Source organism: Muntiacus reevesi, chromosome 2 (genome assembly GCF_963930625.1).
Source record: "Muntiacus reevesi chromosome 2, mMunRee1.1, whole genome shotgun sequence".
Taxonomy (NCBI): Eukaryota; Metazoa; Chordata; class Mammalia; order Artiodactyla; family Cervidae; genus Muntiacus; species Muntiacus reevesi.
In genome coordinates this window covers 120,888,050-120,960,138 of record NC_089250.1, presented here as the reverse complement: position 1 = coordinate 120,960,138, position 72,089 = coordinate 120,888,050, and the positions used below count along the sequence as shown (strand labels likewise).

Sequence of the window (72,089 nt, the reverse complement as noted above, 5' to 3'; positions counted from 1 at the left end):
CTTATCCAGAATGACAGCCTGATGAACAGATTCTTCTACTTTACTTGGGGTCCAGGTTCCTGCCTTGAGCTTTCCCTCCCAGTGACAGTCATGCTGTGTGGCAGCTGTTGACAAGATGGCAGTGATTATAAAGGTCAGAGCAGCACCGCTGGGCCTCACTGGCAGAGGGTGTGCAGCTGGCACTTGCATCCCAGCTAGGCCCCCGTGGGGAAGGAAGGACAATGGGCGACGTCCACTGAGGTCTGCAGGTCTGTGAGTGTCCTGGGGACATGATCAGAGAATGGAAGCTGTCAGGCTGCTGAGCAGCTGGGATGTGCAAGAAAGGACTCTGCACATATACAGGGTCTCTCACCACATTGCACTGCCGGTCACAGGGTCAGAGACAGGAGTCAGACACCACCCACAGAAGGCTCAGCTAGAGATGCTTTCATCCTGGGTGTCCTTTAACCACCTCCCTCCCCAACCTGGACTCAGCAGGAAGGTGGGGGCAGAGCCAGGGGTCAGTGATAGAAGCCTTAAAAGTAGCTCCTGTTGGTGAAAGCCACCAATTTCTAGATTCTGTGCCAGTCATTGGGAAACTCCACTGCTTCTACATCTCACTGAAAATCTGATAGTGGATGTTGCTATTTCTACTTCTTAGAGATGAAGTGGATACTCAGCAATTTGCCTCGGTTTTGTGTCTGTGGGAGGCAGAGCTTGGATATGAACACTGCTTTAGACAGATGCCCATTAGTCAGAGACCACAGCCTATTGCACTGTAGCCTTGCAGTTCAGAATACTGAAGCCAGGACCAGTTTCCTGGGTCTGCGTCCAGTTGCATCCAAGCTGAGTGCCATTACCAGTGGGAGCTTGTGTTATCCACCTGCCTCAGCTCTACAAATTCCAGTGATGTGGAGGCACAAATGGGCACACACAGAATTCACTCAGATAGAGGGCTTCTAACAGAAACACAACTGCACAGGATCCTCCCCACACTGATGCAGGGACACTTCCATGGGAGACATCCATGCCTGGAGGGGACATGATGACCCTGTTGATGAAAAAAGGCACACTAACAGAAGAGCAGACTCAATTTTAAATTGCAGAAACAGTGTTAGCCATAGACTCTATTCACCAACTTGGATTCATCCACGGAGACATCAAACCAGACAACCTCCGCCTGGACAGCAAGGGCCATGTGAAGCTTTCTGACTTTGGCCTATGCACAGGACTGAAAAAAAGCACATAGGACAGAATTTTATAGGAATTTGAACCACAGCCTCCCCAGTGATTTCACTTTTCAGAACCTGAATTCCAAAAAGCAGAAACCTGGAAAAGAAATAGATGTCAGCTAGCCTTCTCCACTGTAGTCACTCCTGACTACATTGCTCCTGAGGTGTTCATGCAGACTGGGTACAATAAGCTCTGTGATTGGTGGTCGCTGGGGGTGATCAAGTATGAAATGCTATTTGGCTACCCACCTTTCTGTTCCGAGTCCCCTCAAGAGACACATAAGAAGGTGATGAACTGGAAAGAAACTTTGATTTATCCTCCAGAAGTTCCTATTTCTGAGAAAGCCAAGAATCTAATTTTGAGATTCTGCTGTGAATGGGAACATAGAATTGGAGCCTCTGGAGTTGAGGAAATAAAAAATAATTCTTTTTTTTGAAGGTGTTGACTGGGAACATATCAGAGAGAGACCAGCTGCAATATATATCTACTGAAATCAAAAGCGTTGATGATACCTCAAACTTCGATGAGTATCCAGAATCTGATATTCTTAAGGCAACAGTGGCAACAAGTAATCACCCTGAGACAGACTACAAGAACAAAGACTGGGTCTTCATCAGTTATACCTACAAGCACTTTGAGGGCCTGACAGCGGGGGACAGAGGGGGCAATACCTTCCTACATGAAAGCAGCAAAATAGTTTTCCTTGAAATGGGATCCTAAATCAAGCAGAGCTCTTTGTACAACATCTTGGTTTTCTCTTTAGAAAGAGTTTCCAGGAAGTTTACAGAACCCACCAACGTGTCATGGTGAACATGGTGATAGTAAGTGGATTCTATTCCATAACACATCTGATGAACGGTAGAACAAAGACAACCGTTTCTACTATATTGGCCATGAACAGCTGTCCTGCTTCTTTAGAAGCTTCATGAGCCAATATGATGTTAAAAAAAAAAAATTTCAAATTTTCCTAAGTTCATCAAAATGAAGGAGAAAAACAGCCATCATCCAACTTTGAGACTGTAACATAAACTTATCAGCCCGTTCTATGATTCAGTGACATGCTTCCTGTCAAGACTACCAAGTATTTTTCTTCTTTACAGCTAAAAGTTAGTAGTACTAAAGGAAATATAGCAATAAAGAGCATCAGCAGCCAACATTCTGACTGAAGGAAATGACCCACCATTCTGAATGGGTGGTTATGGTGGTTTCTCCCCACACCTCAGTCTCTGGCAAGTGGCTTTTTGTAGCCTCCAGTCATGGTGCACTTTATTTATGGTACTAGGATAAAGACCCTCAATCCATTTTGATTTATTTGCTCCTGCCCATCTAAAATACCCATGCTACTTTTCTGAGTGTTGGTGGAGGATGCCAGCTTGATCCATTGTTGCTCTTAGAAGGCCCAAAGGCTGCTGGGCATCACCAAGGAGTCTCAGATCATGTGGAAAATCCTTATTTTCTCTTCACATCTGTATCAGAAAATCCCTTTGGCTATTGCCATAGACCGGCAATACCCACAAGCGCTGCCAACAGGACCTCGACTCATTTCTGGGAACACAGCAGGGGGAGCCGGGCAGAAGCCGGAGGCCTAGAACCCACTTGGCTAAGGTGCTGCTCCTATTCCATCTCCAGGACCTCCTTACAAGCGGTGAGGGAACCAGCCTAGTACAAAATGCAGGGCCACCTATAGATCCTTGTACACTTCACTCCTCAATCTCTGGTGCAACAGTATTTGTGTTCTTAGTGTTTCTCCTCTCCCAACTTTAACCATTTTGCCTTGGAATCATGATTACAAATTTGCAGATGCCTTCCTGGAGGATAGTCCTCTCCACCCTAAATGGTCACCTGCAGGCCTGGGCTGACCAGGCCTCTCTGCTGGGGTGGTCTCTGAAGAGAGACCCTCTGAATTTTAGCATGAAGTGCCTTTTCTTTCACAGCTGCCACCACCTTTAGAGAACTTTTGCTGCATCAGAAAGATGTGGAGGCTCCATATTAATGCATTATTGCTTTAAAAAAATTCGAAGACTCTTAAAGCATCAATTGCACCTATGTGGTAAATTTGCCTATTGCAAAGTGTTATGGTCAAGTCACAACTGGGAGACTGCTTCCTGCCAGTCTTGAGGTTGTAAACATCATCTATAAAAGGAAAGTATGTCCTAGCTTAGCCATTCAGGAAAAAAAAATGTACATCAAAGTTAGAGTAGTAAGTGAAACTGCTTTGGATTTTAATGACTTAGAGGAAGGGAAAAGAATTTTAGGGAAATGTTAACTCGGGATGAAGATAATGTGTTTGCCTCTTATTCTTTCAGTCATGCTTGCTGGTGACAAAGAAGTGAGAGTCTTTTGTGTAACTATGTAGTTTCTTTGGATTACTGAATAGTTGGGGTCTTGACCCTCATATGTTTGACAAGAGTGTGTGGTAAGCTTGGGTAATGAGAATAAGAGGGTGATAGTCTATATGTTGGAAAGTGGCATGGGATATTTTTTTTGAGTGGGGGGATGAATGCCCACATTTTAACTTTTAAACTTCTGGATAAGCTGTGTGAAAACAGTTGTATTTAAAAAAAGAAGAAGAAGAAGAAGATCTGGTACATATATACAATGGAATATTATTCAACCATTAAAAAGAATGAAATAATGCCATTTGCAGCAACATGGATAAACCTAGAGATTGTTATACTGAGTGAAGTAAATTAAACAAAGAAAGAGAAATATACTGTGTCATACCTTATATATGGAGTCTAAAAAGAAATACAAATAAATTTACTTACAAAACATAGGCTCACAGATTCAGAGAACGAACTTATGGTTGCTGAAGGAAAGGATAGTTAGGGAGTTTGGGATAGATATGTACACAGTACTATGTTTAAGATGGATAGCCAACAAGGACCTACTGTATAGTACATGGAACTCTGCTCAATGTTAAGCAGCAGCTTGGATAAGAGGAGAATTTAGGGGAGAATGGATACATATATATGTATGGCTGAATGCCTTCACTGTTGAGCCAAAAGTATCACATTGTTAATCAGCTATACCCTAATACAAAATAAAATGTTTAAAACAAAAAAGCTTGACTGGCCCGTAATGGTACCTCATTGAGGTTTTGATTTGCATTTCTCTGATAATGAGTGATGTTGAGCATCTTTTCATGTGTTTGTTAGCCATCTGTATGTCTTCTTTGGAGAAATGTCTGTTTAGATCTTTGGCCCATTTTTTGATTGGGTCATTCATTTTTCTGGAATTGAGCTGCAGGAGTTGCTTGTATATTTTTGAGGTTAATCCTTTATCTGTTTCTTCATTTGCTATTATTTTCTCCCATTCTGAAGGCTGTCTCTTCACCTTGCTTATAGTTTCCTTTGTTGTGCAAAAGCTTTTAAGTTTCATTAGGTCCCATTTGTTTATTTTTGCTTTTATTTCCAATATTCTGGGAGGTGGGTCATAGAGTATCTTGCTGTGATTTATGTCGGAGAGTGTTTTGCCTATGTTCTCCTCTAGGAGTTTTATAGTTTCTGGTCTTACATTTAGATCTTTAATCCAAAAGTCTACAAGCAATAAATGCTGGAGAGGGTGTGGAGAAAAGGGAGCCCTCTTACACTGTTGGTGGGAATGCAAACTAGTACAGCCACTATGGAGAGCAGTGTGGAGATTACTTAAAAAATTGGACATAGAACTGCCATATGACCCAGCAATCCCACTCCTGGGCATACACACTGAGGAAACCAGATCTGAAAGAGACATGTGTACCCCAATGTTCATCGCAGCACTGTTTATAATAGCCAGGACATGGAAGCAACCTAGATGCCCATCACCAGATGAATGGATAAGGAAGCTGTGGTACATATACACTATGGAATATTACTCAGCCATTATAAAGAATTCATTTGAATCAGTTCTAATGAGATGGATGAAACTGGACCCCATTATACAGAGTGAAGTAAGCCAGAAAGATAAAGACCAATACAGTATACTAACACATATATGTGGAATTTTAAAAGATGGTAATGATAACCTTACATGCAAAACAGAAAAAGAGACACAGATGTACAGAACAGACTTTTAGACTCTGTGGGAGAAGGTGAGGGTGGGATGTTCATAGAGAACAGCACTGAAACAAGTATAGTATCAAGGGTGAAACAGATCACCAGCCCAGGCTGGATGCATGAGACGGGTGTTCAGAGCTGGTGCACTGGGATGACCCAGAGGGATGGGATGGAGAAGGAGGTGGGAGGGGGGATCGGGATGGGGAACACATGTAAATCCATGGCTGATTCATGTCAATGTATGGCAAAAACCACTACAATATTGTAAAGTAATTAGCCTCCAATGAATAAAAATAAATGGGAAAAAAATAAAACTAAAAGTTTAAAAAATATTACAGTCACCAGGCTAGTGCAACACACATCTTCAATTTGGAAAAAAAAATTTGTTAAGATTCTCTTTTTGAAATGCAGCAGACTTGAGTGTATCATTTGATGAGTCCTGACAAATGCAAACACATGAAGACTCAGAACACCAGGGTTGCCCCAGAATGTCCTCTCACCTCCTTTCACAAGCAATCCCTGCCCTCAACCCCTGGAGCCAGCTCCTCCCTGATTTCTTCCTCCAAAGGCTAATTTGCTGCTCTAGAACGTCTCTTCAGTGACTCATACGGAATGAGCCCAGGGTCTGGCCTGGGGCATTTGCCACTGTGGTTTGGGGATTCACCGCTGCTGTGTGTTGCTTGGGATTTGCTTGGGATTTGACCCTGGAAGGCAGGCTGGAGTCACCACCTGGTCACACTTTTTCCTATATGTGACCAGACCAGAGTGAGTGTCTGCAGGAAGCCCAGCAGGTGAGCCCAGCGTGCGAGGCCATAGTGGGAAACAATGCAGAGCAAGGCTCCCCCCTGAGGTCTGGAGTCCTACTCTGCGTCTGCCAGAGCCTCTCTGTGGGGCAGGAGAACCTGAGGGGTGAAGGCAGGACACACTGCACACACATAGCGTGGGACCCTCCAGCAAGCAGCCTGGGTAGAGGCTGCCCCTCCACCATGATAAGTTCCCCCCTTGTCCCAACCTAATGTGTCCAGAGGTAACAACCACAAAGAAACCCTCTTTTATATGTAACTCCTACCTAAATATACTTTACAAGGATATTTTTAAATTAATAGGATCTTGTAGTACATAGAATTTTCCAACTTTATGCACAGTATTCTATTGCATGGATGGGCCAATTTCATTAGTCTCTCTTGGTCAATATTCAGATTATTCCTAATAGGTTGATACTAGAAGTCATACTGTAGGACCATCCCGATATTTATCACATTGTGAACTTGGGAAAGGAATTCTCTCGATCAAGACCAAAGGAGAATTTCTGCCTTAGGTGGAGAACCAGGTAACAATTGGTCAGAGTCCAGTTTCTCTCAAAGTGGATATGCCACTTAGCATGTGGTGCTCCAGATCTGCCCTCCCCAGGGCAGGTCACATTCATCTGTGTACCCTAGTCAGTTTCAAGCAAGTTAGATGCCCTCTTCCTGCTCATCTCCATCAGCTTCCCAGCTCTTTGGAACCCCCGGGTGGCCTGGTATATCGTTTTCTTTCAGAGAGAAAACTTTCCATTCCAGGAAGGACTGGTCTCCCTTCCAGGGACTGTCAGTCCTTCTGCTGTGTGAGAGCTGGTGGGCAGTGAACTATATGTGGAAATGCAGCACATACAGCCCTGGAAACCAATTTTAGGCCTTCCTGTCACTTCATTTTCTTCCCTTGGTTGATACTGTTGGAGGAATTATGGTACAATGGATAGAAATTTGGGAAGAAAAAGGGACAGCTTTCTTGACAAAACAACAGTCCTTTATCTGAAAGTTTCTTTTGCTGAAATATTGAAACCATCACCCTGCCTTCCAGTTTGGAGACTTGCCAGAACTCAGAAGCCATCCTTTGAGAGCAGCACTGCCTGGGACAGAGGGCCTCTGTTGCAAAGTTGATACAGCACCTGAGCAGGGCTGAAGGCAGCAGGAGACCCAAGGAGGAAGGAAGACACCCAGGTGGCAGGCAGTGTGCACTGCTCCTGGGAGGGAGCAGAATGGTCTGTGTGCTGGATTATCAGCCAGCCCTGACCTCTGCTGCTGCCCTCCCTCCAGTCACCACATGGAAGAAGAGGGTGGGCTCAATCTTCACCACGAGGCTGGGACCACCAGGTTCCCTATGGAGGTTTATGCTTCCAACATAAACATGTTGAAAATCATGTCCCAAAACATGTCAGCAGACCAAGAATCTATTTAATTCAAAAGAGAATTTGCAAACCCCACCTTGATCTGATGGAAGCTACAGGAACATCTGAAGCCAGAGGAATCAGGACTGCCAGGTCCAAGGCTGTGCTGGCATTTCTGAGGAATGCTTCCCAAGTTAATTGATCTTGGGCAAACCAAGTATATGCGATTGGAACTAGCCAACCTTTGTCAGGATGCACGGATGGAGGCTAAAGACCATGGACTTGCAGTAGGATGACCTGCATTTATCCTGGCCAGCTTCCCAGGAGCAGGCCTATGAGTTGCCCTCTCTGGATCCCCTGGTATTTGTCTCAGTTGCCAGAAAGCACCACTGGGGACCCAGTAGTCTGGCGAGGGGCTCTGGCCCAGAACTGCGTATCAGTGTCTAACACCCTGGCCAAAGGAAGTGCTTGGTGAATCTCTGTGGTGGGGGTAGAGCGTTGTGTGAGGCACATGAAGGGGCAGAAAGAAGGAGGGGAAGAATAGTCACTGCAGACTTCAGAACCACAGCTAAGACAGGATTTTACCCTCCATGGGGGATTCTGCTGTGCAGGGTTCTTGCCTCATTGCTTGCCTCACCCAGGTCCTGATTTTGCTTCTGGGGTCTCTAGTCTGACATAGGGAGGTAAAACAGACTCTCAAGTGTCAGAAAACCCCACAAGCACCAGGCTTTGTGCTCAACCCAAAGGTCAGGACTGTCTTGAGCCTGCGTTGTCTTGGTTCCTCTGTGATTTTCAGAGGCCAGCACTGTCTATACCACTTAGGGAAGAGCGTGGCTTTTCAGGGTCCAGATTTGTCCCTGTGGAGGGTATGAGACTGGGTGTCTTTTAGCTCAACTGTTCAGAGGGGTTTGTAGCAGCACCCCAACTGGTCAAAACCCAGCCCAGTATCCTCAGAGTGGACCCTCAGCGATACCAGTTGAGGATCTTGCACAGAAGGTAACAAGAGTTTGGTTCAGACAGAGATACGTCCTCCTAGAAACCACCTGGGAGTTCAGTTTTGAGTGAAATTCTATAACTGTAAGGTCAGAGGGAAGACAGCACTGAGTCCCTCCTAACACAAACCTTTGGATGTGTTACTCTTGCAGAAGCCTATAAAGTAAGATTTTCTGCATCTGACCTACAACAAAAAATGAAGGATGAAATTGTTTGCAGATATCAGTTGGGCCCCAGAAAAATCTATGGTAAGTAACCCCCTTGGTACGCCAAGTTAGAAATACCACACAACACACTGCATTCCTTTCATCCAACCAAACTTTCAAAGTCCTTGCTGCCCACTCACTATAGATACTGTAAGAATAAAGGCAGAATGAACAAGTGGAGGAAGAGACTTGGATGGAAGCCTCGCCCTTCATATGCAAAGCTAGTAAGTAATCAGTCTTCTAGGACATCAAGATCTTTTTTGAAAAAATAAAGTTGATGGATAAACCTTTATCCAGGCTCATCAAGAAAAAAGAGAAAGGACTGAAACACAGAATGACCATCATCAAAAAGTCTGCAAACAATAAATGCTGAAAAGGATGTTGGGAAAAGGAAACCCTCTTGCATTGATAGTGGGAATATAAATTGATACAGCCACTATGGAAGATGATGTGGGGATTCCTTTAAAAACTAGGAATAAAACCACCATATGAGCCAGCAATCCTACTACTAGGCATATACCCCGAGGAAACCAAAATTGAAAAAGACACATGTACCCCAATGTTCATTGCAGTACTATTTATAATAGCTAGAATATGGAAGCAACCTAGATGGCCATCAACAGATGAATGGATAAAGAAGCTGTGGTACATGTATACAATGGAATACTACACAGCCGTTGAAAAGGAATGCATTTGAGTCAGTTCTAATGAGGTGGACTAACCTAGAGCCTATTATACAGAGTGAAGTAAGTCAGAAAGAGAAAGATAAATATTGTATACTGATGCATATATATGGAATCTAAAAAGATGGTACTGATGAATTTATTTACAGGGCAGCAATGGAGAAGCAGACACAGAGAACAGACTTATGGACATGGCGGGAGGAGAGAAGGGAGAGGGTGAGATGTATGGAGAGTGTAACAGGGACACTTACAATACCATATGTAAAATAGATAGCCAATGGACATTTGCTGTGTGACTCAGGGAACTCAGACAGGGGCTCTGTGACCGTCTAGAAGGATGGGATGGGGAGGGAGACGGGAGGGATGTTCAAGAGGGAGGGGACATGGGTGTACCTATGGCTCATTCTTGTTGATGTTTGACAAAACAACAAAATTATGTAAAGCAATTATCCTTCAACTAAAAAATAAAAGTGGCGACAAAATAAAAATAAAAGAGAAAGGACTGAAACAAGAAGTGAGAGAGAAGAAATCACAACTGATATCACAGTGATACAAAAAGTCATAAAGGAATATTACAATCAGTTGTATGCCAACCAATTTGGACAATCAAGAAGAAATTGATAAATTTCTAGAAACATATAATCTTCCAAGATTGAATCAGGAAGAAATAGATCTGCACAGACTGACCTCTAGTATTGAAATTGAATATGTGATCAAAACACTCCCAGCAAGCCAAAGTCCAAGATGACATGGCTTTACAGGGGAATTCTACCAAACTTACACAGAAGAGCTAATACCTATCCTTCTGAAACTATTTCAAAACACTGAAGGTGAGGCAACACTCCCAAAATCATTCTACAAGATCAACATTACCCAGATACCAAAAGTAGACATGGTCACTACAGAAAAAGAAAATTATGGGCCAATATCTCTGATGAATATAGATGAAAAAACTCAACAAAATATTAGCCAACTGAATTCAACAATATATTAAAAAGGATTAAACATCATAATCCATTGAGATTTATTTCAGGGATGTAAGAATGATTCAGTATCCACAAATCAATATAATTCACCACATTGACCACAGAAAAAAAAATAAGGATAAAAATCACATGATGATCTCAATAGACACAGAAAAGGCATTTGATGAAATTCAATATCCATTTCATGATTAAAAAGAAAAAAACTCCCCTCAAAGGTGGTATAGAGAGAGCATATCTCAATTTAACAAAAGCTATTTATGGCAATCCCACAACTGACATAATACAGATTAGTGAAAATGTGAACGTTTTTCTTTTAAAATCAGGAACAAGACAAGGATGCTCACTCTTATCACTTCTATTTAAAATATATTAGAAGGCCTAGGCACAGGGAACAGACAAAAAATGAAGTGAAAGACATCTAAATTGGAATAACAAATAAATCTGTCACTATCTGCAGATGACATGATACTACATACAGAAAAGGATAAAAAAAAAAAAAAAAAAAGAAACTCCACCAAAAGAACTACTAAAACTAATAAATGAAGTCAATAAAGTTGCATGATGCAAGATTAATATGCAGAAATTTTTTGCATTTCTATACACTAATAATAAACTATCAGAAAGTGAAAGGAAAGTCACTCAGTCATGTCCAACTCTTTGGAACCCCTTGGACTGGCTTCTCCAGGGAATCATCCCAACCCAGGGATTGAACCCAGGTCTCCTGCATTGCAGGTGAATCCTTTAGCAGTTGAGCCACAAAGGAAGCCCAAGAATACTGGAGTGGGTAGCCTATCCCTTTTCCACCAGATCTTCCTGATCCAGGAATCAAACAGAGCTCTCCTGCATTGCAGGTGGACTCTTTGTCAACTGAGTTATCAGAGAAGCCCAATAAGAAACTATCAAAGAGAGAATTAAAGAAAACAATCCTATTTACAACTGCATCAAAAAGAATAAAATACCTAGGTATAAACTAACCAAGGAGGTCAAAGACCTATACTTGAAACTACCTGACACTGATGAAAGAAAGTGAAAACACAAATACATGGAAAGAAAAATCATGTTCTTGAAATGGAAGAATTAATATTGTTAAAATGTCCAAGCTACACAAGGCAATCTGCACATTTAGTGTAATTCCTAGGGGGGAAAATCTCTGACATTTTTCACAGAAATGAAATAAGTAATCCTAAAATTTCTATGAAACCACAAAAATAAAATAAAAAGAATAGCCAATGTAAACTTGAGGAAAAAGAACAAAGCTAGAAATACCGTGCTTCCTGTGTTCAGACAACACCACAAGTTGCAGCAATCAAGACAGCAGGATAATGACACAAAAACTGGCACAAAGATCCACGGAACAGTATAGAGATCCCAGAAATAAACACATGGACATATGGTCAGCTCAGTTGCTCACCTGTGTCCAACTCTTTGCAACCCCACTGACTGCAGCATGCCAGGTTACCCTGTCCATCACCAACTCCCAGAGTTTGCTCAAACTCACATCCATTAAGTTGGTGGTGCCATCCAACCATCTCATTCTCTGTTGTCCCCTTCTCCTCATGCCTTCAATCTTTCCTAGCATCAGGGTCTTTTCCGATGAGTCAGCTCTTCGCATCAGGTGGCCAAAGTACTGGAGTTTCAGCTTCAGCATCAGTCCTTCCAATGAATATTCAGGATTGACTTCCTTTAGGATGGACTGGTTTGATCTCCTTGCTGTCCAAGAGGCTCTCAAGAGTCTTCTCCAACACCATAGTTCAAAAGCATCAATTCTTTGACTCTCAGCTTTCTTTATGGTCCAACTCTCAAATCCGTACATGACTACTGGAAAAACCATAGCTTTGTATAGACAGAACTTTGTTAGTAAAGTAATGTCTCTGCTTTTTAATATGCTGTCTATGTTGGTCATAACTTTTCTTCCAAGGAGCAAGCGTCCTTTAATTTCCTGGCTGCAGTCACCATCTGCAGTGATTTTGGAGCCCAAAGAAACAAAGTCTCTCACTCTTTCCACTGTTTCCCCAACTATTTGCCATGAAGTGATGGGACCAGGATGCCATGATCTTAGTTTTTTGAATGTTAAGTTTTAAGCCAAGTTTTCACTCTCCTCTTTCACTTTCATCAAGAGGCTCTTTAGTTCCTCTTTGCTTTCTGTGTAAGGGTGGTGTTATCTGCATATCTGAGGTTATTGATATACTCCTTTCCCAACTTGGAACCAATCTGTTGTTCCATGTCTGACTCTAACTGTTGCTTCTTGACTTGCATACAGATTTCTCAGGAGGCAGATTGGGTGGTCTGGTATTCCCATCTCTTTAAGGATTTCCCACAGTTTGTTGTGATCCACACAGTCAGAGGCTTTAGTGTAATCAATGAAACAAAAGTATATGTTTTTCTGGAATTCTCTTGCTTTTTCTATGATCCTATGGATGTTGGCAATTTGATCTCTGGTTCCTCTGCCTTTTCTAAATCCAGCTCAAACATCTGGAAGTTCTCAATTTGCATACTGTTGAAGCCTAGCTTGGAGAATTTTCAGCATTACTTTTTTCTAATGTGTGAGATGAGTGCAATTGCGTGGTAGTTTGAACATTCTTTGGCATTGCCTTTCTTTGGAATGAAAACTGACCTCTTCCAGTCCTGTGGCCACTGCTTAATCTATGACAAAGGAGGCAAGAATATATGAATGAGAAAAATCAATCTCTTCCGTATGTGGTGCTGGAAAAATTGGACAGCTGCACAAAAAAAGAATCGCATTAGAACATTTCCTCACATCATATACCAAAAAGAATAAAAAATAAAAATGCATTAAAGATGTAAGTTTAATACCTGAAACCATACAACTCCTAGAAGAAAACATAAAATATTCTTTGACACAAATTGTAGCAATACCTTTTTGGACCTGTCTCCTAAGGCAATGAAAAAGAAATCAAAAATACACAAATGGGACCAAATTAAACTTAAAATCTTTTTCACAGCAAAATAAACTATCGACAAAATGAAAAGACATCCTACTGAAAGAGAAAATATTTGCAAATGGTATGACTAATAATGAGTCAATATCCAGAATATATAAATAACTCACACACTTCAATACAAAAAAAAAGTTTAAAAATGGGCAGAAACATTTTTCCACATAAGATATACAAATATTCTGTTCCATTGATCTATATTTCTGTCTTTGTGCCAGTACCATACTGTCTTGATGACTGTGGCTTTGTAGTAGAGTCTGAAGTCAGGCAGGTTGATTCCTCCAGTTCCATTCTTCTTTCTCAAGATTACTTTGGCTATTCGAGGTTTTTTGTATTTCCATACAAATTGTGAAATTATTTGTTCTAGTTCTGTGAAAAATACCGTTGGTAGCTTGATAGGGATTGCATTGAATCTATAGATTGCTTTGGGTAGAATAGCCATTTTGACAATATTGATTCTTCCAATCCATGAACACGGTATGTTTCTCCATCTGTTTGTGTCCTCTTTGATTTCTTTCATCAGTGTTTTATAGTTTTCTATGTATAGGTCTTTTGTTTCTTTAGGTAGATATACTCCTAAGTATTTTATTCTTTTTGTTGCAATGGTGAATGGTATTGTTTCCTTAATTTCTCTTTCTGTTTTTTCATTGTTAGTGTATAGGAATGCAAGGGATTTCTGTGTGTTAATTTTATATCCTGCAACTTTACTATATTCATTGATTAGCTCTAGTAATTTTCTGGAAGAGTCTTTAGGGTTTTCTATGTAGAGGATCATGTCATCTGCAAACAGCGAGAGTTTCACTTCTTCTTTTCCTATCTGGATTCCTTTTATGTCTTTTTCTGCTCTGATTGCTGTGGCCAAAACTTCCAACACTATGTTGAATAGTAGTGGTGAGAGTGGGCATCCTTGTCTTGTTCCTGATTTCAGAGGAAATGCTTTCAATTTTTCACCATTGAGGGTGATGCTTGCTGTGGGTTTGTCATATATAGCTTTTATTATGTTGAGGTATGTTCCTTCTATTCCTGCTTTCTGGAGAGTTTTAATCATAAATGAGTGTTGAATTTTGTCAAAGGCTTTCTCTGCATCTATTGAGATAATCATATGGTTTTTATCTTTCAATTTGTTAATGTGGTGTATTACGTTGATTGATTTGCGGATATTAAAGAATCCTTGCATTCCTGGGATAAAGCCCACTTGGTCATGGTGTATGATTTAGAATAGAAAGCCCAGAGATAAATCCACGAACCTATGGACACCTCATCTTTGACAAAGGAGGCAAGGATATACAATGGAAAAAAGACAATCTCTTTAACAAGTGGTGCTGGGAAAACTGGTCAACCACTTGTAAAAGAATGAAACTAGAACACTTTCTAACACCATACACAAAAATAAACTCAAAATGGATTAAAGATCTAAATGTAAGACCAGAAACTATAAAACTCCTAGAGGAGAACATAGGCAAAACACTCTCCGACATAAATCACAGCAAGATCTTCTATGACCCACCTCCCAGAATATTGGAAATAAAAGCAAAAATAAACAAATGGGACCTAATGAAAATTAAAAGCTTTTGCACAACAAAGGAAACTATAAGTAAGGTGAAAAGACAGCCCTCAGATTGGGAGAAAATAATAACAAATGAGGAAACAGACAAAGGATTAATCTCAAAAATATACAAGCAACTCCTGAAGCTCAATTCCAGAAAATAAACGACCCAATCAAAAAATGGGCCAAAGAACTAAACAGACATTTCTCCAAAGAAGACATACAGATGGCTAACAAACACATGAAAAGATGCTCAACATCACTCATCATCAGAGAAATGCAAATCAAAACCACAATGAGGTACCATTACACGCCAGTCAGGATGGCTGCTATCCAAAAGTCTACAAGCAATAAATGCTGGAGAGGGTGTGGAGAAAAGGGAACCCTCTTACACTGTTGGTGGGAATGCAAACTAGTACAGCCACTATGGAAAACAGTGTGGAGATTTCTTAAAAAACTGGAAATAGAACTGCCATATGACCCAGCAATACCACTTCTAGGCATACACACTGAGGAATCCAGATCTGAAAGTGACACGTGCACCCCAATGTTCATCGCAGCACTGTTTATAATAGCCAGGACATGGAAGCAACCCAGATGCCCATCAACAGATGAATGGATAAGGAAGCTGTGGTACATATACACCATGGAATATTACTCAGCCGTTAAAAAGAATTCATTTGAATCAGTTCTAATGAGATGGATGAAACTGGAGCCCATTATACAGAGTGAAGTAAGCCAGAAAGATAAAGAACATTACAGTATACTAACACATATATACGGAATTTAGATAGATGGTGGCGATAACCCTATATGCAAAACAGAAAAAGAGACACAGAAGTACAGAACAGACTTTTGAACTCTGGGGGAGAACGTGAGGGTGGGATGTTTTGAAAGAACAGCATGTATACTATCTATGGTGAAACGGACCACCAGCCCAGGTGGGATACATGAGTCAGGTGCTCGGGCCTGGTACACTGGGAGGACCCTGAGGAGTCGGGTGGGGAGGGAGGTGGGAGGGGGAATCGGGATGGGGAATACGTGTAACTATATGGCTGATTCATGTCAATGTATGACAAAACCCACTGAAATGTTGTAAAGTGATTGGCCTCCAACTAATAAAATAATATTTAAAAAAAAAAAAAAAAAAGATATACAAATAGCCAATAGGTACATAAACAGATTACCAACATCACTAATTATGTAAGTCAAAACCACCTTGAGATGTCACCTCACACATGTCAAAATAGCTATTAGCACATTTTGGCCAGAATGTGGAGAAAAGTGAAGACTAGTGTACTGTTGAAGGGATCGTGAATTGTTGCAGTCACTAGGGAAAGCAATATAGAGATTCCTAATTAAAGTAAAAATAGAATTACCATATGATACAGCAATTCCTCTATGGATATATTATCTGAAAAAAACAAAAACAGTAATTTGAAAAGATACATATACCTTAATGTTCACAGCAGCATTATTTATAATAGACAAGATATGGAAGCAACCTAAGTGTCCCTCAACAGATGAATAGATAAAGAAGATGTGCTATATATCCACATACACAAGGAAATATTACTCAGCCATGAAAAACAATGAAATTCTACAATTTGAAGTAACATGTATGGATCTAGAGGATATTATGCTAACTGAAGTCAGACAGAGAAAGGTAAATACTGTGCATTATCACTTTTATACATGGCATCTAAAATTGAAAGAAATGGTTGAATATAACAAAACAGAAACAGACTCACAGATATAGAGAACAAACTAGTGGTAGTCAGAGGGAAGGAGGAAGTGGGGAGAGGCAAGATCCAGGTGTAGGTGATTAACAGGTACAAACTGTTGTATATAAAATAAATAAGCTATAGGATATATTGTAAGCACAAGAAATGTAGCCAGTATTTTGTAATACTTTTAAATGCAGCATAATCTATTAAAAAATTTAATCACTAGGCAATACCCCTGAGATTATTATTGTTGTTGTTCAGTCACTTAGTCATATCCTACTCTTTGCAACCCCATGGACTGCAGCACACCAGGCTTCCCTGTCCTTCACCATCTCCCAGAGTTTGGTCAAACTCGTATCCTTTGAGTCGGTGATGCCATCCAAACATCTCATCCTCTGAAACTAGTATAATATTGTAAAGAAAAAAAACAAAACAAAACTACAATTAAAAGGAAAAGAAAACTCTTCAGCAACCAACCATGCTTTTCTCGGTCCTCACTATGCAAGGTGCCTGTCATCACTTCACTCTCCCTACTCTATGAACACTACGGAGATTACACCACATTACCTTGGGAAATTTTTTTGCTCTAATCCAACCATCCTATTCCTCAGACACGAATCTATCCCCCCCTAAATACACTTGGTGGTAAGTTTCGATATCAGCACAAATGAAGGGGAACACAGGTCAGAACTTCATAGCTAATCTGAGAACTGAGTTACAGCCAAAAGCTGGTCACTGGGAAGGAAACCATCTGAGGTAAAAGGCCTGACCTGTGAGCACAGTCAGGGTATGAGAAGAGTTAAGAGCTCAGGAGAGAGAAGTTTCCACAGCTACTCATGACACATGTCTGAGGCTCCTGAGGGCCACCACCCAGGTCCCACAAAATTATAGAACAAGCACAAACACAGAGGCCCTGTTCCCCCCAGGCTTCCCTGTGTCCACAGATGGCACCACCCCCCACCCAGATGTTCTGCTCACTAACCTGCATGTCATCCTTGATTCCTCTTTGTTCTCATCCCACATCCAGGTCAATTGCAGGTCCTGCTTCTTCTGTGTCCAAACTCACCTGGACCTGGCCAGCCCCTTGACACACTCACTGTACTTAAAATAAAGCCCACATCCCTTCCCAGGGCCTATGAGGCCCTGTTCTCTTTCCATCAACAAGCTAAGCTAGTTACCTCAGGCCTCACCACAGGCACCTACAGCCTGGACCCTCTTCCCCAGATTGTTCCCCGGCTTTCCCCTCACTTGGTTCCACTCCAGGAATCCCACCTCAGATACACCTCATCTTTAATGAGAATCTTCAGTAACATACAGAAGTAGCAAAAGTTGCATAGAGCCCCTGAAGGAGCCTTACCTACTTTCAGTAATTATCAACCTTGACTAATCTGGTTTTGCTGATACTCTCACAATTCATTATTGTGAAGCAAATCCCAGACATCCCTTCATGTCCTGTGTAAATATTTCACTCTCTATTAAAGAGAAACTGTATCTCTAAAAGACAGGACAGGTCACCTACTCCTAAGCAGCTGTGCCTTCCTCTCCTTCCCTATTCCTTCCCTCGTTTATTGACATCACAGCACTTTTCACTCTGACAGTTTTTGTTCATTGCTTGTTACTTTATTGTCTGTCTCCCTCTCTAGTCACATAAATGTCAGGCCCTTGAGAGCAGAGCCTCTGCCTACTTTGTTCCCTTTAAATATCAGTGCCCTTTATTAGTATAACAACTATAAATGGAGTACAACCTTTAAATTTTGTGAATCACCATATTGTACACTTGGAACTTAGGTAATATTGTGTATCAACTGTATCTTTTTTTTTCAACTGTATTTAAATAAAGTTTAAAAAAACAAAACACCAGAGCTCAGTGCTTGGTACATGGTACATGTCAGAAGAAAAGTTGCTTCTGCCCAAGTGTTAGCTCTGCTTCCGAGGGCAAACAGAATGGGAAAGACAAATTAATGGACATGTCCAATGACATTTTTGTATGGGTTTTTTTTTTTTAGGAAAAAGACCCATCTCTATCAATAAAGAAAAATTAATTTGCCCAGGACATATGTTTGACAAGGCTGGACAGTAAGTATTTAGGGTTGGGGGGGCGACTGGGCCAAGAATGTAGGAAGTCACCTCTACTGGGCAACACATATCTGTCTCAGGAGAGCTCAGGGCATCATCCTCACCTAACCTGGTTGGTGGTCCTTCAAGGAGCTCAGAGACCCGCTGTGGCCCAGGCTCTGCATAGGGAAGGATTCAGGTGAAGTTGTGCAACCAGGGATGGTAACTTTGCTCCAGACAGCTTTTCCAAGGGACTCCAACATACTCTGTACATACAGAGGAGTCAGGATGGTGACACAATACAGCTGTTCCTGGTCACTTAGCTCATGGCCAAGAGGACATCTGACTCCACTCAGGACTCCTCACTGTCTGATAACCTTCATTGCAGAGGTCAATCTCATGGTGCTTGGGGATAAACTCCCCTTACCCCGATGACTGCTCTCTGATAGCCTCAAACGGCTGATAGTCAAAGTCATTACCATGAGAGAGGTATGGACTGAGCCAAGGACTGTGTCTCTTTGATCTGGTGGTTACCCTCTGCCTTTCTGTGCTTTAGGGAGGTTTTCATTGATTACAGCCTGAACAATGGTGTCAACTTTGTAGATGAAGACTTGAAAATTGCTGGCAAGGATTGTGGGAAGAACAGGGTGGGGCTGCAAGAACCTCAGTGGAAGGGGGGGGAAATGGAGGAACACAAAACCTGGGAAGAGAAGGTAAGTAGAACAAAATTCCTTGGAAAACACCAAGCGAGTTGTTTATGAGACAGATGTCTTAGGCAGCATCCCACTGCCAGATAGGTGCCCTTAACCCTTCATCAGGTTTGTAAAAATCTCAGCAAATCCTTCTACAAGAACACCTAGGTTTAAGGCATCTATCCAGGCCTTGCAGAAACTCTACCCTCTGTGAACCTCATGTCATTGAAGGCACTTCAAAGGGACCAATTCAAGCTCTAAGCAACTCCACAAATGGTGTTGATGTTCTGCCCACCTTGGACCCACCATGCCACCTCCCCTGGCCAGGCCTTGTGGTGGGGAGCTCAAGGCTCCAGCCTGGATTCCATCCAGGTTGAGTGTAAGAGGCTGAGACACTGTGTACTAAGAGACAGATTCCAGGCCCTCTGAGAACCTTGGGCTCTCCAAATTGCAGTCCCAGGCCTAGGGATCTAGAGGGTGGGAAGAGCTATGGCTGTGATCAGCCAGGGTGTGTCTTCACTGCATTGGTGCAGCAGCAGGCAGGGTCCTGAACACACTCATGACCATCACAGCCCCGGCCTCCCAAGTCTGTTTGGGGAACACTGGCGGTCACTTTACAGAGATCATCAGCCTCCCTTCTGCCTCTCCTCCTTTCTCATGCTCCTCCACTGCCCCTCTCTGCAAACTGGCTCTGACCTCTGCAGGGGGACTCTGCCCTCTGTTCCTGGGAAGCTGGCAGGGCTGCGGGGAGGGTGGGCCGCAGCTCAGGAAGAGGAAACTGAGAACAAAGGCTGCTCCCAGGGGCTGCTTTTCCCAGCTCTATGGCATCCAGGTCATTTAGCCTGGAGCAGCCCTGTATAGGCAACAACAGAGCCTGTCACTTTGGAGTGAGGTTTCTTTGAGAAGAGGGATTCTGTGCTTAACCCACTGCCCCTGTATCTAGTGCCAGCTGGTGAGGGTTCTTGCAGTGTGACAGTCCCCATATGTGTCTGTGTCCTCTGCTCCCTGTCCCTCTTCCTGGGGACCTGAGACCAAACCTCCACATTTCCCAACCAGGAGTCTTGCCACCTGAGGACCACCCATCCACAGGCACATTGAAAAGAACTCAGGAGCCACCTCTGGCGCTGGGCCCAGCACAGGGTCACCAGAGACTGTCATTTCCTGAGCACAGGCTCACTCTTTCCCCTTCCCTTCTGCTTCTCTCCAGCAAAGCCACTGACAGAGAGAAGGGCTGGGCAGTTCAGGTCCATGGATGCAGCTCACTCACCCTTGTCTGTGAACAAGAGGGCAGAGCCCATTCTTTAAGGTTCCATGTGGACCTGGCCTGTGCTGGAACTTTCTATAGCCTCTTTCTAATGCATCAAATACCACTAACTTCCTCACCACAGACATGGAGATAGAGATTCAGAGAGGGAGACAGTAGCTTTGCCCAAGGTCACAGAGCTGGGAAGTAGGGGAGAGAGGCTAGTGCCATTGTGGTCCCTATAGATGAAGCAACCTAAGTACAGGTGGTCCTGAGTAGACCAGGAAACCCAATGTGGGAAATGGTTGGTGGGTGCCCCGGAAGAGATCACCCAGGCCAACCTCAGAATCCTGGTATGTGTGCCTTCCATAGGTTAAGCCTTCAGAACCCACTGTAGTATCAAGAGTGATCACACTGCCTACAGTTATCATGATAAGGACCATAGTGCCTACCGTTGTCTTGACAACCACAGTACCTACTGTTGCCACAACAACAAGCACAGTACCTACCACTGTCACAAGGATGACCACAGCAAGCACTTTTGTTCCAGAGGAAGAGACGACAGTTTCTGAGGTGGTCCCAGAAGATGAAGATGCATTTCCTGAAGTAGCCCCAGAAGAGGAGACCACGTTTCCTCAGGTGGTCCCAGAAGAGGAGACATTTCCTCAGGTGGTCCCAGAAGAGGAGACATTTCCTCAAGTGGTCCCAGAAGATGAGACCACATTTCCTGAGATGTTCCTAGAAGAGGAGAATACATTTCCCCAGGTGGTCCCAGAAGATGAGACCACATTTCCTGAGGGGTTCCCAGAAGAGGAGACCATATTTCCTGAGGTGTTCCCAGAAGAGGAGAATACATTTCCTGAGATGTTCCCAGAAGATGAGACCACATTTCCTCGGAGGTTCCCAGGAAATGAGATCACATTTCCTCAGGTGTTCCGAGAAAATGAGGCCACATTTCCAGAGGTGTCCCCAGAAGATGAGACCACTTTTCCTGAGGTGATCCCAGAAGAGGAGGCCACATATCCTGAGGTGTTCCCAGAAGAGGAGATCATATTTCCCGAGTCGTTCCCAAAGACGGAGACCACAGTGCCCACCGCTGTCGCAGAGGAGACCACAGAATCCACGGTTGTGCCAGAGGAGGAGACCACATTGTCTAACATTGCCCCAGAAGAGGAGACCACAGAACCCACGGTTGTGCCAGAGGAGGAGACCACCTTGTCTAACATTTCCCCAGAAGAGGAGACCACAGAACCCACGGTTGTGCCAGAGGAGGAGACCACCTTGTCTAACGTTGCCCCAGAAGAGGAGACCACAGAACCCATGGTTGTGCCAGAGGAGGAGACCACCTTGTCTAACATTGCCCCAGAAGAGGAGACCACAGAACCCACGGTTGTGCCAGAGGAGGAGACCACCTTGTCTAACATTTCCCCAGAAGAGGAGACCACAGAGCCCATGATTGTGCCAGAGGAGGAGACCACCTTGTCTAACATTTCCCCAGAAGAGGAGACCACGGTGCCCACCACTGTCACAGAGGAGACCACAGCACCCGCGGTTGTGCCAGAGGAGGAGACCATCATGCCTAACATTTCCCCAAAAGAGGAGACCATGGTGCCTACCATTGTCACAGAGGAGACCACAGCACCCGCGGTTGTGCCAGAGGAGACCACCATGTCTAACATTTCCCCAGAAGAGGAGACCATGGTGCCCACCACTGTCACAGAGGAGACCACAACACCCATGGTTGTGCCAGAGGAGGAGACCACCATACCAGAGTTTTTCCCAGAAGGGGAGATAATAATACATGGGACCGTCCCAGGGAAGATGAGCTTAATGCCCAAGGTTGGCAGCCGTAACCTGCTTTACAGTTATCCTCCCTGGGTCCCTGTGCTCATCTCAGCCCTGTTCCTGTCCCTGTTCCTGTCACTGCTTGTCTGCATCTGCTGTCACAAGTGGGTGAGTGATCCCTGCCTGAGCAGCCCGTGCCCAGCCCTTACCAACCTCCCCCTTGGGCAGGTGCCTGCCTCAGGATCCTGTGGACAGGTTCCTATCAGCTCTGGAGCCCTCACACCAGCAAAAAACAGTCTGTGTCATGCTTTTACCTTCATAGGAAGGTAGTCTATGAGCTATCTTGGCTCCTGGGGAAAAGGGATCCCAGATGTCCTGAGACCACAGCTGTCCCCACAGAGGTCAGGATTCTGAAGAACTCAAATGAAGAAAAGCCTAAGGAGTCTCTGCTATTGGGGGAAGAAGAGGATTCTCCAGGGGCACTTATGGCCCAAAGGGAGAAGGATGCCGGCCTGGAGGATGCTAACTTTGGGGGTGGTTGTGCCTTTGAAAACAGCATGGATCCCTGCCCATCTCTGGTACCTTAGTCACACCTTCATCAGTCATCACTAAGTTACCAGGATGCTCAGGATCCCATGCTGGGCACAGAGGCCCAGAAATGAAACAGCTGTTGTCATTGCCCATAGAAGCTCACTGGCTGGTGTATAGTCTGTTATTGGTACCTGGAGGGTACTGAGAATAAACATCACCTTCAGAGCATGTGGCAGATACCCTGATAATGATAAAGGATAAAGACTGACCCTGGGGTGGGAGAGAAGGAGACGGAAGTGGGAGTGTGGGGAATGTTCTCTTGTCTTCATATGATGTCGTTTGCTGTTGAAAACTCCCAGGTGGGGCCTCTACCAGGGAATAGGAGCCTTAGTCTGTCTCCCTGCTGACCCTACACAAAGCTATTGATTACCCTTTGAAAACTGAAGAGGCTGAGGCTCAAGGGGGTGGAACCTGTTACCCACAGATGCTCAGGCTTTGGGCATCTAGGTTGACACCCCAGTGCAGATGTTTGTCCCCCTAGTGTTTCTGAGCAGGGTTCCCTCCTGTCTGAAAGGCTGAGCTAGAGCTCTCCATGCCCCTTCCAGCTGTGTTTGTGTCTTTAACATCCTAGATCGTCAAGAAGCCATCACCAGCCCAGAAACCGGAAAAGGTAAGTGGTGTGTTTGGTCCTAATGTTGTCAACACACCTGATGCACACGCTGCTCTCCACAGAGAGGCCCCCTGATGTGTATGGGGATATGTCCTCCCCACTTCCAGCTCCTACCTACCTGGCCAGAGAGAACAAGCAGAAAGAATAGGGTGACAGAGGGAAGGGAGGAACCGCCAGAGAAGATGTGGGACTCACAAAATGTCATCCAGACAATGCCGTTCCCCAACACCCAACATGGCCTGATCCAGGGCCTTTAGTAGTAAATCAGCTTGTGGGGGAGCTTATTTCAGGAACAGCTATGATCCTTCCTGGAATCAATGGGCTTTTTGTCATTCCCGAAGAACTGTTTGTAGGATGGTCCTTCCCAAGACTCAGGTGACCTTTTGGAAAAGGATCCTCAGGTTTCAGAGACCTGGACCCCCTCCCTGAGCTCTGATGTATTTTGGGCTCCATTTCCTTGTTCTACATCCCTGGCTCATGTCTAAGTTAGGGTCTTGGTGGGCCTGGCATTTGGGGACTAGGGGGCTGAGGAGGGCGGAGGGAGTCTTGCCTGGCATCAAGCTGTGAGGGAAGGGCAGCCAAGGTGAGCACAGAAACCAAGGATCAGGTGAGGAGGATGTGGTAGACCAAATGGGGACCCAAATCGGCCCCATAAGTAGTAGTTAGAGCAGGGACTCACGTCCCAAGGTAGAGGGGCCTGGGTCTGATGTCTAGTGGCAAACAGGGTCTCTGTCAGGGCTGGCATAGCACTGGCTGCAGTGGGGCCTAGGGAGGCTGGATCTGCCAGGGATGGATGAATGCAGCTCTGTCACCTGCTAATGCTGCATCCCTGACAGCCTCCATCACATGGCACAGCCTCACACCCAGCTTCTCCTATAAGGGAAGCCTCCAGGAACCAAGGGGACAGGATATAGTTTGTTGATACTCTGAGATATCTTTAAACCAAAAGGAGTTGGTGTGTTGTCCCATGGAGACCACTCTCTTACTGTGCCAGGTATTGGTCATTTGTGCCTGATTCTCCAGCAAACATTTGCTGAGTGGCCAGTACTTGACAGTGCCTGAGGAAACAGAAAACCTGTGTCTACACCCAGGAGCTGCCAGACAAGGATTCAATTATTTTCTCTTTCTAGAAGCCATGCCCCGAGCAGGGATATACCACAGTGATTATCCCTTGCTGTGAATGCCAAGAAGACAGGATGAGACAGATGGAGGTGAGAAGTACCCTTAGGAAATGAAGGATAATGCCCTCCAAACTGGGGAGTGGGAGGAAGGGGGAGCCAGTTCCTATAGCAGAGGCCTAGACTTCAAAATCCTGGATGGGTGGAGTTGAGTTTATGGGCACCATATTTTGGACCGGGGTCTTCTCCCTGAAATGGGCTCAGTATTCTGGCTGTTGATGGCTGGCTCACAACCAAACAATCCCTAGGTCTCACAAAGGTTATCATCAACTTTAGCAATTGCCTGTGTCTCACTGACCAGTGATTGGATGAATGAAAATAAACTAAATTACAAGAACCTCATATAAGTCCATAACAAATGTTTCTGAGCCCAGATCTTACCACCATTAAACAGCCCAGAAGTACCCACAGTTCCTGTCTGCTAAGTGAGGGAGGGAGAGAGCTCACTGCATTGTCCTTGGGGCACTTGAGAGGGGGTGACAAGGGCCACATGAAGGAGGGAACCTGAGGATACTTCCCTCTTCCCAGTGACTGAGATCCCAGCTGGCAGGAGGCTGACAGATGCCAGGGACTAAGGAGGGCCCCAGGTGACAGGTGTGAGGAAGAAAAGAACCACCATCTCTGGGTTCAGCTTTGCCCTCCTCACTCAAGGCACTGCCTCTGTCCCTGTGGGATCCATTGTTTCCTCCTGGGAGCTTCAAATGGCAGCTGGAAGGCCAGCCCCACGTCTCCCCTGACAGTCACTGTGGGGGCCCAAGAAAGCCAGCCCTCACCTTCCAAGAGGGAGGAAATCACGTGCCAGGGACTTATTCCCACTCAGAGGACCGGCTCCACATCCTACCTCCACCAGGTCCACCTTCTTCCCTGTTCTTTGTTTTCCTCATCTTTCTCTTTCTCCCCAGTATCAGGACCCTTCCCCCTGAGCAGGGAGTGGGTCTCTTCCCAGCCTTCTCCCTTTGTGCCCCCAAATGGAGGCCCTCTTCCCCCTCCTTCAATCTCCTGCCTTGTCCCCGTGCCCACCATGTTTCTCCTTGAGGACCTCTCCTTAGCTACTGCATACCTCCTTCAAACTTAGATGTTTGTTTGCTTGCTTGTTTTCAAAAACAGCCCCAACATCTCCTCCTACACCAAAAGCACTGATTTGTTCCAGAATCCAATACAGTCTGTGACCCATAGAGACCGTCTCCCAACAAACATAAAAGATTTTCCAGCCCCCTGCCCCAGGTGAAGGCTGCAGTGCTGCCTCAGCCAGTGTGTGGGGACACAGGCCCGGGGACTTGTGGGAGATGGAGGCGATGCTGCTCATCTGGAGGCAGCATCTGTGCCTGTAGCTTCCTTAAAACCACATCTGCTTTTCAGGGAAAATTGGATGTTTTTTATAACTTTCTTCAGCGCGGCAGCCTGGTGCCATTGATGCGGTGTCCAACCAGGGACATGGTAAGCAGGACACAAGGATGCTTTCTGTGGGCTGGGATCTTGGTTTTGCCCTTGACAGTTGCCCCCTGGGACTGTGAGAGAACCCTGTCCCAGCATCTGCCAAAAGGAACACCCCAGAAGTGGAGACCTGTAGGTCATGAGCCTCCAGACGATTCTTCACATGACACCCAGGCATTTCCCCTTCATCTTCATCAAGGATGTCAGCTCCTTTCTTCTCAGAGCAATGCCCAGACCTCCTAATCCTCAGTGAAAAGGTCTGGAGAGGCCTATTTGCCTCCCATCCACCCTCTCCCCACTACACACCCACCTCTGTGGAACTGCTAGCTGCACCCCACCCATGAGATCTTCCTGAACTGGTCACTCAAGTGCCAGCAATGTGGGACATGGTGACACCCCCCTCCCCAATGTTGTCTGGCCAACACTGACTGCATTTAGCAGGTAGCAAAGACGACCTCCTGAGTCATTGCCTGTGACAGTGGGGAGAAGCCAAATTGTTCCACTTGTCATCCTTGGAATGTAATAATGATGCTGGATAATTCCACTGTGCTCTTTCTGTGGGTCAGTTGCTCAATTAAAAACTTTACATGTTTTCATTGCTGTAATCCTCCCAATAACTGTACAGGTAGACACTACTATTATCCCACAGGGAGGCTGAGTGACTTGACTAAGGTCACAAAGGCTGGGAGGGGCAGAGTTAGACTTGAATTCTGAGCCTGGCTCTACCCTTCTCACTGTTCTGTCCCCCATTTGGGGTCAGCATCATGATCTCACAGTGCTTACCCACAAACCACCAGAGGTTGCCCTGCTCGGCTCCCTGGGGCCCGAGGAGGGCAATGGTTTGCCTGGAAATCATTTGCCTGGCCATTCCAAACTCAGAGCCTTTCTACAGACCGGACCAGGGGCCTGGAGGACACTGTACTCCCTGAGTCTGCAATGAGGGCTGCATTGGTCACCTTCCCTGAGTCAAACACTGGCTCTTGCTGACTGGGCACTTGGGCGTGTGGAAGCAGTAGACAGGCCAGAAAGCCTCTGGACACTGCTATTGACACATTTGAGGCATTGCTCACACCCAGCAGAGACGTTATCTGGGGACAGAGGTGCCAGAGTCCTGTGGCTCTCGGTCCCAGGTTTGCTTGCCTGGAAGCCCCATTCTCTACCTGATTCTCCTGGAACCTCTCCCCAGAAACACAGCCTCATTATGGTCACAAGAGCCCCAGGCCAGCATTATGCCTTGAACAGTAGAGACAACCACTCAGAGATGCAGAGTCAGGAGCAAGAAGGACAGAGCAAGACAGAGACAAGACACCAGATGGGAGAACACCAGAAATAGCCTTCCTACACAGAGAACAGGTCTCTGAAATGGTCAGAGTCCCAGGGCTGCTCTCTGAAGCTCATGTTGGGATGGCAGAGTGATGAATTAGGGAGCTCATATCCACCCAAGGCTCTGTTAGGCCCCTGCAACACCAGCTCTCAAGTCTGTCCATTAGTCGATCTGTGTGCTTCCTGGAGGCACAACAGAGGCCTGAGAGATCAGGGAATTTGCCAAGATCACCCAGAGAGTAAGTGGCAGCAGTCAGAGCTGGCTGAAATCAACCCTGCTCATCCTGAGAGGAGCTGGGAGCCCATGACTGTGCCTGGTGGGTTTGAGCCCTCCCATTCCTCTGCCCCCTCCCATCTGACCTTATACCTCCCAACCATAGTCCTGGGGCTCCCAGTGTTATAGAATATATTTGGACACCTCCAGTATTCCAGTGGATGTAGGAGTCTTGATTTCTTTCTTGAAGCCTTTGGTGTTCTGGTCCCAGGCCTTAAAGTAAATCATGGTCTAAGTGACAGGGTGTCAGCTGGGACCTACTGTCTCTGCAGGCCAGAATCAGCTCCTAATCTCACCCCTGAATGTACAGCAAGAGACACACAGCCAGGCCATGTGGACACAGTACCCAGGAGTATCTTCGTGACCTTCCATGCACTATGGCATCAGTCATTTACTGTTACCTTATGTGAAATAAGTGTCTCTCTACTCTATCACCTGCTAATCTCCAGAGGAATTTTTCTAATAGTGGGCCCTTTGAGAATACACAACTTCCTGAGGTTCCAGTAGAGAATATTTTTCCTGACTCTTCAGCTTCTGGAGCTATGATCCTTGGTTCCTGGCCCTCCTCCCTCTACAAGACAGTAAAGGAGCACATAAATCTCTCTCTGCTTCCATAGTCACATTGCCTTGTTTTCTAGGGCACTTCTCCCTCTGCTTCTCTGTCATGGGACCCTTTGATCACATATAGGGCTCCCCTGCCAGATAACCAAGGATTGTTTCCCCATCTCAAGAATCTTAACCACACCAGCAAAAGCCCTTTTGCAATATAACCTACAACATCCATCGGTGCAAAGGATGAGAACCTGGATATATTCAGGGCCATTATTCAAGGAACCATAGTTTTAATGGGCACCTTGCATCCTTTGCTGCATATAATGAACTGAGGGATACAAAGGCATGAAGGTGTGAGTGTACATAGCATGGATCACACCAAGAAAGGTCCACACTCAAGAGGTGTGGCTCAAAGTGTACTCCTAAGTTCTGGCTGCTTTGGTTGCCAGTGAGGTTTTGAGGGTAAGGGGAGACCCTGTGGTCCCAGAGGACCCTCCCACTGGAAGTGACCTGGGTGTCTGGGAAAGACCGAGATGTTCTTCCTTCTCTCCATTACGCTGTGTCATAGGGTGTGGAGACATTTCCCTCTCTGTTTGCATCTCTTGGTGTTGAGTGCCCTGTTGTTGCCAGCTGCCAGAGTGCTGAGGGCACTCTGTCTGGCAATCCGGGCTCTTTGGCTGGGAGTCTTCCACTGGGCAGGAGCTGGAGACAAGGAGGAAATGACAGTAAAGCCAGGAGCAGTTGCTTGCTACAGACAGATTACACTGGCCCAAAAGATCTGTATCAATGTTTACCCAAACCTAGGGGCCCAAGTGTTTCCATAGCCCATCACCCATCTGAGGGTGCCCCTACCTGCGCTTGCTCTGTGGGCCCAGAGCCCAACCTGAGGGTTGTGGTGAGGATTCATCCCTTTGGCATACACTTACCAAGAGCACCTGGACCTTATTGGGGCTACAGTGGCCATCAGCCCTTGTCCTTACCGCACAGGCTCCCAGGCCAGAAAGCATCTGACAAGCTCAACACCAGAGCAAAGGAAGATGAGAGTCAGAACAACAATTCTTGAACAGTCTAGAAACAGGAGTGCAGACTGGAGGCTAGCACCTAGGGAAAGGAAGGGCATCAAGAAAGTCTGCCCTGGAGATACCGATGGGGCCTGAGTCTGCTCCCCTTAAGCCAAGGAAACCACAGCCTTCTGTATCTAATTCAAGTAGCTTCTCAGTGACCTCTCCTCTCCTCTTCTCTTTTCTCTACAGGGAAGGTGCATCAACTTCACCTTAGTGAATCCCCACTGTGCGCAAATGCTCTGCGGATCAAACATCTGCCTTCAACCCAGCCAGGAGTGCTTCCCCCTCAATATCAACTGCTCAGATCATCAATATCCCCCACCCATATGCCCTCAGCCACCCTCCAGGATGCTACCGCTAATCCCTCCCACTGCCCGGAAGCTTTGCAGAAGTAGTATGTCACTCCCACCTCCATAACCCAACATCTAAGCACCAAAACCCAACATTGTTAAGAGCTCTTTGTGTACTGTAATGGACATATATATTGTGTTTTGGTTTACAGTCAAAAGGAGTTGGAATTTGTTGCTGATCAGCAAGACAGTTTATTTGGTGAGCAACTTTTCATACTACTCCACTGTATGAGAAGTATCTATCTATATTGGTCCTGCCAGGACAAAGCACCCTGGTATCCTGTGAATGTAGACATGATCAGTCCAATTCCCCACAGTCAGTTCTTCATCTGTTACCAAGGGCTAGAATGTATGCAATTTTAGTCAAATTTCTGCTCTTTGAAAATAGCCCAAAATATCTTCGAAGTATGAATACAATCCTGCCTCCACCACTCACTGGCTGCTACTTAATCTTTTGGCCAAGTTACATAATTTCCCTGTGCTTTGAACCCTTCTTTGAAAAGATGGAGATAATGGTATCTCCTCTACAGGATGCCTTGAGGATGACAATAACTGCTGCAATGTATTCAGCACAGGGCCAAGTCCCTGGTAAAGATTCAGGTGCTCGGTAGTTAATGTCATCCCTTTGTGCCCTGAGAGAAAAGAGGATGATGAATTCAGAGATGTAAGAAGTGTCTTGTGAAGTCAGGAGAGTCAGAGATAGAGGACTACCTGACTGGCCTTTTTAGCTCTGGACAGCAGGGTATGGGATTGACACACATGATCATTCTCTAAGGAGGCTGCTGACCATACATGGGTTCACATTCCAGGTCCATCACCCACATAGCCTCCCAAATATGCCATCAGAAAATGTCTTGGCACCTACTAACTCCTGCAGAAATGCTAGTTCCCTTCTTATACCCTTAATATTTCTCATAAAGGAAACCCTTGATTCATACCTTCCCAGTCTTTCAAATCTACTCCTCTGCTGGAAGAGCCAGACCTCACAATCTTTCATTTCCCTATAGACTTTGAATACCTAACCAAGTTTTCCTTTGACACTAATGTGCTTCAGGACTACTCATAGGCAAGAGTCTATTGTGAGAATCCCAGAACACAACATGAGACTAAAGCATTAGCCGGAACCAGAGTCTGAGCAGGAAAGAGGAGATATCTTACTCAAATGTGCACATATCCATAGAGCAAATCAGGGATCACAGAGATCAGGAAAACATGACATGACACAAGGAAGTGAATAAAGCTCTGATAACTGACCCTAAAGAAATGGAGATCTGTGAACTGTCTAATAATCCCACAACTAACATCATATTCCATGGTGAAAAGCTGAAAGCATTTCCTCTAAGATCAGCAGCAAGACCAAGATGCCCATTCTAACCACTTTTATTCACCATATTATTGGAAATCCTAGCCACAGCAGTCATATAAGAAAAAGAAATAAAAGGAATTCAAGTTGGAAAGGAAGAAAAATTGTCACTGTTGGCAGATGATTCTATACTGTACATAGAGATCCTAAAGTTGCCACCAAACACTAGTAGAGTCCATCATCAATGAAATCAGTAAAGTTGCAGGATATAAAAACACAGAATGTTGCATTTCTACATACTAACAGCAAACTACAAGAGAAATTAAGGAAATAATCCCATTATAATTGCATAAAAAAGAATAAAATACCTAGAAATACACCTGCCTATGGAGGTGAAAGACCTGTACTCAGAAAAGTATAAGACACTGATGAAAGAAACTGAAGGTAATACAAATAGAAAGACGCATTGCATTCATAAATTGGAGGAATTGCATGCATGTATGCTAAGTCGCTTCAGTCATATCCAACTCTTTGCAACCCTATGGACCCTAGTTTGCCTGGCAGGCTCCTCTGTCCATTGGATTCTCTAGGCAAGAATACTGGAGTGGGTTGCCATGCCCTCCTCCAGAGAATCTTCCAGACCCAGGGATCGAACTGGCATCTCTCACATCTCTTGCATTGTCAAGCAGGTTCTTTATATTAGCACCATCTGGGAAGCCCATTAGAGGAATTAATCCTATGAAAATTATCATACTGCCCAAGGAAATCTATAGACTCAGTGCAATAGTTATCAAATACCAATAGCATTTTTCAAAGAACAAGAAAAAGTAATTTAAAAACTCTTGGAAGCATAAAAGATCCTAACTAGCCAAAACAACCTTGAGAAAGAATAGAGCTGAAAGGGTCATGTTCTCTGACTTTGGACTATACTACAAAGGTATAGTAAAACTTGATAGCATTTTGCTAAGTGAAATAAAAAAAACAAAAAGATAAATATTGTGTGATCTCACTTGTGTGTGGGATCCTAAGAAAAATAAAACCTCATAAAAAGAGATTATATTTGTGGTTACTGTAAGGGAGGAGTTGGTAGGGGAGGAATTGAAAGAAGGTGTTTAAAAGGTGCAAACTTTCAGTTATAAGATAAAATAGTACTTGGGATGTAATTTATAACATGATAACCACAGTTAACACTACTATATGGTATATTTGAAATTTGTTAAGACAATAGATCCTAAGAATTCTTTTCATAGGAAAAAATATTCTTTCTTTTTCTATTTTTTGTATCTGGATGAGATGATGTATGTTAACTAACCTTACTATAGTAAACATTTCACAATATATGTAAGTCAAACTACAATGCTACATATTTTAAACATTTATAATGTATATGTTAATTACATCTCAATAAAACTGGGGGGAAAAGAATTTCAACTAATAAATACAAAATGAATAATAAAATTATAAATCACCATTTTACCTGCTGTATAGCACAAGGAACTCTACTGCATACTCTATAATACTCTATATGGAAAAAGAATCTTAAAAAATGAGTGGATATATATACATGTATAGCTGATACACTTTGTTGTGCATCTGAAACTAACACAACATTTTAAATCAGCTATACTCCAATTAAATTTTTTTAAAAAGAAGTCACCATTTTGAAACCCTTAATGAAATAAATACTTATCATCAGGAAACACTTAAGCCATTAGCTGAAATGTTATTGGGGGATTTAACCATGAGTTAAAACATTGTTGAGAGAAATTTAATTGTGGGAACAGACAGGAAAACTTTATCCCATTGACCAATCTCAGTATCAGTAAAAATATAATATCAAGTATCATGTGTCTCCTGGTGTGATGCAAAAGGAATAAAATCAACAACAACAGTTAACCTGAATCTCACCAAGCTTCACACTCTAACCACTAGCTTATAGGAAATTTATGATAGAATAAAAAGTTATTATGAGGCTATAATGAAACAATCAAATTTAAAATATGGAAAAATTATACAAAAATGACTCTGTTTTTTAACATAAATGGGGTGAAATAAAAGGAGGTCAAACTAAAAAAAAATGAATGAGTATAGCAGTAAATAAGCAAATTTCTTCAGGATAGCAATAGTTTAAAAACTCTATATTAAAAATGCCATTCCAATAGTTTCAAAAATATAGTATATATCAGGAAGGCACTTGACAAAAATGGTCAAAACATTCATAGAGAAATTTATAGGGAGGGTACTAAAAACAGCCCAAATAAATGAAGACATTGCTTTCTTCACTGATAGGAGTACAGACCGCAGATTCAAATCCCTCAAAATATTTGCAGTTATTGTAATAAAAGATTAGAGGGTTTGTGGGAGAAGGAAGACATGTTCTACTTCTAAAATTTACTTGAGTGAATGGTTTTGTTATCTAAACAAGTCTCCCTGCCTTAGACACAGTGAAACCAAACAATACCTAAATGCCAGAGTTTAGAGCAAAAGAAATGTTTTTTGCAAGGAGACAGGTGACTCATGCCTTAAAAAACTCAAACTCCTCGAAAGCTTTCAGCAAAAATCCTTTGATAGAAAAGGTGAGGCAGGAGTGCAGTTAGTTGTTGCAAACTTCTTGGTGTCTGATCTTTTGTTCCTAAGGTCAGGCCACAGTTAGGTCACAAGACTATAAGATTCACCAAAATAAATGTCATTCTCCATTCTGACAAGAAAGGGGAGGGGAGGCTTTTAATTCTGCCTCTTTGCCTCCTTCTCACTTGTAACACTTAATGAATCCCATAAGCAAAGCGACATCATTACCCCTCATTTTACTTGTTAAAGTTCGCAAGACTCAATTTTCATCCTCTGAGGTCCAAGCCCTGGCTAAGAGGAAGGTGTCTGTGCCTGGGCTTGTTACCCTGCCCAGGATATTCATCTAGCACCCAGTCTGGATCCTCCCACCAGGGTCCAGGTCTGGCTGAGGAAGCAGATTCTCAGCTAGTGATGCCCTCAGAACCAGGTCTCTAGACCCTGATCAGCTGTCATCATTGAGGGAGCCAGGAACCCAGGACCCTGCTGGCCCTCAGGCTCATCAGGCCACCCAAAATGGGGGACTGCGACCCATGGATACTGTTGCCATCACTACTAGGTCACGGAGGTGGGATGCAGGAGGGGTCGGCCGCTGCTTCGAAGCCTGGGTCTGGTCAGTAGGCGTGATGAGGTCTCAGGAAGTCTGCAGCACACAGCTCTCAGCCCATTGCCAGGCCCCCAGCTCACTTACTGGCCTGAGACCAGAGAGCCTGGAGGGCCACGACCCACTTCTCACCAAACTCTCTGTCTTAAAGGTCTCTGGGCAGCTGACTAAGGGTCTCATTCTAACCATCTCATACTAATGGTCACACACTAATGGCTGTGAACCCAACCCCACTCCATTACAATTTTTGCATGTTTTTCCATGGAGCAGAGACAAGCCATCCTCACTCAGCCTTTCTGAATTTCTGATCCACAGAACTGTGAGCATAACAAAATAGTTTTTGTTTTATCATTCAGCTTGGGGTGGTTTTTATACAAAATGGATAATTGGCATGTCCCTTATTTACAAGGGACTTTGACATCTTTGCAGGAATTTAATTTATTTCCCTTCTATATCGTTCCATCTGCTGGGTCACATGAATGACCACTGTAACATTCCCAGTTCCTAGACGGCACCATGATGGTGATGTCTTTATCTAAGCCACCTCTGCTCTGCCCTCTTTCAGGACAAGACAGGATAAAAAAGGCAGGATAGCTCCAGGATTTTCATGGCTCCTAGAGAGGATTTAGGATAAGGGACAAATGGAGGCCTCATCTTACTGCCCCTCCAAAGATCCCCTGACTCCCCCCTGGGATTGTCCACAGGCAGGACGCTGAGCAGAGCCGCAGGTCACAAAGTCACCATGCCAACCTTCCTGTCCCTCATAAGGGTCCTCACAGGGAATTCTGCCCCCTGGGGCGGGGGAAGGGCCATCCCCCAAAGCCAGTCATCTTCACCTCTTCGCCCTCAGGGCAGGTACCAGACAAGGCTCACACGGCACTTTTGTGAAAGGGTTGGAGGGGCCAAAGGCCCTAGGAACACAGAGAGGTGGCAGAGGCTGCCATCTGAGGTGGCCTTGAGTTGCCAGCATCCAGTGAGGCTGCAGGGGCAGCTGAAATAAATGGAGAGCTGGAGGCCTGGCATGCCGGGGCCCACGCTCTTCCTGCTACTGGTGTTGCCACTTCCGCTGCTGAGCTTGGGGAGCTTCCAGCACAGTGGTCCAGGCTGGAAAGACCTCCACCACCTTGGTTTGGACTGGGGGAAGCTCTATCGCCACCTCATCCAGAACTCGGAAAGCTTCCAGCACCTCCAGGGCCCCCGCACCTGGCACCAGAAGAGCCGGTCAGGAGAAGACAAGAATTCCTGCCAGAGCTCATTTGATCTCTACTTCATCTTGGACATGTGAGTGGCCCTCCTGCCCTTGCCAATGCCACTGGGTGGTGCTGTCTCGGATGTCAATATGGGCAGGATTTGCCTTAAATTGATGCCAGCTTCTCTGAGGGGAAAGGGCAGAGTAGCCTTGATCAGACGCAAGTAACAGACTTCTGTGGCCTCCTTGTCCTGAATCAGAAGGAATGCCCTAGGCTTTTGTCTCCTGGGACTTTTTCTTTGGGACATAAAAAGGCCACCATAGGCTTCTGGATGACTCTCAGCTTGGCCTGGATCTGTGACCTTCATGCCCCTTAAACAGCTGGAGGGATAAGTGATTACTAAGAGCTGTCTTCTCAGCATGTGGGAGATCACTTAGGGTTTGGGGTTGTCTTTGTGTTTTTGTTTTGTTTTTAACCAAATAACCTCTGTTTTACTGGGACCCAGAGAGATTGCTGTGTCATCTGTTAGGCATTCTCAGAGTGTCAGTGCTTAGAAAGCTCTTTGCTTTGCTGGTTCTAAATGTTTTGCTTCTTTCTTTGAGCAATTTAGAGACCCACATTACAGTTTGTGTGCACTTTTTGAACAGTTTGGTCTGTCTGCGTGTGTCCTTGGGAAACCTGGGCCTCTCATTAAGTACCTTCTGACCCTCAAGGAAGGAAATCAAAGGGTGGATCCTCAGACTGGAGAGACTGCCTTGGTTCCATTTTCATCTCCTCTATGGGGCTGAGGATAAATTTTATTTATTTAGTATTAACAATGGTATGACTACCAGTACCAAGGAAAGTACTTTATGGTCCCTAAAATCTTTTACTGTACATCTGTCATCCTCAAAGCAATCCTGGAATATAAAACAGGGAAAGTATTTACATATTCAGCCTTCTGGAAAGTAGTGCAAGCTCCCAGAGATTGGGTGAAGTAGTCCAGCGGCTGGTGGGGGTGACAGGACTCAGACTTCTGGTGTTGCCCTCATTCTAGCATCCCAGGTTGTACTTCCTCTGATTCTTCTTATTCTCCATGGAGACTGATGATTGAGGGGATGGGTGACCCAGCTCACCAGCTTCTAAGCAAAGGCAGCAGAGATGAAAAGAGATGTTTCCTCCTCACAGTACAGTGGAGGGACTGCTAAGACACCCTGGGGCACGTCTTGTCTGATTGCCCAGGGTGTGGTAGCCCCTTTGGGGCTTTGGAGTTGGACATTGTAGGGGGATGACAGCCTCTTTGGGTCATCTTTCCAGATAGTGGCAGTGAGTCCAAAGGGTCCTCTCAGCTGCCATTCTGTTTCAGTGCCCCTGACCACACCCCTGCTCTCTGCAGTCAAGCCCAGTGTGGGCACAACAGAACCCCAAGATGGATGGGGAAGGGCTCTGGACACGGGTGGGTCACATGAAATAATAATAATTGGACACTTAATAGGTTCCAAGATGTGCTGAACACTAAAACGCCCAACAGCTTGTGGGACGATGTTCTATTTCTCTATCTTAAGGTTATGAAACAGGTTGAGAGTACTAAATGGTTTACTCAATGTCAATCAAAGTTAGTTTGCCGCAAAGCATTAAGCAGTGAGGGGATGTTCCCCTTTCTTCTCTTCCAAGGAAGGTGTAAGGTAGGAGGACTAAAAGAAGCACCAGAGAAATGACTGCTTAAACCAGGTTGTCCCCACTTTCCACCCCTCTCACTTCCTCCCCTACCTTTTGCCTCCTTTAGCTTCTTAAAGGCTGGAGCAGCACAGGTCCCTCTGACCATAGCTGGTGTAGTTACATAATTCAATGTGAAGGGTACGGGTCTTCCCAAGAGGCTGGGAAGGCAGGAGAGGAAGAGAAGCAACTTAAGTCCCCTCTACCTGCACTCAGGCTCCAGTATTGAAGCTGCTCCTCAGACCCTCCCCTTTACTGTCAGCCATGACACTTGCCTTTAAGGCTGGCCAGGACTGAATCCTACTGGATTTTGCAAATGGGAAGGGGGTGTGGGGGTGTCCAAGAAAGGGCCCTTAGTACCCACTTCTCAGTGCTAGGCCATCAGGGAGGAGTAAGCTTACTGCTAGCCATGGAGGCCTGGGCAGCCTTCTCTGAAAGCACAGTATACTCCTTCAGCCCCAGGGGAAGAACATCACTCCTCGGAAATTGTGCTCATTCATTCTAGCTGAAGAAAATAAGTTTGACAAGATTTTCCCAGAGTATGAGAACAGGCTTCCTCCTGTGGATGCTTCCTGATACTCTTGGGGAGAAGGGAATAATGACCACTGAGAGGGGAATAATGACCACTGAGGAGGCAGCCCCAGCTTTGCAGTCAGGCAGATTCCACTGACTGCATGCAGCTTGGGCAAATTGCCTCCTCTCTCTGCCTCAGCATCCCCATCTGTACAATGGGATCTTCATACCTACCTCACCAGGTTGTGATAAGGATGAATGGGAGTTTATATGGTTTTCCTATCATGTGTCAGATGAAGTCGTGGAGGATGAGCATAAAATGTACTGCCTAGAAAGGCAGAGTCACACACCCTGGGAACTCTCCTGCACTGTAGGGGCCCCTGATCCAGCCCTGACTCCCTGGCTCACTCTCTCCCATGTGCCCTTTGTAGGGAAGTGGGGTGCAGGTCAGACACCTCCTCAGACACTTCCCAGGTTCTCTGGATCTTTCATCCCTTGGTGAGCAACCCTTGGTGAGCACATATGGATTATGTGCTTTGGTCAGCAGAGGACATTGAACCTGTACCTAATAAACAGTAACTCCCATTCATCTCTCCCAACTGTAGTAACCTCAATCCTATTCTCTGTATCTGTGAATTTACCTAATCTAGGTACCCCATGCAAATGGAATCATACACTAGTTGGCCTTATGTGTCTGACTTATTTCACCTAGCAAAATGCTTTTCAAAGTTCATCCCTGTTGCAACATGTATCAAACTTTCATTCTTTTTATGGCTGAATAATATTCCATCTAATGTATATACCACATTTCCTTTATCCTTTTATCTGTTGATAAGCACTCTAGACAGCATATTGAAAAGCAGAGACATTACTTAGTCAACAAAGCTCTGTCTAGTCAAGGCTATGGTTTTTCCAGTGGTCATGTGTGGATGTGAGAGTTGGACTGTGAAGAAAACTGAGCGCCAAAGAATTGATGCTTTTGAACAGTGGTGTTGGAGAAGACTCTTGAGAGTCCCTTGGACTGCAAGGAGATCCAGCCAGTCCATCCTAAAGGAGATCAGTCCTAGGTGTTCATTGGTAGGACTGATGTTGAAGCTGAAACTCCAATACTTTGGCCACCTGATGCAAAGAACTGACTCATTTAAAAAGACCCTGATGCTGGGAAAGGTTGAGGGCAAGAGGAAAAGGGGATGATAGAGGATGAGATGGTTGGATGGCATCACCAACTCAATGGACATGGGTTTGGGTGATCTCCGGGAGGCCTGGAGTGCTGTGATTCACGGGGTCTCAAAGGGTCAGACACCACTGAGCGACTGAATTGAACTGAACTGAACTGAAGCACTTGGATTGTTTCCATTTTGGAGCTATTGTGAATAGTGCTGCAAACATTTGTGTACATGTATCTGTTTGAGTCCCTGCTTTCACTTCTTTGAGGCATATAACTAGGAGTGGAATTACTGAATCATTCAATGCTTTTGATTCTGTGTTTAACTATGTTAACTATGCCACACTGCCACAGTGGCTGCACTATTTTATATTCACACAAGCAGTGTACAAGAGTTTTGGTTTCTCTACATTCTCTCTGAGACATTACTTTCCAAGTTTTGTTTGTTTGTTTGTTTTATTTTGTTTTGGTTTTGATAATAGCCATTGCTGTGGTTTTGGATTACATTTCCCTACTGTCTATTGATGTTGAGAATCTTTTTATGTGCTTAATGTCCATTTGTATATCTTCTTTGTAGAAATGTATATTTAAGTCCATTACCCACTTTGTAATTGGGTTGTTTGGTCTGGGTTGTTGAATTGTAGGAGTTCTTATGCATTCTGGATATCAGTTTCTCATCAGATATATGGTTTGCAACTGCTCTTTCATTCTGTAGGTTATCTTTTCATTTTTTATGGTATCTTTTGCACAAAGTTTTTACTTCTGATGAAGTTTGATTTATCTGCTGTTTTTCTTTTGTTGCCTGTGTATTTGGTGTCATGTCTAAAAGCCATTACCAAATCCAATATCGTGAAGCTTTTCCCCTATGTTTTCTTATAAGTTTATTAGTTTTAGCCTTTACTTTTAGGTCTCTGATACATTTTGAATTAACTTTGTATATATCATGTAGGTATAAGGTAAGAATATAACTGCATTCTTTTGCATGTAGACATTCTGTTTTCTTAACATCATTTGTTTAAAATACTGTCATTTCTCATTTTGGATGGTCTTGGTATCCTTGTAAAAGAAAATCAATTAAACATATTTAAGAAGGTTTATTTCTGGGCTCTCCATTTTATTCCATTTTTCTATATGTCTGTCCTTACACCAGAGTCACACTGTTTTGATTATTGTGGTTTTGTAATAAATTTTGAAACCAGCAAATGTGAATCTACCAACTTTGTTCTTATTCAATGTTTTGCTTATAGCTATTTGAGTTTCCTGAGATCCCATAAGAACTTTGGGGTGGATTGTTCAATTTCTACAAAAAAAAAAACAAACTGTTGTTGAGACTTTGATGTGTACTGCATTGAATTTGTAGATACCCTTAGCCAGTATTGCCAATTTAACAATATTAAGGCTGTTAATCCATGAATATGTAATGTTTGCTGATGAAAAGTCAATTAACAATTAAGCAAAGAAGAAAAAGCAGAGAATTTTATTTAAGCCAAACAGAGGATTATAACCAAAGAGACAGAGTCTCAATCTCTGAGAACTGTTCCACTTGCCAGGAGCTAGAAATGCAGTTTTATATATTTTTGAGACAAAGAATCATATACCACACTGACAGGTTAACATTATATGTGAAGTTCATCAGAGATTTTAGCCAGGTATGCATATAAAGAATAAGCTTTTAGGTCAATGATCCCCTGCCAGGATGAGAAAAAAAGAATTTATCTTAAAACTTACAATACTGTCATCAGAAGAAAGGGACCATTATCCTCAAAGGTTGATTATATCCTCCTGTCTTGAGGGGATATGGTTAGGGCACAATGCGTATTTGGGAGCAGTCCATCACAAATGGGGGCATGTACTGCATGTTTTAGTTTTGGCTTAGCTTGATTGTCTTACCATAGAAAAAAAACTATGATTTTCCTTATCATATTTTTCCAATTATTTACATATTTACAGAATTTCACTGGAGTGGATTGTCGTTTCCTTCTCCAGGGGATCTTCACAACCCAGGGATCAAACCCAGGTCTTCCGCACTGCGAGCATACGCTTTACCATCTGAGCCACCAGGGAATCCCTCACTTCACTTCACTTTGTCTCATTGATTAAATTAATTCTTAAGGATTTTATTCTGTTTGATAATGTAAATAAAACTGTTCTCTTAATTTCCTTCTTAGAATGTTCATTATTAGTATCGTTATTCAGTCACTAAGTAGTGGCCGACTCTTCGCAACCTCATAGACTGCAGCACGCCAGGCTTCCCTGTACATCACGAACTCCTGGAGCTTGCTCAAACTCATGTCCATCGAGTCAGTGATGCCATCCAACCATCTCATCCTCTGTCATCCTGTTCTCCTCCTGCCCTCAGTCTTTCCCAGCAACAGGGTCTTTTCTAGTGAGTCAGTTCTTCACAGCAGGTGGCCAATGCTTCTTCCAGCCTGGCGTTTCTCATGATGTTCTCTGCATAGAAGTTAAATATGCAGGATGACAATATATAGCCTTGACATACTCCTTTCCTAATTTTGAAACAGTTTCTATATACTATAATATCTAATATACATTATTCAGTTCAGTTCAGTCACTCAGTCGTGTCCGACTCTTTGCAACCCCATGGACTGCAGCATGCCAGGCCTCCCTGTCCATCATCAACTCCCAGAGTTTACTCAAACTCATATCCATTGATTTGGTAATGCCATCCAGCCATCTCATCCTCTGTCATCCCCTTCTCCTCCCACCTTCAATCTTTCCCAGCATCAGGGTCTTTTCCAATGAGTCAGTTCTTCATATCAGGTGGCCAAAGTGTTGCAGTTTCAGCTTCAGCATCAGTACTTCCATTGAATATTCAGGACTGATTTCCTTTAGGATGGACTGCTTGGATCTCCTTGCAGTCCAAGGGACTCTCAATGAGAGTCTTCTCCAACACCACAGTTCAAAAGCATCAATTCTTTGGCGCTCAGTTTTCTTTATAGTCCAAATCTCACATCCATACATGACTACTGGAAAAACCATAGCTTTGACTAAACCAACCTTTGTTGGCAAACTAATGTCTCTACTTTTTAATATGCTGTGTAGATTGGTCATAACTTTTCTTCCAAGGAGCAAGTGTCTTTTAATTTCATGGCTGCAGTCACCATCTGTAGGGATTTTGGAGCCCAAAAAGAGTAAAGTCTGTCACTGTTTCCACTGTTTCCCCAACTATTTGCCATGAAGTGATGGGACCAGATGCCATGATCTTAGTTTTCTGAATGTGAACTTTTAAGCCAACTTTTTCACTCTCTTCTTTCACTTTCATCAAGAGGCTCTTTAGTTCCTCTTCGCTTTCTGCCATGAGGGTGGTGTCATCTGCATATCTGAGGTTATTGATATTTCTCCCGACAATCTTGATTCCAGCTTGTGCTTCCTCCAGCCCAGCATTTCTCATGATGTACTCTGCATATAAGTTAAGTAAGCAGGGTGACAGTATACAGCCTTGATGTACTCCTTTTCCTATTTGGAACCAGTCTGTTGTTCCATGTCCAGTTCTAACTGCTGCTTCCTGACCTGCATACAGATTTCTCAGGAGGCAGGACAGGTGGTCTGGTATTCCCATTTCTTGAAGAATTTTCCAGTTTGTTGTGATCCGCACAGTCAAAGACTTTGGCATAGTCAATAAAGCAGAAGTAGCCGTTTTTCTCCTGCCTTTTCAATGATTCAACAAATGTTGGCAATTTGATCTCTGCTTCCTCTGACTTTTCTAAAACCAGCTTGAACATCTGGAAGTTCATGGTTCATGTACTGTTGAAGCCTGGGTTGGAGAATTTTAAGCATTACTTTGCTAGCGTGTGACATGAATGCAATTGTGTGGTAGTTTGAGCATTCTTTGGCATTGTCTTTTGGGGGGATTGGAATGAAAATTGACCTTTGCCAGTCCTGTGGCCACTGCTGAGTTTTCCAAATTTGCTGGCATATTGAGTGCAGCACTTTCACAGCATCATCTTTTGCGATTTGAAATAGCTCAACTGGAATTCCATCACCTCCACTAGCTTTGTTAGTAGTGATGCTTCCTAAGGCCCACTCAACTTTGCACTCCAGAATGTCTGGCTCTAGATGAGTGATCATACCATCATGGTTATCTGGATCATGAAAATCTTCTTTGTATAGTTCTTCTGTGTATTCTTACACCTCTTCTTAATATCTTCTGCTTCTGTTAGGTCCATACCATTTCTGTCCTTTATTGTGCCCATCTTTGCATGAAATGTTCTTTTGGTATCTCTAATTTTCTTGAAGAGATCTCTAGTCTTTCCCATTTTATTGTTTTCCTCTATCTCTTTGCATTGATCACTGAGGAAGGCTTTCTTATCTCTCCTTGCTATTCTTTGGAACTCTGCATCCAAATGGGTTTATCTTTCCTTTTTTCCTTTGCCTTTTGCTTCTCTTCTTTTCACAGCTATCTGGAGAAATACTCCAGAAAGAATGAAGAGAGGAAGCCAAAGCAAAACAACACCCAGTTGTGCATGTGACTGTGATAGAAGTCCAATACTGTAAAGAGAAATATTGCATAGGAACCTGGAATGTTAGGTCAATGACTCAAGGCAAATTAGAAGTGGTCAAGTAGGAGATGGCAAGAGTGAACATTAACATTTTAGGAATCAGTGAGCTAAAATGTCCTGGAATGGGTGAACTTAACTCAGATGACCATTATATCTATTACTGTGAGCAAGAATCCCTTAGAAGAAATGGAGTAGCCATCATAGTCAACAAGAGAGTCTGAAATGCAATACTTGGATGCAATCTCAAAAACAACAGAATGATCTCTGTCCGTTTCCAAGGCAAACCATTATATCACAGTAATCCAAGTCTATGCCCTGACCAGTAATACTGAAGAAGCTGAAGTTGAACAGTTCTATGAAGCCCTAGACGACCTTCTAGAACTAACACCCAAAAAAGATGTCCTTTTCATTGTAGGGGATTGGAATGCAAAAGTAGGAAATCAAGAAATACCTGGAGTAGCAGGCAAATTTGGCCTTGGAGTACAGAATGATGCAGGGCAAAGGCTCATAGAGTTTTGCTAAGAGAACGCACTGGTTATAGCAAACACGCTCTTCCACCAACACAAGAAAATACTCTACACATGGACATCACCAGATGGTCAACACCAAAATCAGATTGATTATATTCTTTGCAGCCAAAGATGAAGAAGCTCTATACAATCAGCAAAAACAAGACCAGGAGCTGACTGTGTCTCAGATCATGAACTCCTTATTGCCAAATTCAGACTTAAATTGAAGAAAGTTGGGAAACCCACTAGACCATTCAGGTATGACCTAAATCAAATCAAATCCCTCACATTTGTACAGTGGAAGTGAGAAATAGAGTCAAGGGATTAGATCAAACAAAGTGCCTGAAGAACTATGGATAGAGGTTTGTGACATTGTACAGAAGGCAGGGATCAAGACCCACCCCCAAGAGAAATAAATGCAAAAAGGCAAAATGGTTGTCTGAGGAGGCCTTACAAATAGCTATGAAAAAAACAGAAGTAAAAGGCAAAGGAGAAAAGGAAAGATATACCCATCTGAATGCAGATTTCCATTATACATTATTAGTATATAGAAATATAACTGATTTTTTTATAACTGATTTTTATATGTCAATTTTGTATCCTATAACTTCACTGAATTGCTTTATTAAATCAAATGTTTTTGTGAAATCTTCAGGGGTTTTTACATATAAGATTATGTTATCCAAGTACAGAGATGCTATATCTTTTTTTTTCCAATTTGGATACCTTTATTCCTCTTTCTTGACTAGTTGCTCTGCTTATAACTTCCAATTTTATGTTAACAGAAGTGATGAAAGTGGTCATCCTTGTACTACTTTTGATCTTTGGGGAAAAGCTTTTGGTCTTTCACCATTGTTGTGTTAGCTGTAGGTTTTTCATATATTAGCCTTTATCATGTTTTTCAGAGAATTTTTCTCTGTTCCCAATTTGAGTGTTTTTATGAAAGGATTTTAGATTTTATCAAGTGATTCTTCTTCCTCAGTTGAAATGATTATGTAGTTTTCCAATATACTAATTTTATTAATTACATTGTTTAATTTTTGTATGTTGAACCTTCTTTATATTATAGAAATAAATCCCACCTTTTCAGATGCTGCTAGATTTTTTAAATTGAATATTTTTGTATTTATATCCATATGAAATATTAGTCTGTACTCTTCTATTGTTTGTCTAGCATTGGTATCAGGGTAATGCAAGCCTCATAAAATAAGTTTGAAAGTGTTCCTTATTCTTCCACTTTTTAACAGATTTTGAGAAAGATTACTGTTAATTCTTCTTTAAACGATCAGTGGAATTAACCTGTGATACCATCTGGTCCTGGACTTTTCTCTGTTGGGAGATTATTCTTTACTGAATCAAGCTTTTGTTTACTCATGATTCAGTTTTGGTAGTTAAGTGTGTTTCTTGGAACTCACTCATTTCATCTAGGTTATCTATTTTGTTGGTTTACTAATTTCAGTGCTCTCTTAAATCTTTTTTATTTGTATAAAATCAGTAGTAGTGCCCCACTTCATTTTCTTATTTCAGTAATTTGAGTCACCCCTCTTTAGGTCAGTGGATATAAAGGTATGTAGATTTTGCTGACCTTTTCAATATACCAATTTTTTTTATTTCACTGGTATTTATTTTTCTATTCTATGTTTTATCTATCTCTTATAACCTTTTTTATTTCCTCCCTTCTGCTAGTTTGGGTTAGTTTTCATTTCTTTTTCTAGTTCCATAAGCTATAAAGTTAGTTTATAGATTTGAGATTTTTCTTCATTTTTAATGAACCTGTTTACAACTACAAATTTCCCTCTCTACTTTCACTGTATGTTTTGGTATGTCATGGTTCCTTTTTCATTTGTCTCCTATTTTCAAATTTCTCCTGTGACCCATTTGCTGATTAAAAGGGTATCATTTAACAATTTCCACATATTTGTGAATTTCCAGATTACTTTATGCTATTGACTTAACTTGCTGCAACTAGAGAAAACCCTCACACACAGAAGCAAAGACCTAGCACAGCCAAAAATTAAATAAATAAAAGAATATTTTTAAAAAGAATTTTAAAGAAATGTCTTATAATCCATCCTGGAGAAAAATCTGTATTCCACTGTTTAGGAGAAGAGTGTTCTGTACATATCTGTTAGGTACAATTGGCTTGTGATGATGTTCACATCCTTTATTCCCTTATTTCTCTATTTTCTTATAGTTTGATTGTTCTATTACTGAAACTGAGGTATTGAAGTCTCTGACTATTATTGTAGACCTGTTTGTATCTCCCTTACATCTGTTTGCTTCTTAAATTTTGCTTATCTGATATTTGGTGCATATCCGTTTGTAATTTTTTTGTCTTCTCAGTGAAGTAACTCTCCCTTAATTATATAACATCTTTCTTGTCTTTCATAACAATTATTTATGCAAAGTCTAATAGTCATCCCAGCTCTCTTTGTATTTATCTTTGTTTGAAGTATCTCTTCTCATCCTTTCATTTTTTAACCTCCTGGTGTCTTAACATCAAAAGCGAGTCTCTTGTAGTCGTCATATGGTTGCATCTTTTTTTATCTATTATGGCCATTTGTGCGCTTTGATTGGAGAGTTTAATCCATGCATATTTAAAGTAATTACTGATAGGGAAGGACTTTTGTTATTTGTTTTCTGTATGTCTTTTAGCTTTTTTTCTCCCTAATTTTCTTCATTCCTGCCTTCGTTTGTGTTTAGTTGATTTTTTTTAAAGTAACAGGTTTTGGTTCCCTTTTTACTTCTTCAGTGTGAAAATATGTTCAGTATCTATTAAAGATATTTTTTTTATGGCCACATGGGCATTAATGGTTACAAATCAATATTTTCATATACAATATACACATATAATTTTTCTGATTTTCTTTATTTCTTCCTTTTTAAAAATCCTTATTTTGATTCAAATATAGTTGACATATATCAAGTATATTTAGATAGCACCTTTATCAAATCACATGATTATTACTTCTTTTTTGTGGTGGGAATAATTAAGATCTAGTCACTTAGAAAATTTAATGATTATAATAAAATATTTTTGTATGTTCACTAAACTGTGCATTAGCTACCTGAGATTTATTTGCCAACTAGTTGCAAGTTTATACCCTTAAACAGCACTGCTTACTCCCCCAAGACCCTGGTAACCACCACTTTACCCTGTTTAGATGAGTTTGGCTATTTTAGATTCCACATATAAATGATAACATACAATATTTGTCTTTCCCTGTCTGACTTACCTTACTTAGCAAAAGATCCATCACTATTGACACAAATGGCAGGATAGCCTTCTTTCTTATGGCTGAATTATATTTCATTGTATATATGTACAGTGTGTTCTTTATCTACTCATCTGTTCATGGGCATTTAGGTTGTTTCTATTATCTTAGCTATTGTGAATAATGCTGCAATAAACACAGAATTGTGTATGTCCCTTCAATATTCTGTTTTCATTCCCCATTCACTTCCCCACCCAGCAGTGGGATTGCTGGGTGGTGTGGTGATTCTATTTTAAATTTTCCCAGGAACCTCCATATTGATTTCCATAGTGGCTAAAGCAATTTATATTCCCATCAACACTGTAACAGTTTCCCTTTGCTGTGCATTGTCACCAATGCTTGTTATCTCTTGTCTTCTTGATGATAGCCATTCTAACAGGTGAGAGATGTATCTCATTGTGGTTTTTGATTTGCATTCCTTTGATAATTAGTGACACAGAGCATCTTTTCATGTACTTGCTGTCCATTTGGATGTCTCCTTTGAAAAAAATATCTATTTCTCTACCCACTTTTTAATCAGACTGTTTGGGTATTTTTATTTGAGTTGTATATGCCCTTTATATATTTTAGGTATTAACCCTTTATCCAATATGTGATTGTAAATATTTTGTCCCAGTCTATTGGTTGCCTTTTCATTTTTTTGTTGTTGTCACTTTTGCTTTGCAGAAGTTTTATGCTTTTTTTTTTCTTTTTTTTTTTTTTTTAATTATTATTTTTTTTTATTTTTCAGGGGGTTTTGTCATACATTGATGTGAATCAGCCATAGAGTTACACGAATTCCCCATCCCGGTCCCCCCTCCCACCTCCCTCTCCACCCAATTCCTCTGGATCTTCCCAGCCCAACAGGCCCGAGCACTTGACTCATGCCTCCCACCTGGGCTGGTGGTCTGTTTCACCACAGATAATATACATGCTGTTCTTTCGAAACATCCCACCCTCCCCTTCTCCCACAGAGTTCAAAAGTCTGTTCTGTACTTCTGTGTCTCTTCTTCTGCCCTGCATATAGGGCCATCGTTATCATCTTTCTAAATTCCGTATATATGTGTTAGTATACTGTAAAAGGATTAATCTCAAAAATATACAAGCAACTCCTGAAGCTCAATTCCAGAAAAATAAATGACCCAATCAAAAAATGGGCCAAAGAACTAAACAGACATTTCTCCAAAGAAGACATACAGATGGCTAACAAACACATGAAAAGATGCTCCACATCGCTCATTATCAGAGAAATGCAAATCAAAACCACAATGAGGTACCATTACACGCCAGTCAGGATGGCTGCTATCCAAAAGTCTACAAGCAATAAATGCTGGAGAGGGTGTGGAGAAAAGGGAACCCTCTTACACTGTTGGTGGGAATGCAAACTAGTACAGCCGCTATGGAGAACAGTGTGGAGATTTCTTAAAAAACTGGAAATAGAACTACCATATGACCCAGCAATACCACTTCTGGGCATACACACTGAGGAATCCGGATCTGAAAGAGACACGTGCACCCCAATGTTCATCGCAGCACTGTTTATAATAGCCAGGACATGGAAGCAACCTAGATGCCCATCAGCAGATGAATGGATAAGGAAGCTGTGGTACATATACACCATGGAATATTACTCAGTCATTAAAAAGAATTCATTTGAATCAGTTCTAATGAGATGGATGAAACTGGAGCCCATTATACAGAGTGAGGTGAGCCAGAAAGATAAAGTTTTATGCTTGATGCTGATTTTTGCTTTTGTTGTTTGTGATTTTGTTGTTATACCCCCAAAAGTTATTGGTAAGATTAATTTCAAAGAGTTTCTCTCTATATTTCCTTCTAGGAGTTTCATGGTATCAGGTCTTATGACTTGAAGTTAGTTTTCGGGAGTCATGTAACATACAGGTTCATTTCCATTTTTCTGCATGTGCTTTATTTTTTCAATACCATTTGTTAAAAATATTGTCTTTTCCCCATAGGTGCTCTTAGCTCCCTTGTTCAAATATTTGTTAACTATACGTGGCATTAATTCTGGGTTATCTATTCTGTTCCATTTGTCTGTGTGTCTATTTTTATGCTATTACTATATAGTTTTAATCACTATAGCTTTGAAATCAGGAAGTAGAGTTTGAAGTCAGGAAGTATGATGACTCCAGATTTGTTCTTCTTTCTCAGGAATGCTTTGGTTATTTGGAGTTTTTTGTGGCTTCACACAAATTCTAGGACTATTTTTTCCTATTGTTATGAATGCATTGGAATTTTGACAGGGATAGCATTGAAGCTATATGGCTTTTGGTACTATGAACATTTTTACAATATTTTTTTTTTTCAATGCAGAAACATGGGGTGTCTTTTCAATTATTTGTGACATAGTTTTTATTGCACAGATTCTCACTTCTTTAGTTAAATTTATTCCTAGGTGTTTTCTTATTTTTTATGTTATTCCCAATAGGATAGTTTCCTTTATTTATCTTTCAATGTTTCATTACTGGAACTGCAACTGATTTCTGTATGTTGATTTTTATATCTTGAAAATTCACTGAATTCATTGTTTAGTTCCAACAGGTCTTTGGTTGAGTATTTGGAATTCTTTATATACAAAATCAAATAATTTGCAAATAATGACAAGCATACTTCTTCCTTTCCAATTTGAATGCCTTTTGCTTCTTTGTTGTGCCAATTAGCTCTAACAGAAGAGTGATAAAAGTGGGAATCCTTGGCTCAGGCCTGATCTTAGAGCTTTCAACTTTCCACCATTGAGTATAATGTTAACTGTGGGTTTATTGTGTACGGCCTTAATTATTTTGTGATATGTTCCTTCTATACTCAAATCTGTTTGAGGTTTTTTTATCATGAAATATTGTTGTAATATGTCAAATGCTTTTCCTGAATCTATTGAATTGATCTTGTGATTGTTAGCTTTCATCTGTTGATGTTGTGTATCCCATTTTTTAATTTGCATATGTTGAACCATACTCACATTCCAAGGTAAATCTCATTTGGACGTGGTGTATAATTCTTTTAATGTGTTCTCTTTTTGTGATTTGAGTACATAGAGTACAAAAGTTTTACTTTCTAATTGAAGTATAGTTGACTTAAACAATATTATGTTAGTTTCAAGTGTTACCATTAGTTAAGAAAGGATTTGTCTTGCAATTTAGTATGGACGCTTCTGATAGAAAGTCTATTTTGTGGGCCAGTTGTCAGAGTCTGGTGTTTGCTACTCAGTAATTTTTGGACATGGGCTTTCTTGGGGCTCAGTGGTAAGGAATCCACCCATCAATGCAGGAGACCTGGGTTTGACCCCGGAAGATGCCCTTGAGAAGGAAATGGCAACTCACTCCAGTATTCTTGCCTGGGAAATTTCACAGACAGAGGGCCCTGGTGGGCTACAGTTCATGAGATTATAAGTCAGACATGTCTTAGAGACCAAACAACAACAACAATTATTGGACATAGCCGTGTCACATCCATCTGCTCACTGCAATGTATAAAGCATGGATTTTAAGGCTAGAAATGGGTTCAGTTCCATACCAGCTATGGAAATTGTGGAAAATTCCATGACTTGTGAGAGCCTCAGCTTTCTTATCTGAAAAATGAAAATAATGCTGATATCATGGGGTTGTTCTGGAATTGGAACTCATGTAACATGAAGTGCCTGGTGCATACATCTCAATGAAAGATAATCTTGATAATGTTTAAAGAATCTATTCTTAGTTTCATCACTACTTGCTGAGAGATTTAGTTGCAGTCTAGAGGATGTGGAAGGAATGGTAGACAAGACTAACTAAGAGACTTTTGTTGGAATATTGTTCCAAAGAGCCCTGACCCGCACCCAAACACACACTCTCAAGGGACAGGAGAGGAGCAGACACCTGGGAATGGTTTATGCTCAAGGGAAATTAAGGGATCATCAGAGTCATATCAAAATCACTGGAGGCTTTTCCAAATAATGCAACCTACATCACTTCCAATGTGATAGCTGCACAACCATCCTGGTTTGTTAGCAGAAGTTCCTCATCCCTTAAAAAGTTCCTGACTCCCAAGCACACAGGTCTGATTGGTCACCCTTCCCACACTTAAAACTTGTGAATTCACCACCAGAATGACCCACTGAAATTGCTGAGGGTTTGTGGCAGCCTTCAACCACATGGAGTGCGAGGAAGGAGTTGCTAAAGGGTCTACTGGAAACTGAGGAGGCAGAAATTCTGCCTACACAATGGATGAACCTCATACCTCTAACTCAAGTCTTCTTCATTTTCAGGTCAGGAAGTGTGAACAACAACTGGATGAACATTTATTCCTTTGTGGAGGATTTGGTCAAGAAGTTTGAAAAGTATGGCTTCTCCAAATTGCAGGGTATTTTCCCCTGCCAGGCAGAGTACACAGCTGTTTAGACTCAGTGGGAATGGGAGCCCCTAGAGTCAGAAGCACAGAGCCCAGGGGAATGTTCTGAAGCAGAAAAGAACAGGTCATGCAGATTCCATTGGGTCTCAGCAGTTTTCTTGCCTCCTATTTGGAAGGCACTTCATAATTGTAGGGGACACAGTCTACCCTGAAGTTCCTCATAGATGAGGAAACAGGCAAACCTGCAACATGATAACAACACCAGGTTAAATGGTGTCAAAGGCCAAAAGAAAAAGGTGAAAATTTTATAAGACAAATTAAAGAGAAAACAAGAATTCTTAGAGAAAAAGTCAAGGGTGGTTTCCTAGAGGATGTGGAATTTTGAACTAGATCTTGAAGTATGGGGAAGAGAGAGTAACAGAAACTATTAAGGAGACTTCTTGTGCAGTGAGTGGTCTGTTCAGCTGGAGGGTAGGGTTAATGTAGAAGAAGGTTGGGAGATGAGGCTGCACAGGATGGATTTGGACCACAGCCTTCAGGGCACATAATGCCAGGCCAAGGGACTTGGATTTCCTGCTGTAAAAAATAGGGATCTACAGATGATTCTTGGGCAGGGGTCGGACATGATCAAGGTTATGTGCCAAAAAGGAAAGTCTGATATTGTGAGTAAAATGTGTTGAAACAAGACCCAGGAGCAGTAGGTAGCTTATCTAAGAACCTACTGTAGCAATTTACCTAAATGATGCTAAGTGTCAATGGACCAAAAGACAGAGTCCAGGGAAAGGAAATGGAGGGATGCATATGAATAGCTGCTAAAAAGGAGAATGATTTCTCTGAGATGAGTGGGAATAAAGCAGAGAAGGATGTAAAGGAAGGAAGAGGAGTAAAGGTACAAAGAATTTTATAGGAGAAGAGAAACCAGTTAGGAGGCCCTCATGAAAGAATGCATAGGTATCTGATGTGTGCAGTGTGCATGTACACATGTGTGCATGTGTATGTGTGTGTGTGTGTGTGTTTAAGAGAGAGAGAAACACATTAGAGGGGTGAGGGGTATAAGGTTGGATCAGGATGCCATCCTGGTACATTCTTCCAAGAAGGCAGCATGTCTCCACAGGCTTCCTTCACTAGGATACCTACAATCCTTCATTAAAGTTAGAGAAACTTCCAGGTTTGGGAAATGAACCCAAAAGCAGAAGCACTGGTGTGGGGAAAAGAGCAATTGGCATGCACTGACCAATACTGGCTGCATACTGGCTTCATTTTGAGCCTGGGTCATATAGAGCTTCTCATGAGCACGTGCTTCCTCTCCAGCCCTAACCTGCGGATGTCCTTCATCACCTTCTCCACAGAGGGTCACACCGTCATGAAGCTTACTTCAGACAGGTAAGTGCCGCTTTAATCTCCCAAGGCAGGCCTGGTGAATGAGGTCCAGGGAGACTCCTAGGAGCTGAGGGTTTCCACTGGGTGCAGATTGGGCCAGCCTGGGCTCTGCTGAGTGCTCACTCTGACCCCAGTCCCAGCTCCCTGGTTCCTACCAAGCCCTGACTGTGCTGGCACTGGCCTGTGTTGCTAGACCATCTCCTCTTCTCCAAACCCTGCTCTCCACCTGTCCTGTCCTCTCAGCCTTCTTCACTTTTCTTAGAACTGGCTCACTGTGAGGACTCCTGGGGTCTGGTGAAGCAGATGCGTGGGCCCTTTGTGAACACTGGCCTGTGTTGGGCGCCTCCCCTGTGTGTCAGTCTTTGCTCTGGGCCATGGGGGAGGAAGAGAGGCAGAGTCAGAATCAGGAGACAGGGATGGGCATGTTGAAGGAATGGAGTTCACTGGATGGGAGCTTGGTCCCTTGGTGGGTCTGAGACAAGGGAGCCCATGAGTGTGGCTCCAAACACCAGGCTGGGCTGGGTGTAGGAAGAAAGCATGACACCAGCACCCTAGGTGTGCCCAAAGGCCTGGAGCTGGAAGAGAGGGAACTCATGAGTATCCAGGAACTTAAGATGCTCATGATGCAAATGACTGAAACCCAGAGAGTGTGGTGGTGCCAGTGCATGGAGACAGCACTCCCTGGGCCTGGATCCCAGAAGAAACAGGGACTGGGTTTTCTGTTCAGTGCGCTGGGGAAGGCATGGTTTTGTGTGTCCCTGTGGTCTGCATTTTGCAGAGAGAGCCTCTGAGTGAGCGTGAGGTGGAAGAAAGCAAGTGAGTGGGGAGCTGTCAGGCTGGAGGCAGAAAGAGAGCTGGGGGCCTCTGGTAGAGGAGCTGTCCGTGGGGGAGAGAAAGACTGCTGACTCCTCTAAATAGGAGTTCAGAACTTGAACCAAGGGAGCTGTGAAGGAGTCTCCTGAGGGGCTCCCAGTCCTCTCTGGAGAGTGGAAATGAAAATGTCTCCCTCAAGGGAAAGTGTCAGAAGAGGAGTGAGAATGAGGGGAGGGGGAAAGTGGGGTAGAGTTGTAAGAAGTGAAGGACTTCATTAGGGCATAAGCAGGCTAGTATTCTCTCCATGCATGGAGCTGGGAATAAGGATGGAGTAGCAGGGCAGCCAAGAAAAAGGCCAGAGTGAAGTCCGGATAAGCTCAGTCCTGGGCTGGAAGCTGGGGAGGGCTGAGGGTTCCAGCACATTTGGGATGCTGTCAACAAAACAAATCTTCCCAAAAGTGACAGGAAGAGGGTAGGTTTTTGTGGGGGTTTTTTGTGGTTTTTTTGTTTGTTTTTGTTTTTTGGCATAGGTGGGCAGGGCCTTGTTTGGCCTCCACTGACCCTGGTCACAGGCCTCCTCAGTTCCCATGCTGGGTCAGGTAAGGCAGGATCAGGGGTTCTCAGTTCTCATTTCATGGCAGAATCCCTTCTGACTGAGGCAAGAACCAGCCTTCAGGCACCACATTCTCTAAGACTTGATGTGATGGCTCAGCCATCACACTGGATAAGCTTGAACCTAAGCCCCACACCCTGGCGTGTCCCAGTCCCATTCCCCACTATCTGCTGTAACAGAGGCCAACAGAGATCCCTGTGGCAGCCTGGGGTCACTGCTCTTCAGCCCATATGGACACTCCTCAGGCCTCTTCCCCATTTACCATCTATTTCTTCCAGACCACATGAAGCCCAGGAGCCCTAGACTCTAATGGAGCAGCTTGACCACTTCCTTTAGCACCGATTCAGTGAGGGAAGTGGTTTGGAAGGACCAAGGTCTACTACAGGGGGCCTGTGGGAGAGGATGAGGGGGCAGGGCAGAGTTATCAGCAGAGTGACTTCTCCAAACTCAGCCTTGCTTGTTGAAGGATAGCGTGCCCTCACCAGGGACCCCTTAGGTGCCAGTAGCACCGCCAGTCATGTTGGGGGTGCCGGATCCACAGGTGCGCATCCTTGGGTGCTCCCCTCTCACCACGGACTCACCACTTGCTGAGTCCCCTGAGGTCTGCCTGCTGAGACAGGGATGAGCACATTGAAAGCCAGGTCCTACTTGTAGGACTGAAGAGCAGCATCCTCCACGCTTACTGGGTGGTAGACAAAGAAGCCTTAGGGTCAGTCCTATCAGTGTAAAGACATGGACAGAAGGGTCACGACAGGGCCACTTGTGTTCTCAGGTCCAGGCAGGTCTCCACAGAGCAGAATGGCACCAGCGCAGCTGGTCTATTTTGTAACAGTCAACCTTCATTCCTCCTCAACACCCTTTACTGACTTCTTTCAGAAATGAAGTTCATGATGGTCTTATCAGACTTCAGAATATAGTGCCTACAGGAGATACATACATGCAGGAAGGATTTAAAAAGGTACAGATCCTACAGCCCTGAGAATTTATTCTGCTTTGTCACATTCTTAAAGAATTATTGGGTCTTCTCACTTCTCACCTCCCCCACTTTCCTTCAATTTGTTGCAGGCAATTGAGCAAATTGAACAAGCTCACTCAGGAGGTAAGTTGCCTGTTGATATCACTGTGTTCAGCTGGGACAGAGCCAGGCCTGGCCTCAGGGAGGGCTGGTGCAGACCCTCCTCGGGCAGCTCCTAGCGCTGACTCTTGGAGCAAGCTCCTTGCCCAGTCTGTGCTGCAGGTTCCTCTGCCCCGCCATGAGGATGCAAAGCTCCCCCAAGGATGTTCCTGAGAACCACATGGGATCATCTATTACATTCCTGGTTCTTACTAGATACCAAGTGCTTGACCTACAATTGAACTGCATGAAAAAGAAAAGAGAAATTCCAGGGACAATGAGCAGAGTACAGTTTAGGGAACAGAGACCTTGAGGTCCCCTACCTGCCCACACTCTGTCCACCACAGTTCTGGCTCTGCCTCCTTTCCCTTCAACCTCTCCCCTCTGGTTGACTCTCATCCTGTGACCATGTTTCCAACAGTGAGACAGGCTGTGCTTGGCCCAGAACCATCTGCATGTAGACGGTAAGGTTGCAGCCCTCATCAGGAAAGATGCATAGGCTACTGGGGAAAGGCAGGGAGCTGGGCAGGGCACGCTACCCAAGCATCTGACAGTCAGTCTGACTGCTCCTCCCTGTGCTCAGCTGAGAGGCTTGTCCTTGCCAGGGAAGTAGCTGCAGTTGCCATTCAGGATAAAGGCTGTCCACCTGCCCCTAGTGAGGTTCCACTAGGAAGTGCTCTGAACCAGTCTCAGGCTCCTCATCTGTCAAGTGGGTCCTGGGCTAAGGCCCCTTCTCTTTCGAGGTGCTCTGGGTGGCAGGTTCTGGTGTCAGGGTGGCCCCTCCCAGGAGGAGAAGGTGTGGGAGCAGCACTGCGGGCCTGGTGGCCTGAGGCAGGTCACTCCAGGTGCCTTGCTCACAAGGCAACTCCCTATTTTTTCTGCAGAAAGCAAGGTTCATTCCATGATTATCTGTCTGACTGATGGAACTCTGGAGGAACTGCCACTAAAAGAAACTATAAAAGAAGTGAGTCCAGACCATCGTTACCAGCTTTGGGTTCCACTTGTTTGGTGAATTATACTCAACACTCTTTTTCTCGTAGGCTGACAAGGCTCGGAAAATGGGAGCAACAGTATACTGTGTGGGGGTAAAAAACTTTAAGGAAAATCAGGTAATCCTGAACGGGGAACCACGTGCCACTCTCGAGCCCAGCTGGTGAAAGCTTTAAGAGACAGCGGTCCCAGCATCACCCAGCGGCTGTCCCTCTACCCCAGCCCAAGTGTTTGCACAACAGGCAGTCATGGCATATGAACAGCAAGTGTTGTGTAAACCTACACACCAAAGGGGCGGGTGGAGGAACTTTCCACTTCCTGAGGGTGGGCTGCTGATAGATGCCAGAGAGTGGCCCTTGGAATCCAACATGGCAGCAGGCAAGAGTCCATTTCCTGGGATAGGATCTATTGTGTTTTCAACCTCTGGCTGTGTGCCAACCATCTCCTCTCCACTGTAGTTAATGGAAATTGCAGACAGTCCATATCACGTGTTTGCAGTGGACCACGGATTCAAAGCTCTTAAAAACATCGTTGATCCAGTGAGTGAGGGCTGGACTTGAGAAGCGGGAAGAGGTGGGTTCTCAACAAGTTCCTGGCATTCACATCCCCTGCTCCTGTCCCTCATCTCCCTATTTTAGCTCGAAAGTAAGTCCTGTATTGAAATTACTTCTGTGGAGCCTTCCGATATCTGTGTAGGAGGTAAGAGCTGGAGTTGCTTTTGTAAATGCAGTGGTGTGTGTTTGTGTGAGTTGTTAGTATGTCCAGGGTGCACTGTGGGTGTGCTGTGAGCACATGGTTTCAACATATATGGTTTGTGTATGTAGTGTGAGTTGTATGTGTGAGTGTGGTGTCTGAGTGTGTGGGGTGATTGCACAGAAATTTGGGGGCATATGACTACATGGGGCCTATAAGAGAATGTGTATGTGAAGTGTGTATGTGGGGGGTTATGTGTGTCTGTGTGTTTGTACAACTACTTCTTCCGGCTATTGGGCTTCCTTGGTGGCTCAGCTAGTAAAGAATCCACCTGCAATGCGGGGTACCTGGGTTCAATCCCTCGGTTGGGGAGATCCCCTGTAGAAGGGAACGGCTACCCACTCCAGTATTCTGACCTGGAGAATTCCATGGACTCTATAGTCCATGGGGTCGCAAAGAGTCGGATGTGACTAAGCAACTTTTGCTTTCACTTTGTAGCTTTATTAGGATATAATTGGCAAACAGCTCTGCATGTTTAATGTATGCCGCAAAGTGACCTGACACAAAAATATTGCTAACTGATTAAAAGCGTACATATTTTTTTTAGCTCAAAACCTGAAATTTAATTAAGATATAAGAAAAACTTTATTTTAAAAACCCTCAACCAAACATGAACAGAAGCTAACATCATAAAAAAGGACAATGCATCAAGACTAGTAAGAGTTCACCCCTGAAATACCAACCTGATTCAATATATAAAATATCAAGGTGATTTTCCTCATCAGAAAAATGAAGAAAAATGTGATTATTTCAGTAGATGAAGAAAAGAATTGGACATAGTTCATGGCCAATGTCATACTAGTAACAGATCCTGACAAGGACATACAACAGATATTCACAGCTATGATTACACCCTATGGTTCAGTGGGGACGGCCTCTCCCTGAGATCTGGAACCTGATGAGGATGCCCTCCCTCCCCTGGGACTGTCCCTGCATCAGATTGGGGAGGATCCTGTGTAGTGCATTGCTGATAGAAGCTCTCTATCTGAACTGAGCTCTATGTGTGCCAGCTCAAGCATCCACATCACTGGGATTTGTAGAGCTGAGATGGGTAGATAAGCACATGCTCCCAATAACAGCATCTAGTTGGATGCAGCTGGATGCATAGTCAGAAAACTGGTCCTGGCTGTGGTGCTCTGAACTGCAAGACTACAGTGCAATAGGCTGTGGGTTCAGACAGAGCGTTCATATCTGATCCCTGCTGCTCAAGGACATGAAACCGAGGCAAACTGCTGAATATCTACCAACTACAATTTCATCTCCAAGAAGGAAAAATAACAATACCCTCTCTCAGATCTGCAGTGAGACATAGAAACAGTGGAGTTCACGGTGACTGGCACAGGCTCTAGAAGCTGGTGGCCCTTACCTGCAGGAGCTGGTGCTAAGACTTCCATCACTGACCCCTGACTCTGCCTCCACCCTCACACTGAGACCAGGGTGGGGAGGAAAGTGGTTAAAGAACACCCCAGGATAAAAGCATCTCTAGCTGAGCCCTGTAGGTGGAAGCTCTCAGACTCCTCCTGTCTCTGACCCTGTGACCTGTGCAAGGTGTGGACATGGAGAGAGACCCCACACATGTGCAGGGTCTTTTCTTGCACATCCCAGCTTGCAAGCAACCTGAGAGCTTCCATTCTCTGATCATGTCCCCAGGACACACACGGGCCTGCAGACCTCAGGGGAGGAGGCCTGTTGTCATTCATGCTCTGTGGTGGCCCAGCAGGGGTGACAGGTGCCTGCTGCACACCCTCTGCCAGTGAGGCCCAGCGGTGCTGCTCTGACCTTTACAGTCACTGTCATCTTGTCGAAAGCTGCCACACAGCATGACTGTCACTGGGAGGGAAAGCTCAAGGCAGGAACCTGGTCCCCAAATAAAGCAGCAGCTGTCATTCTGAATAAGTCAGTGAGCCGAGTGAGAGAAAGCCAGGAGGGTGTGAGCATGAGGCACGCCGCTGCTTCAGCACCTTGGGCTACCTCTAGGAATAGGCAGAAGCTTCTGCTGGCCTCCCTGTCTCCAGGCCTTTGCTCCAGCCCCTCCTCTACATCAGACCCGAAGGGTAGAGAAGGCTACTTCTGTAACCTTCAGGAGGCTGAGGCCCCCAGGCCAGACAACTGGGCCTTCCAATGTCCAGCCTCTACTCTAAGTCTGCCCATCTGCTGCAGAGGCTGGGGGTGGGGGTATTGGGTTTCCTGCAAAACTTTGGCCAGCTTTCCAGTGTCCAGCCCACCCAGGCTTTGCACTCTCAGAGCGCCTCAATCCGGTGCTCAGTTGGGCCCCCAGGCTTCTCCCAGCCCTTGGTCTCTCATAGTCACTCATCATTCAGTAAGAACCGTAACTTCTACTTGGCTGTGTCCACAGCATTATTTTTTTTTATCATCCACTTCATTGTTTTTATCCCAACCCTTTATTACAGAAGATTTCAAACATATAGCAAAAATGGAAATGAACATATAATGAACATTCCTCTCTCCACTGGATTTGCAATTAATATCTAACCATATATCCCTGGTCACGTATTTATCTAACTCCTCTCTCTTCCTTATCTCTCTCTCTTCATCAGTCCATCTTATTTCTTGATGCATTTTGAAATAACTTATACTGATCAGATTAGCACACCCCCAAACCCTTTATTCTGCATATTTTTACCTCCAGAACACGTTTCATTGAGTTTTGTTTTGTTTTTTCTCTTCAAGTGCAGCAGACTTAAGTGTATCATTTGATGAGTTCTGAAAAATATGCATATGAAGGCTCACAACATCAGAGTTGTCCCCAGAATGTTGCCTCAACTCTCCTCCCAGGCAATCCCTGCCCCCACCCCCTAGAGGCAGCTACTCTCTGATTTTTTCCTCCACAGGCTATTTTGCTGCTTTAGAACTTCTCTCAGGTGACTCACAAAGGATGAGTGAGAGGTTTGGCCTGGGGCACTGGGGTTTGGCCTGGGGCACTGGGCACTATGGTTTGGGGATTCATTTCTCCTGTGTGTTGCTGGGTTTATTCGGGCTTGACCCATAAATAAAGCCCAAATAACCCCAGGCAGGAAGTTTATTCGGGCTTTATTTATGGCTGGAGGTGGCACCTGTCCCTCATTTTCTTGTATGTGACCAGGCCAGAGTGAGTGTCTGCAAGAAGCCCAGCAGGTGGGGCCCAGTGGAGGTCACAATAGGACACAGTGCAGAGCAGGGCTTCCCTCTGAGGTCTGGTGTCCATCTCTGCATCGTGGCTGGAGACCCTTTGTGAGGGTGGCTAGGGCAGGGGTGAAGGCAGAGCACATTGTGCAGAACAGTGTGGGATTCCCCTGCAACCAGCCTGGGTAGAGGCTGTCCTCCACCATGATAAGGTCTCCCCTTGTCCCATCCCATGGTCTCCCCAATTAACAACCACAGAGTTCAACTTTGATATGTAAATTCCTATCTAAATATACTTTACAGGGATATTTTACATCAATAGGATCATGCAGTACATAGTTTTCTCCAACCTTCTACATAATATGCCATTGCATGGATGGACCAATTTATTTCGCTGGTCCTGGGGAGACAATATTCAGATTGTTCCTAATAGGTTGATGTTAGAAGTCATACTGTAGGACCATCCCGACACTTACCTCTCTGTGTGCTTGGGAAAGGAATTCCCTGCAATCAAGACCAAAGTACAGTTGCTGCCTTAAGGGGAAGCCCAGCTCATGGTTGGCAACTTCCAGTTTCTCTCAAAGTGGCTGGGCCACACTGCATGTGGTGCTCCCCCGCCTCCTCTCCCCAGGGCCAGTCACTTCCACCTTACGCGCCCTTGTTAGTCCCAAGCAGCTTAGATGTCCTTTTCATGCTCAGCTCCACCAGCCTTCTCAGAGACAAGCCTGCCTCATCAGCTCCTCTCTTTAGAGCTCCCAGACGACTTGATGTACAACTTTTCTTCCAAAGAGAAAGTTCTCTGTTCCAAAAAGACTCAATCTCACTTCCAAGGCCTGAGGGCTTGTAGGCAGTGGACCTGTGTGGGATGTGCAGCAAATACAGCCCTGTAAGCCTTCCTGTGACTTTATTTTCTTCCTGTGGTTGATACTGTTGGAGGCATTGGGGTATGAGGAGAGAAATTTGGAAAGCAAGAGGGACAGTTTTCTGGGCAAAGCAAAAGTCCTTTACCCGGAAGTCTCTCTTGCTGAAATATTGAAACCACCACCCTGCCTTCCACTTTGGAGGCTTGTCAGAGTTCAGCATCCCCCCTTTGAGAGCAGCACTGCCTGGGAGAGATGGGCTCCACTGCAGAGGTGAAGCAGCACCTGAGCGGAGCTGGAGGCAGCAGGAGACCCCAGGAGGAAGGCAGGCACCAAGGCAGAGGGCAGCGTGCACTGCTCCTGAGGAAGCCAGTGTGGTCTGCGCAATGGGCTGTCATCCGGCCCTGACCTCTGCTGCTGCCCTGCCTCCAGTCACCCACATGGAGGAGGCTGGGCCCAATCTTCACCATGAGGCTGGGACCACCAGGCCCTCTACTGGGGCTTTCTGGTTTCAACTCAGAGCCCTGTGAGTGGAAGACTCAGGTCAGAAAGGACCTGTCCCCAGAGAGCAGAGTGACGGATGTTTGGAATTAAGACACCCGCAGAGGTGATATAAGTGTGTCCTGAATTGGGCACTTGAGGTCAGATCCCTGTACCTGCCTTGGGCAGGAGGAAGTGACCTGCCCTTTCTAAGTCACAGTTTCCCTATGTGTAAAATTGAGTAGTAAATCTTGCCTAGCTCCTACCTAAGTTCATGGGGCTGTTGGGAGATTTAAGGGAGAAAGTGTAAAGACTGGTGTGTTGTAGGTGCTCATTAGTGGGAAACAACATTTGGATGAACACAGGAGTTGTAAGCTTTGGCGTGGCACTTATTTGCTCATTTCTGATTCCTTTTGGCCTTTTGTTTATGGCAGAAAGGCTTCTACTGGCTTTTTTTTTTTTTTTTTGCCTCATCTAGAGCCTGATTTCCCCATGTTCAATAGCTAAAGTTTCTCTTCTCTGCCTATATCTTTACTTAAAATATGTTTTATTAGTTTATGGTTCTGCTTTGCAAGGAAACCATTCTTTGCAATAAATAATCTTGGAATATGAATTCTGAAATATACTTCCATGAGATTAAGGCCCAACCACCTTGCTCAAGCTGGACTAAGCTGTGCTGGTAAAGGCATGTTTGCAGAACACTGTTCCAGCTGCTTCTTCCTGGACAAATACAGATTCCTATGTCGTGGTGGGCAGGGCTCTTAGGAAGTGTGAAAAGTCAGGGAGCAGCCTGGCAGATTTGGGTTCAGAAGCAGCATTGGTTTGTTGGCTACTGGGCGTGGGAGAGGATGTCACTAAGGGACCTCAAGGTTGCCCTGAATGAGCCAGAAAGTCACTGATTTCTTAGCACAAGGCAATCAGTTCACCTTCCCTGTTATTTATCAAAGCTTCAGTGCTCTCTCCATGTTTCCATGTTGCTCAAGCTCTTCCAAGGACAGGTCAATGCATCAGGTACCCTCCTAGACCAGGCAAGTACCAAGAGAAAGAGGTGTGGACCAAGGTCAAGCCAAGGATGATGGTCAATAGTGTTAGGGGCAAGTACTTGGCCACTGGAGAGCTTCCCTTTCTGAGAGGGCAGTGGCCTCTGGCCCAGTCAGTGGTTGACTTACAGAAATACAAACCCACTCATGCCAAGTGTTCCCATTTTCCAAGAATACTAGGAATCTGGATTAGTAGAGAAAATGTTCAGATTTTAAACATGGACTCCCATTTTCTTGAAAATACTTGAAAGCCTACAAAAATATGTCAGCAGGACAGCTTCAGCCCACAGCCCAAGAATCTAATTTTCTCAAAATAGAGAGTTTACAAACTTCACCTTGATCTGACAGGGACTACAGGAAGACTTGAAGGAGGGGGAATCAGGGCTGTCAGGTCCAAAGCTGTGCTGACATTTCTGAGGAATATTCCTCAAGCTAATTGATCTTGGGCAATTAATGATGTTAACTAGGAGAACAGGAGTGGAGGCCACTGACCTTGGGCTTGTAGCTGGAAGACCTCATTTATCCCCAGGAGTCAGGCCCACTGGCTGCCTTCTCTGGATCCATTAGTATTTCAGTTGCCATGAAGTGCCAGTGGGGACCTAACAGCCTGGCTAGGGCTATGGCCCAGAACTACACCTTAGCAAATAAAACCCTCCCACCCTAACAGAAGGAAATACTTGGTGAATCCCTGGGGGCACTGTGTGAGGCACATAAAGCAGCAGGAAGAGGGAGGGGAAGAGCAGTCATTGCAGACTTCAGAACCACAGCTAAGGCAGGATTTCACCCTCCATGGGTGATTCTCCTGTGCAGGGCCCTCACCTCCTTTCTTGGCCCTGCTTTATCCAGATCCTGGCCCTGTTCCTGGGGTATCCAGCCTGCCACTGGCATAGAGAACCACAGTGAGGAGGAACAGACTCCTGAGTGTGAAAAAGGCCCACATGCATTTAGTCTTGCGTGCTCAGCTCAGACAAGGGTCAGGAATGTCTTCAGCTGCATTATCTTGTTTCCGGGTCATTAATGTAAGGGAAAGCCTGTTAAGGAACACCTCCTGCAATTCTTAGGGAAGACCTTGGGACTTCAAACTCAGAAACCTATGGCTGGGTTTGCCCCATGGAGGGTAGCAGACAGGGTGCCTTCAATGAGCTTGAAGAATCAAAGGCGGCAGTGAGAGGCCGACAAGTGCTCAAGGCCCAGGCATTGGGCCTTGTGATGCCAGGTAAGACGCAGTGTGCACTCATATATTGGTTCAGACATAGCTGTTTGCTTATTGGAATCTCTGGGAATTCAGTTATACCATGGCCTATCATAACTGTAAGATCAGAAGGAAGTCAGCACTCTCCTAATAACAGACCTTTGGGTGTCGCCCTTGCAGATGAATATGAATTGATGATTTCTGGAAAAGGTTTTAATAATGCAAAGAGTGAGGATGACGTTATTTGTAGATTTAAATTCAAAGACAAGCACATTGGTAAGTAGCCCCCTCGGTGCCACCAAGTGACATGCTTCCCACACCACACTGCATTCCCTTAGCCAGCTAAGCCATCGAATCCTTTGCTGACCATTCACTGCAGACTGTGAATGATGATTCATTGTGAGGATGGGGGCAACACAGATAATGGAAGGAGTGACCTGGCTGGTAAGACTGGCTACCTTGCACTTCATCTCACTCTGGAAGATATCAACTCTAGCACATCAAGACCATCTTGGCTCAGAGCTTACCCTTGCAGAGGCTGGGCTTGGGATGCTGGGTCTGCCCTTACTGCTGAACGCTCCCCACACTTTGCTTGGCCCTCACTACGCTTGAGAGACAAGTACTTGAATCTCACAGCTCTTCTGGTGGGAAGTGATGGCACCCCAGGGCCCTGAATCTGTGCTAGGTACACTGAGCTCTCCCAGGAGGGTAGAGTCACCTAGTATTGAGAGCAGATGCCGATCACCAGGCCCGGACCCTGGAATTCTGGCTCAGCCCCACTTTACATGTGTGATCTTGACCTAATAAGTGTTCTGTTCTCAGTCTCTATTGTCTGTATAGAGATTATATATAAAATATATATAAAATGGGGCCATTTGTATGGTAGGTGCACAACTAAGGCCTATCGTGTACATAAGCTACTATATGGAAATATTCAGGCACTAGGTGTGCCTCCAGGATGGGTGAGTGGCCTGAGGAAGTACACAGATGGGGCAGGAGATATGGCCTCATCACTGAAGTGGATCTGATCTCCCCCAGAGAGTGCCTGGGGACAGTTAGACTTCCTCTTCCCCCTCAGGTCTCCAAGTTATCCCAGTGATATATTGATTTGATACATTATTTTCAATGACGCTTCATTCCAGGGACATCTGGTAAACCCAGAGCAAGTCCTCTCCCTCAGCACTTCTAGGCCATCTCTTCTTCCACGGGTGCATGGGGTGGGCAAGGTTCTTCCATTGCTAACTGCTCACACCACAAAATGTGTAGATGGTCTCAGGGAGTTAGATTTCCCATGGTTTGTAGTTTCTTGGGAGTGATTAGGACTCAGTAAATTATTTGCACAGAGAACTATTTATTGAGCATATTGGCTAATGTGCTCAGTGCCTTACATGCACTATCCCCATTAATTCTCAAAAGACATCTATTGTTATTCCTTTATATCGATTTGAAGCCAGAGTCAGGGTCAATTCAAGAGCATGCCCAAGGTCACAAGCTGGTTCTTGTAGTTGCCTCCTCTGGGCCTTCCACCTCACTCTCAGTGACCTTTCTTGAGGAAGGTGGGACCCAACCTATCTTTGAGGAAATGTGTTCAGATGTTCCTCTGTGGTCCGTGGCTGTATTGCTTTCCTTTCTAGACATCACCTCTCTGGGATGGACCAGGACCAGGTTATCCCACAGGACAGCCCATCCTATAGTCCTGGGCTCCTCCACTGACCACCTCACTGCATATAGTCGAGGCTGAAAAGAAGTGGCTGCACCATGCTGTTTACTGCCAGGAGCCCTGATGCACTGATGAGGATTGATTTGCTTCCTTTTAATTATGTTTGCCTCTGATTAAAACATAAGACAAAAGTTTAGAAAATATAAAGAAACATAAAAAAGAAAAAATTAACCAAGTTTTCTATAAGTTTTTCATTGCTTGTCACTAGTATGTAAAGTTTTTACGTTTCAAAAAGTTCTCTAAATGTGGCAAGTATTTAGTTACCCAGTTAATATTGGGTTGAAACCTGCTTTACAATCAGCCATGCTTTCCTGGGCCTTCAGTATGTGGAGTGCCTTCCATAACACCCCTCTCCCTGTTCAAGATTGTGAACAGCCTATGGAAAACAAACTGCCCACAGTAATCCCAACCATCCTGTCCTTCAGATGCAAATCCTTTCCCCTAACCATACTGGGCAGTTAGCTTTTATTTTCAGTCCCAATGAAGGACTCACACTGTCTGAAGTTCATAGCTAATCTGACAGTTGAGTTAGGTCCAAAAAGTTTTCCATGTGGAAATGAACCATTCTTTAGGGAAGAGACCTCACCTGTGGCAAAAAGATAAAAACAATAAAAATACTTTAGAAATTGCTGATTATAACAATGCTACATAGTAGAAGACAGGAAAATATGAAAAAGTAAAGAATAAAACATTACCCCTGATCCCAACATAGATAAGTGTCTATAACATCTCAAATACAGCTTAATATATCTAATTTTTCTGAATGACAGAAGAAAAACTGAAGTGGAATTAGAGAAAGTATTAAGAGTCACACAGATGCTTCCTCATGAGACATGCTCTTCATGAGACATGCTTCTTCATCAGTTCATTTAAAAAAAAATCCCTAAGTTAAAAGGAGGCTATAAAAGCATTAACAAATTAGGAATGTGAAGGGAAAACTTCAGTTTGATTATAATTTCATTTATTTATTTTTGGCTGTGCTGAGTCTTTGCAGCTGTCCATTCCCCTCCCTTCCCTACCCCTTTCCTTGTTTTTTGACATCATGGCACTTTTCACTCTGGCATTCATTTTGTCCATTGTTTGTTACTTTATTGTCTGACTCCCTCTTCAGTCCCACAAATGTCAGGCCCTTGAGAGCAAGACTTCTGCCTGCCTTGTTCCCATTAAACACCAGAGCCCAAGCCCTGAACAGTGCCTGGTGCATGGTAGGTGTCAGAAAAAGGCAGAGAAGAGAAGCTGCTTCTGCCAGACAGTGGTAGCTCTTCTTGTCAAGGGCAGGCAGAGGGGAGGGGTGGGTGGATGGATGGATAAGTCCACTGACATTCTTCTCATGTGATTGTGTTTCAGATGAAAAAGCCAACTCTGTGAAAGATACCAGTATGATATGCCCAGGAATAAAGACAGAGAATCCAGATGAGTAAGTGCCCAATTTTGCCACCATGCGGTTTAAAGAATTTGATAATCCACCTCTACTGGGGCAACACAATAATGTTTCCAGGAGGAATGCATGCATCCTCCGCACCTGCCCTGGTTGACAGTCCCTTGAGGTGCTCAGTGACCTGCTGCAACCCAGGCTCTGCTGAGGAGAGCAGGATGCAGGAGATGATGTGCCCCGGGAATGAATGGTACCTTTGCTCTGGGCAGCCTTTTGGAGCTAAACTCCCATACTGTACTGACAGAGGAGTTGGAATGGTGACACCATACCACCATCCCTGGTCACTTAGCTCATGGCCACGAGGACATCTGACCTCATTCAGGGATCCTCACTGCCGTATCAGACTTCATTGCAGAGGATGACTTCGTAATACTTTGGGATGAACTCTCCTTACCCATGCTGTCTGCTCTCTGATATCCCTGAATGCCTGATGTTCAAAGTCATTACAGTGAGGAGATTATGAGCTACAGTTTGAGCCAAGTGTAAGAACTATGTCTGTCTGACCTGGTTGTCACTGTCTACCCTATCTGTGCTTTAGGACTTTCTCCCTTGAAATTAGCCTGAACAATGGCATCAGCTTCATCAACAATGATGCTAACCTCACCAGCAAGGACTGTGCGAGTGCCAGGGTAAGGATCTGGCAGCTAAGGCTGTCCTGACACCCTGCACCCTGGGGAGGCAAGTGAAGGGAAAACACCTCGGGTGGGTCCAGCAGATGGCCTGATGTACCTCAAGCATCATCTTGCAGGTAGCTCAGAGCCCTTAACCCTTCATCGGTGTGCTGAACTCCCATCAGGCTTGGGCAGTGCCACAGGAGGGCTACTAAAAAGAGCACTTATCGTCCAAGCCTTGCAAACCTTTGCTCTCTCTGTGAACCAAGTGTCATTGAAGGCACACGGAAGGGACCAATAAGCAGACTCCAGAAATGATGCTAAGGCTCTGCCCAGCCTGGACCTACCTTGCCACCTTCCCTGGGCTGGGCCTTGTGGTGGGGACCTCAAGGCTCCATCCTGGATTCCAGCGGGGGTGAGTGGGAGAGGTTGAGACACGGTGTAGTAGGAGACAGAGTCCAGGACCTCTGGGACCCCCAAGCCCTCCAAATCTGGGTTCCAGGCGCATGGGTCTGGAGGGTGGAACAGCTGTGGCCATACCCAGCCAGCTTTGCCTGAGGCTACAGAGCCAGGAAGTAGGGGGTGAGGCTATGGACAGGTGCCCGGTAGGGGGTGAGGCTATGGACAGGTGCCCGGCCTCTGCTCTTGCACCCCCACCTCTCTCCCATCTCTGTGTCACAGCTTTCTGTGACCCTCACAAAACCCCAGCACTCTCAGCCGAGGCAGGCAGTAAGGGCTGTGCCATCACCCCTTGGAGGACTGGGTTTCCTTGACAGGTCTCTGGGGAGTGTCTCTGAACAGGGCCAGCAGTGGGCTCTGTGGCCCGGGGCTCCCCTGGGTACCAGCCGTGATCTCCTGGCATCTGTTTCCTCAAGTGGGGTAAACAAGCAGAAAGGGGTAAGGGAGGACAGAGTGGACTGGTGTGGGATTCAAGTGGGAGGCACCTGGTCCATGCCAGGACTCTGCCATGTGGTTTTTTTCTGTAGGCAAGGGGGCCAGCTGAAGCGACAACTACCCCACCAGCTCCTTTACCAACTGCCCAGCCGCCTCCAGAGACACCACCCAAACCGCCTGCACCCCCCGCACAAGTCATCCCCTATGTCAACCCTCTCTACTTCTTTGCACTCATCCCAGCCCTGCTCCTACTGTCTCTGATGTTCTGGTGCATCTGGTGGCTCTGCCACAAGAGGGTGAGTGACCCTTGCCTACACAGCCCGTGTCCAGCCCTCACCATCCCCTGAGGGACCACGCAAGGGCCTGCTTCAGATCCTGCCTGTGGGCAGGTTCCCATCAGCTCCAGGGCCCTCATGCCAGCAAACAAGGCACAGACTATGTCCTCCCCTCCTGGGCTTAGACAGTCGGGGCTCCTAGGGGGCTACCTGCATCATGCTTCCACTTTCACATAGAGGTGGCCTATGGGTTGTCTGGCCCCCGAAAAGAAGAGACCCCAGATCCCCTGAGAACCACACTGTCCTACAGCAGAAAGACTCAGGTAGATCAAAGCCCCAGAAGTCTCTGCTGTTGGGGGAAGAAGAGGGGTCTGCTTGGACACTGATCGCCCAAAGGGAGAAAGATGCTAGCCTGGAGGATGCTAACCTCAGAGGCGGCTGTGCCTTTGAAAACAGCATGGATCCCTGCCCATCTCTGGTACCTTCTGTACTCCTTCATAAGTCACACAGTCAGCAGGATATGCGGGACCCTATGCTGGGCACAGAGGAGCAGGAATGAAGTGCCCGCCACCTTTGCCCATAAGAGCTCATTGTCTAGTGTCTGGTCTGGTGTAGGTACCTGGGGGGCATTGAAGGTCAATGTCACCTTCAGAGGGTGTGGCAGGTGCCCTGATAATGAAAAGAATAGAGACTGGCCCTGGGAAGGGAGGGGAGGTAGAGGGACTGGCCAGTTTGCTTTGCAAGGGCACAGGACAGCATTGGGTGAAGAAGAGGGGAAAAGCAGAGCTGAGGAAGGACAAGCAAAGTCGCATAGAAACCAGCAGGTCAGATTTCTGCAAAGGGCAAGAAGTGAGGAGAGAAAGTATGGGGAGGAGGGAGGTGGACCGCCATCCCTGAGGGCTGGGAGGCAGGGAGGGCTGCAGGGGGATGGGAGAAGAGGGGAGGTGGGAGGGGTGTGGGAAGAGTTCTCTTGTCTTCATATGATGTCAGGGCTGCTGATGAAAACTCCCATGTACAGCCTCTACCAGGGACCAGGAACCTTTGTCTGTCTCCCACTTAACCATACATGGAGGTCTTGATTCCCCTTTGATAACTGAGGAGCCTGAGGCCCAGGGATGGGGGAGCCTGTTGGTTATAGACCTACAGACAGTACACAGAAAGGTTGACACCCCAAAGCCCATTTTCTGCCTCCCTACTGCTATTGAGCAGCATCCCCTTCTATCTGCATGGGTGAGCCAGAGCCCTCCACCTGCCTTTTAACCCATGATTTTAACCATAGTGACTGTCCCTTGTTATGAGTACCAAGTAAGCAGGAAAAGATGGATGGAGGTGAGAAGTCATTAAGGAGGGAGCTGTGACACCCAGGTTGGGGTGTGAAACTTGAAGGAAGCCAATTCATGCTGCAAAGATCTTACCCCAGAATGCATCAGTTCAGTAGAGATAAGCTTTATGGGCTCTAAACTTTGACGACTTCAATTTTGATCACTTCCATTGTAGACCGTCAAGGAGCCACCACCAGTGCTGAATCCAGAAAGGGTAAGTGATGTGTTTGGTCCTAATGTTGAGAGCATGCCCACTGCATACAATGCCCTACACAGAGAGGCCCCCAGATGTATATGGGGAGATGTCCTCCCCCACCCCTCCAACTCTCACTTATCTGGGCATAGAGAACTGGTGGAAAGAGAAGGTGACAGAGGGAAGGCAGGGATGCTGATGAAGAAGTAGACTCACAAAATGTCACCCAGAGAACACCATTCCCCAACCCCCAACATGCTCTGATCCAGGGCCTTTAGCACTGGATCAGCATGTGGGGTAGCCCGTCTCAGGAACAGCTATGATCCTTCCTGGAATCAATGGGCTTTTTGTCAGTTCCCGAAGGAATGTTTGTAGGATGGTCCTCCCAGGACTCAGGTGAGTTTTGGGGAAAGGATCCTCAGGTTTCAGGGACCTGGACCCCCTCCCTGAGCTTTGGTGCATGTTGGGACTCCGTTTCCTTGTTCTTCATCCCTGGCTCATTTCAGGGTGAGGGCCTTGGTGGGGTTGGCCTTTGGGGACTGAGGAGGGAGGAGGGAGCCTTATCTGGCATTGAGCTGTGAGAGAGGTGAGTCAAGGTGAGCACAGGTGCCAAAGTCAGGTGGGGAGGCTGTGGCTGACCCACCAGAGTGGGAACCCAAACCAGGGCCCATAAGAGGTAGTTAGAGCAGGAGCAGCGTGTCCCAAGGCGGGGGGACCTGGGTCTGATATATAGCGGCAAACAGGGTCTCTGCAGGGCTGGCACCGACACTGGCTGTAGTGAGGCCTGGGGGGCTGGATCTGCCAGAGGCGGGTGAATGCAGCCTTGTCACCTGCTACTGCAGAATCCCTGACAGCCTCCATCACATGGCTCAGTCTGGCACCCAGCCTCTCCTACAGGGGCACCCTCTGTGAACCAAGGAATCAGGATAGAGTTTGCTGATGTTTGGAGAAGAGCCATCTATAAAACAAATGGAGTTGGTGTGTTTTCACACGGAGGCCACTCTCTTCCTGTGCCGGGTGCTGCTCATTTGTCTTTGATTCTCCAACAAACATTTGCTGAGTGGCCAGTACTTGACAGGTGCCAGGGCAACAGATGACATGTGTCTGCATCCAGGAGCTGCTAGACAAGGACATGGTGTTTTCTCTTGCTAGGAGCCAGAGGAGACATGCCAAATGCCATGCCCCACAGTGATTGTCCCTTGTGGGTGCCAAGGAGGGGGAATGAAACGAATGGAGGTGAGAAGGGCCCTCGGGGAGGAGTAATGACTCCAAGGCTGGGGAGCAGGAGATGAAGAGAGCTGGTTCATGCACAAGTCTGGATCCATTAGGCATGGCTTGAGTAGAAACGAGCTGTGGGCACTAGACTATGTTCACTTGGTACTAGAGAAAAGCCAAAAGCGTCCCGAAGCTAGTTGCTCAGGGGAAGCCAAAAAGTACAAGGGCTCACGTTCCCATCACTACCAGAGTTTCTCTCTTAGGATGGGCCCAAGTTCTGGATATTTTTGGATGCCCTCAAAGGGCAGTTTCAGTGCTGTTTCAGGGAATTGGTGGGGATGGAGCCCTGACAGGCAATTTCAAGTGAGAGGTGACACTATCCCTCTCGATGCAGCATCTAGGCCTGTAGCTTTCTCACAAACACATCTGTTTTTCAGGGAAAACTGGATAGCTTGTGTGAATTTGTTCAGCGCTGCAATCAGATGTCAGTAATGTGGTGTCCAACCAGAGACATGGTAAGCAGGGCACAGGGATGCTCCCCATGGGCTGGGGTCTTGGTTTTGCCCTTCATCATTGCCCCCTGAGACTGTGGGTCAGAGAACCCTGTCCTGTCTGGGTATCTGCCAGGAGGAACGCCCAAGAAGTGGAGACCTGGCGCTCATGAACCTCCAGACGATTCTCCTCGTGGCACACATGCATTTCCTCTGTGTCCTCATCTCAAGGATGTCAGAATCTTTCTTCTTAAAACTATGCCCAGAACATC

General features: G+C 44.7%; 1 protein-coding gene and 1 pseudogene across 1 annotated transcript; both read left to right on the top strand.

The window, feature by feature from the left end:
- The first annotated feature begins 1,006 nt into the window (after window positions 1-1,006).
- LOC136157240 (serine/threonine-protein kinase 38-like) lies at window positions 1,007-1,909 on the top strand (annotated as a pseudogene).
- A 33,228-nt stretch (window positions 1,910-35,137) lies between these two features.
- ANTXRL (ANTXR like) lies at window positions 35,138-71,374 on the top strand. The gene is made up of 15 exons (XM_065919208.1): window positions 35,138-35,397; window positions 51,221-51,292; window positions 52,615-52,686; window positions 54,986-55,067; window positions 55,175-55,208; window positions 56,108-56,187; window positions 56,264-56,332; window positions 56,672-56,752; window positions 56,852-56,912; window positions 63,842-63,937; window positions 66,955-67,006; window positions 67,355-67,445; window positions 68,471-68,617; window positions 70,094-70,132; window positions 71,264-71,374. Exons 1-15 carry the CDS (start codon window positions 35,138-35,140, stop codon window positions 71,372-71,374), a joined length of 1,347 nt encoding a protein of 448 aa, XP_065775280.1.
- The last annotated feature ends 715 nt before the right edge of the window (window positions 71,375-72,089 follow it).

Coding starts and splice junctions, on each gene's coding strand:
- ANTXRL (XM_065919208.1), top strand. CDS start 35,138: ATGCCGGGGCCCACGCTCTTCCTGCTACTGGTGTTGCCACTTCCGCTG. Junction 56,333..56,671: donor AAAACTTTAAGGAAAATCAG/GTAATCCTGAAC, acceptor TCTCCACTGTAG/TTAATGGAAATTGCAGACAG. Junction 70,133..71,263: donor CAGTGCTGAATCCAGAAAGG/GTAAGTGATGTG, acceptor TTCTCTTGCTAG/GAGCCAGAGGAGACATGCCA.